This window comes from Cupressus sempervirens, chromosome 7 (assembly GCF_028749045.1).
Source record: "Cupressus sempervirens isolate cs-2001-9-10 chromosome 7, ASM2874904v1, whole genome shotgun sequence".
Classification (NCBI taxonomy): domain Eukaryota; kingdom Viridiplantae; phylum Streptophyta; class Pinopsida; order Cupressales; family Cupressaceae; genus Cupressus; species Cupressus sempervirens.
Window position 1 is genome coordinate 573610974 of NC_143124.1, and position 72089 is coordinate 573683062.

Sequence of the window (72089 nt, forward strand, 5' to 3'; positions counted from 1 at the left end):
ACAAAAATTTCTTGCACGTACATTTTATATCCCTAAGTTTTGAGTCTATTGTTTCATTATATCTCATGTCATTTTATATTTTAAGTTGCAATGTTGTGACAACCCTTTAATAGCAACATCACCCCCTTTTGATCACTAACCATATTGAATGATGCAAAGGAATGAAAAGGTCTCTAAGTAGTTTATCACAAAATTTGAGCAGTTGGTGCTAGTATGCAAGTTCAAGATACAAAATAGTGGAAAGTGCATGATCACAAGTCAATGAAGGCTGAGAATATTATAAGTTGTGATAAACTAATGAAATGAGAACACAATATAAAATTTGAATCATCGCATGATGCAAGCTTCAGGTTAACACTAAGAGTCTAAGTCATGATGATGTGAATAGAGGGAAGCAATTAGTTTGAAGGGTTATCACATGCTTGTTGCTAGTTAAAGGAAACCTAAGGTTAAGGTTGTGAGGTTGCAAAAGCTTGTAATTGTGACTTTGCAAGGTTATATGTTGAGTTAAGTATTCAAGTTGTGAAGTAGTGATGATAGAGAAGATAGTTAATTTAGCAATTGGTTGCAAGATTGAATGGGTAGGATGAAGACTGATGTTTTAAGTTACAAAGCAATGATTGGTCAAGAAATAGTTGAGGAAAACTAGTTTGCATGATCACATGGTTAACCCATGAAGAAAGATTATAAGCTATGAAACTATGAAAGAAATATAATAGTTAGAAGAAATTCTCATCACTCTTTCATAATGGTTTGAAGAAAAGTGATAGATCAAGTTATGATGGGGCGATTAAGTGGTAAGGCAGTCAAGTTTTAGACTATCACAACATCACTTGAGTTTATGATTGACTTAGGGTCAACGTTGTGAAGTGGTGAAGGCTTAAGATCTCACTATCACAAGGTTTAGCTATGGTTACATTTTTTAAGTTGCAAGCTTGCAAGATGAGTTAAAAAAATTAAAGTTAAAGGCTAATGCAAGATCACAAGGTTTTCAGTCACAAGTAAGATCTTTGCTATAAAATTGCAAAATGAAATGACAATCAAACAAAATAGTTAAGATCAAAGAAATCACATCATTGCAAGGAATAAAAGTTGACTTGAGGTCAATGCTCATAATTACATCTTCATGGGTCAAAAGCTAAGGTAAAGAAATGAAGTTGCAAGCTTAAGAATAACCAAAGTGTTATAGTTAAAAGTAATCGTTGCATCTTAGTATGTTTCATTTACTATTAGAATTTTGAGTTGCAAAGTGGCAAATAACTATTATCACACTTTCACAAGATTTCAAAGGAAAGTAAAATTTTGAGCTACAATGTTGCAAGATGAAGAAAATGTTGATGAAAAGGTGCAACACAATATCGCATGGTTAAAGTAAGTATCATGTTTGACAATTGCAAATAAGTGATAAGGTAAATATATGAAGCATTGTATCATTACAAGCATGAAAGATATTAAGTTCCAAACTATAGTGAGGTTGCAAAGTAATGAATAAAGCAATCATCACCAGATTGTAATGATAAAAAAGATAAAGTGAAATGAGGTTGTGAAGGAGTGAACAAAAGGAATCACACCGTTGTAAGCTAGACTTAGCAGTTAACAAAAAGAGGCACAAGGTTGTGAAACCAAAAAGATAGCCTTTCATCACATGGTCACAACCAAAGATAAGAAAAGAGAGGGAACCGTGGTGAAGCCATTATAAAGAGGTAATCATATCATCATAACTTTTAGTTTTAAAGCATAAAAGAAATTTTAATGGCCATGTCCAAGCTGGATAAAAGAGTATGAGCTAGAAGTACAAAACATGAAAAAGCAAAGATTTTGCCAGCTTTTTGAGGATTGATAGGTTTTTGAAGTGTGACAATTTTAAATGCCATCAATGCCATGCTCCTATTGTAGAGATAGATAAATTCTAAAATAAACAAAGATTTTCATTTCCAGTTATAAAATTGTTAAGTTTTTTGAGTGAAATTTGAGTAGCAAAGTAATTTTTAGTGATTATTTAGCATATATCATTTGGAATTGATTATATATTTTGAAGAGATGGCTTAGGAAAGAAGGGGAATTGATTGCACAGGCTATAATTGAAGAATCTCTATCACAAACTAAAAGCCCCAGTTCATTTGTAGAAGAATGGATGCACATTCTACTTGGTTCAATCAATGCACAATCTACAAATGACCATGCTTTCAAAGATCCATATGTATTCTATAGAGATGCAGAGGTTCTAGATAGAAATGGATATGAGTTGTTCTAATTTTTATACAATAATAGAATGGAAAAGGTTCTAGTTTGCAACCCTTGGGTCAAAAATCTAGGAAAATTGATCATGCTAGAGGTATTTGTAGATGTGGACCTAGTAAAGGCCTTAATCAAGTGTTGTAATCCAGTCAACAAGTCCTTCCATAAGAGAGAAAAAAGTATTTTTCTATCCTTGGATAAGGAGACTTTCATAGAAGCATTTGATCTAGGAGGCCCAATGTCATTACCTATTGACACTGATGACCTAAATGAGAATTTAAAAAGCCAGAAGAACTTTTACATGGGTAGGGAAATGACATGGCACATCCCTATGTCTCATAAAGAGAAGGAAAAAAATCCAATGAAGGAGGTAGATAAGCTTATGCCCCTTGATTTTTCCCAGAGGTATTTCAAAAACACTATCTTCGGCCTTAAAAAAGTATTAGGTTTAGATGGAACCATGAATTCCCTAGGAGGACATTATGTTATGGAATTAAATATTCAAGACCTAACACCAATATTGGGTATGATTATGTAGCATACATCATTAACAAGATTCACAAGGAGATAATTGCTACACAAAAAGGACAATTGGAGAACTTTAGGTTCCCTCATTACTCTATGATCATGCGTCTAATCCTATTCAAAAATGTTGATATCTTTGATTAGACCTTCTTCAAATACATAGAGGAACGGGGAGAAAGACTACTAGTGCAAAGATAGACAAGGGTATGGAAAAGATTCTACCCATATTCAAATGTCTTCTTTTTATAATGATTTTGTGCATCCTATTTTAAAAATGACAGGATTGATAATGAAGAATACATAGGAGTGTTAGAAAGGTTGTCAAACGTAAAATATGTTTTGATATTGGAAAGCAATTGACTAATGATTAGGGGAGTGTTTCTCTATTAAAGGAATATACAGTTATCATAATATATGGATACCCTTAGCCACCTCATATTCTACCCAATGATGTCCTAGAGAGACTAGGGTTTATAGAAGGTTTTTGGCTATTGATGTCATTAAAAAAAGAGTATCTAGGAAAACTTATCAAGAAAGGAACATTCTTGTGTAGATGCACTAAGATAGGAGATTTTGAAATAGGTGAGAATGCTATAGAGGAAATTGATGACTATCTGAGAGGCTAGACCAGCCAACTAAACCAACTAGAACATATGACCCCTACAATATAGTTAGGCATGCCTTAAAAAACATGAGGGTATACAATTTACCTCATACAAAATCCTATAGAAAATGCCTCCTACTATTTTTTTAACTACATCCAGAATTTTGATCAAGTACAAAAAATGTTTGTAATGTAATTGAATATAACATATCTTTGTATTTGTTTCCCAATAGAATTTTGACACATGTCCTCCCATTTGAAGCTTGTTGCAATCCTTCCTATAAAAGGATTTCCAAGATGTGGAGTTGAGGTTTGAAGTCTGTATAATTTTAGCATTTATGCTATGTTGCAGTTAGTCCAAGTAGTTTTTGTGTCAATGTATATGTTGTATTCAATTTCATAATCTAGGAATACTAATGAATCTTGAATAATAGTTTGTCATATCTTGAGTTATTCTTGAGTTTAATACAGTGATGTATTTTTTCAAGGAAGATTAATATAAAGGAAAGTTCTGAAAATATCCATGTCTATGAATTTTGTCTCCATTTCCATGTATCTATAATTTTGAGATTGAAATGAACAAGGTTCTTTCATTTTAATGCAACTTGGATAGGTTTGATGTCTTTTCATTAATTGATGTTGATCCAAGGAGTTAAGTAAATGATTTCATTGAATTGATATGGTTTCTAGATGTATGGGAGGGATACTCATAAGAATGAAATTCAGGGTTAACTGTTGATAAAATTAATTGTAAGGCAATTAATTAGGTCAAATATTTTGCGAGGTAGACTCTGTGTACCAATGGATAAGACACTGATCACCAGTTGAGATGCAAATTGAAGAGTTCATGTGGTTGCACAAAGAAAAATTATAAATAAAATCAATTTTACTTTTATGTAATGAAGAATCAACTATTTTTCATTACTTGTTTGTAATAGTATCTCTTTGAGTTATAGTTAGCTGCTGTAATCAAGGATTTATTACATATCCAAGAAGAATTGTTGACCATTTATCCTATAGGAGATAGAATTGAAAGATAAATATTAGTGACCACATGTTTAAAGAGAGAATTGTAAAACTAATCACATTTCCATCCCTTAGGTGCACCCATGTAGGCCTTGCAGAGCCTAAATTGTAGAAAATCCCTATGATTTTGTTAATGTTGGTCTATATCTAAAGAGATTTCAATTGAATATAGGAATTAGCTAACCCTTAAACTGAATTTTGTCTTTTTTATCTTGGTACTAGGATTTAGATCAGCCTAGTAGTTTTAAAACACCAATAGGTGTGATCTTCAACTAGGACTGAGAGAAAGTGAATGGTTCGCATCACCCTAGTGGGGTGTAGTGAGGATGTGTACACTTAGTGCACATGTACATGTTTTTACTTAGCACACATGCACATGTCTACACTTGAAGCATAAAAAATCCCTAAACATGATTTTTCTTCTTTCTAGCCCAAACATTCCCAATCAGAGATTGGGGTTTGACCTAGACCTAAGGTATGATCCAAAATGACTAAGGATCTAGATTAGGAGCTTGGTATGGGAAATTAAAATAGGGCCCCCCATTTTTTGTGTTAAAATGGGGTATGCATTGTGAAACCACAAAAAATAGACCCAACAAAAGGGAAGACATGATAAAGGCATTTCTTCATCAGCGAGCATTCTTCCTACATGTGCCAAGTGACAACTAAATTTTGAACATTTCAAGCAACTTTCAAGTCCCTTAGGAGTCAAAACCTCAGAATCTCAAATCTTCAAACTCAGTGTGTGTGCTTAGTGTATCAATTTCCTTTGAAGTCTCAAGGTGTAGTCTATCATGAGTATCCAACAACTTGGAGAAAATATTTTTGTCCACTGGTCCATTCATCAAGAATCCTCATAAAACCTATTTATCAATCACTATCTGACTAGATGTAAGAATTTGTTCTAAGGGCTCTTGGCAAGTTATCAATTTTGAACCTTTGGTAAACTCTTTTGATTTGCTCCATAAAGCTCACATATTTCCATTTGATTCTTCCTTGAAGTATTTTGTACATGATAGCCATTTGGAGAGAATATCCCTTATCTGATTACCTTTTAGAATCATCTAGAATCTTTGGATTTAACACCTCTCATACTTCCTTTTCTTTCTTTTCTACCTTGACCATGCTTAGACTACGTGGCCAAGGCATTGATGTTGTTTTCCATATCTATTCTTCCTTTTGATAATTCTTGCATTCCTCTTTTAATGAACTTTTAGGAAACTCTCATGCCAAACAGTGATCTTAGCAGTTCTTTGAAGATAGCCTTTGTCTGAACTGGTAAGTTTTGAAATATTCCTTGCTACTATTAACCTAGATTTGAAAATCACCAAGATAATCAATTATTCATTTAGTAAAGTGTTTAGAGCCATCAATTTGTGATTTTGAATTTACTACTAGAAGTCTATAACTACAATTCACGTCTATTTTTAGTTGGTACAAGAAACAAAATCTTCCAAATGATTTGACAAAGAAATACCTCTTCCATAAAGTTGAAACCAAATGGAATGATATATTGAATACATCAAGAAAGGACCTTGATTGCACCTAGATTGACAAGAAAGATAGACAAAAATTTAAAGCAAACACACAACTAAAAGTAAACAAACAACTAAAAGTAAACACACGTGTAAAAAGTAAAAACACAACTAAAATTAAACATATTTGCATAAAGTAAACACTCATGAAAAATGTAATTTTATTCTATTTTGAAATGTTTTTAGTTTTTAGGCCTGAAAATAATGTTTCAAAAATTGGCCATTGACTAGCAATGGGACCAAATCTCCTCGTAGAGAAGTTAGCCTAAAAGTATTTTCTCCTAAAATCTCCATAATCTGATAGGGCCAATATACAAGCACTAGAAATTAGTGTGAGTGCATAATTTTTACTTTGCCTTGTCCCACTAGAGAATAAGGTTAGAGATTCTAAAAGATTTGATTTCAAATTTTGAACATATTGGGAGCTTAATGGTCCTTAGAGTGGACGAGGTGGATAGTGAGCTAAAATGAGTAAAGAAGTAGAATATTTTGGCATAGTAGTAGTTGCCAAGGATAAGAACGAGTTCCTTAAACTCAATGAAAAATTTGAAAAGGTTCTAGAGGCTTCTGATGAAAGAGGAAGGAAAATCTATCATTTGTAAAACATGACTACAAACATGGAGAAGAAGTTTGGAAAAAAGAAAAGGGGTAGGAAATCTAGTTAGCTTAGAATTGCAGCTTCTCCTATTGCTTTACCACCTTTTGGTCCTATTAAGGAGATTTTGAGTAGACATTAGCAACAATAATTCTACATAGCTGATGAGCTTAATGAGAAAAAAGAAAAGAGTTGGTCATTGCATGCGGAATTGGGTACCCAACATGAGGATAGGATCAAAGATACAATTCTATATTTAGTGGATAGAGTCAATTGGCCCCTTTTTCACTTGGAGTTGTCAAAATTGGTGGGTCTATGGAAGGAATTGAATAATAATGAATCCATTTTAAGACAAATTTTGAATAAATGGACCAGTAGATATGATGTTATTACTGCTCTATGTTGTTTTGTCATTGACAATTCTGATGACTAGATAGAGAGAACCTTTGATCATGCTAGTGATCTTTTGAATTTTGATAAGAAAAAGGGATTTTTTGTGAGAAGACTAAGAATTTTTTTCTCAAGGTATCTTAGCAAAGATTTTGACCTCTTTCCCCATGTTTTAAAAGGTATAGGTTGTATAAAAGAAAAAGAAGAGTGGGAAAATGAGTTAGAGGAGCTCCTAAGTATTAGGATGAATGAGGTGGTAAATAAAGAAAAATCTATTTGGTTTGCTAGGACCACATACAAAATTGTTCAAGCCCAATTATTCTTTGATTCTTTCAATCAATATTTTGTTAAGATAAAGAAATTGGGAAAGGATATTCTCAAGAGAGAGAAAGGAATAATGAACTTCAACTGGCTAGATGACACACTTTTCAACAAGTAGATGGAAGACTATTCTCCAACAACACAATTGTTACATATAGTAGCTAAAGAGAACTTTGTGGAAAAGATAACTACCATAGAGGAAATACATTTGGTTGATGAAGTTGTTCAAACAAATGACAAAGAAAAATATCAACAAATTACAACAATTGATATAGCCACCCAAACTAATGATTTGGTAGATAATCAACAACTTACAATCGATATCCAAATGTTAGAGCCTAGCACAAAAAAAGAAGAGAAAGTGGTCCCACAACTTGAGGAACAAAAAAAATAGGATGATCAATCATCAAGTATAGTGGATGTGTAAGAAACTACCACAACAGAATTGATCCCACCATAAAGTGACAAATAAAGGAACCGTTTAGTTACCAAGAAAAAGATCAACAATGTTGTTTCTTCTATTATAGCATTCAATAGTGATAGTTTCATCCTTTTGTAATGGTTTTATTTTTAAGGACAATTATCCTTTTCCCTCTAAGCCTAAAGCTTGTTTCAACTCACACTATATAAGTGAGTTTCCAAGGCTAGAGGATGGTCTAAGTTTCTTTGTGTCATAACTCTTTGTAAATTTCGAGTTAGTCTATGCATGCTGTATATCTATTGTAGAATTGAATAAAAAAGCTAATAGTTTCTTGTCTACGTGTATTAATTTATAATAGAGATAAAAATTAAATTGCATGCAGTTTCAAAGAAATCAATACAAGGTACTAACAGTTGGTTTTCATCCCAGATCTTGTCTCTTTTTTTATCTCTATTTTGTTCTCTAAGATTTAATAGAAAATTTTATTAAGTTTTAGTTATAATTAATCTTGAATTATATTTAAATTTGATTTGGTTGATAATCTAATTTATTTTGTAAATGCTTAATACAAATTGAAAGAATACTATGGTTTTAAGTAAAGATATGATAAGAATGAGATTTGGAAATGAACTTTGATAAATCTACACACAAAGTGTCAAGATAAGATCCAAAAGTAGGTGTGTTACCTCAAGAAGTTATAGCCCATTGGATAAGGCACTAATAATCCTTGTAAATTGATCTAATTAGAATGCCTTTCATAATGTAGAAAACTTATATCAATCAATCTTTTATTACGAAATTAATGTTTTCCTGTGCTTGATTCATGGTGTCTAGGGTTTGATAAAATAGTTGGTTATCATCTCTTCATTTCCATTGAATTAGAAGAAAGAAGGATAAATAATTTGTTATCTTAGAGTTCATGTTGAGAACATTGATATTAAAACAAGAAAGAGTGAATTCATAAGGTAAACCTAACCGAATCTTGAAGAATTCGAAGTTGAGAAGACTTTATAGTCTTTTTAGTTGGTCCTTTTATTTTTCCTCTCAAAATACCCATCATGGTCTTTAGCTAATTCTTAGATCATTTAACATTGTAGAAGGTAGTTGAAATCACTATAAAATCAATAGCCAAAAAAATGGTGACTCTACTCAGGGTAAGGTTTCGATAAGCCTTATTAAAAGGACAAGAATCTTTGGTATAAATTGCATATTTTCAGTCATGTATTTTGCCATGTTTTTCCCATCCGAGTTAGCCAAAAAAATGGAAACTCTATTGGGATAAGGTTGCAGTAAGCCTTATTAAAAAGAAAAAGAAACTTTGGTATAAGTTGCATATTTTAAGTCATGTATTTTAGCATGTTTTACTCATCCAAGTCAGCTAACAAAAATGACAACTTTTCTAGGGAATTATTGAAAGAAGCCCATGTTCTAAATCATTGTAGCATCTTGTGTTTTGCCTATGTTTGTACCAGTTTCTTTCTAGTGAAAAAATTTAAGAATTTAAAAAGAATATTTAAGTATAACAGGAGGAACATGACATGGGTTTTGGTCTAAATGGTGCCTTGTTTGCAACATAGAGTTATATTTCCCAAAGTTTACATTATTAAAGTCTCTTTGTGATTGGATGTTTTGTGTTAGATATGTTCTTAAGTGTTTTCTCTTCCCATGATATTTTCCTATCTTGAAGCCATTTTTAAAAATGATTTCCCTTCATTAGGTGGTAAATTGGTCAAAGGTTTTGTAGCTAATGCTATGTTTTCTAAGTTTTCTCAATTTCAAAAATGGTTGATAAGAGGAAAAATACAAGAACATTCATAAAAGAAAATCTAGAAGTACCAATGTACATAAACTTAACTCATGTAGGTAGGAAGAACCAAGTAAAAAAGAAAATAGATCTTAACCCTACATGGAAACCTAGAGTTAGTGTGTTAGTCCATTCACAATACCAACCTATAGTAGAAAGAGAATCCTCTTCCATAAATTCTAAATTAGAGACTACTTGACTTTTGGGAGAGATATTCACCACCCCATTACAAGAAGAAAGTATCTACCAAGATAAAACTATTTCTTCTGTAGGACACATCCCTCTTAGGCCTAACATGGAAAGAGAAGTTAACCATAGGTGGGGATATAAAGATATTCTGGATACTAGATTTAATCCTAGAGAAATTCCATATGTTGAGAGAATTCTCATAGACCTAGTTGACCCAATTGATTCAAAGACCACTTTTGTAGACCTAGATGAGTTACTATCAGAAATTAAGTCTCTCAAGAAGAAGGTTGTAGAAGAGGAATCTAAATGAATTCATTTAGAAAAAAAAGAAGGAAACCATTACAATGAATACTATAATAGAAAGGGAAGATCTTCTTAGAAGGATGTAGGCCTTGAAAGAACAAAAAAAAATGTTAGCAAAAAGATCCTCTACTTTACACTCTAATGTCTTTGGAGATGTCGAAGATTTGAGATCAAAAATTCAAGAACAAGAACACATTCTAAAGGAGAAGGAAGGACTTGTTATCTCTCAAATCCAACTTTACAAACCTATTAAAAAGAATATCATAGTTTTGGTTGTGAAGAATCCGGATAAAGGGAAACAAAAGGTAGTAGGAACTCTACATTAATGAGCCCTAAATGCCTTCTAACAAGCTTGTTATGTCCAAACTTGATTTAGAGTTAGAAAAGGAAAAGAAGGAAAAGGAAGATTTGGCTAAGGAGATTGAAAAAGTTGAAAATGAGGCTAAGAATGTAGAAACAAGAAGAAAATATACTTTATCATATCCATTTCTTCCCTAGAATCCTAGCCAAACCATCCTTCACAAGCCGTGCCTTATGTTCCCCTCCATGGACCCATAATAACTAGCCAAAATTTGTCTCAGTCACCACCTGATTCTTTCACAACAACTGGCTAAATACCTACTACTCAACAAGCTCAAATTCTTATGCAGAGTCAAGGGGTAGGAGAAAGCACTTCACATATCATAGGTTTTCAAAGAAGACCTAAATATATGGAGAAATATAAATATATATCTATTGTACTTGGTTTTATTCACCCCATCTCAAATGATTTAAGAGACAAAGTCATTAAGTTTTTAGGTAACAATGCTTTAATTGGTGAAGAGCATCTTAGGAAATTTATTGACATGTTGAATGACTATGAGGTAGAACATGAGGATGTGGTAAAACTTTGAAGAACTACATGATTGATTTAGGAGCATCAAATACTATCATGCCATTCAAAATCATGGAAGCCCTTGGCCTAAAAGTAGATACCAAATAGGGTAGGTGTAGAGCTATGAATTTAAGAGAGGTCCTTGTCATAGGAACAATCAGTGCATCACCCTTTAAATTAGCTGCATACCCTAATGTTGACTTAACTATGATCATTTTGGTAGTTGATATTCCTCCACAATTTGGAGTATTTCTCTCAAGAAAATGGAGTGCTTCAATGGGAGGTAGCCTATAGTGTGACCTGTCTTATGCTGCATTTCACATTGGAGACAGAGCCATTAAGGTTGATAGAGAACTAAGAGTTATCCACATGCTTGAAGACAATATTGATACTGATGCTACTTGTTTCCTAGGTACAAAGGTTAATGATTTTAGAGATAAACTTACCATTCAAGAAATTGAGAAGCCAGTCCCATTAATTTCACAAGATGCAACAAAATGTTTGGATGCTCATAATCTCTGGACTATGTATTTTGATGGGGCTAATTCTAAAGATGGGTAAAAAACTAGGGTAGTTTTCATATCTCTAGGGAAGATTAATTTTAGATATTGATTTACCTTGAATTTCACATGTACCAAGAATATTGTAGAATATGAAGCACTTTTGCTTGGGTTAAAAGTTGCAACAAATCATGGTATCAAAAAATTGCATGTTATTGGTGATTCAGAACTAGTAGTGTCTCAAATTAAGGAGGCATATGCTTCCAAGAATAAGAGGCTTAAATAGTATATAAATGTTGTTTGGGATTAGATTGAAGCATTTGATGCTTGTGGTATTTCTTGGATGGAAAAAAGTAACAATAAAATGGCCAATTTGTTGGACAATGTAGCAATTAAACCTAATGAATAATCATTTACTAGTGTATCCAAGATTGAAATGAAGAATAGACTGTCCATAGATAACAATATAGAGAATTGGTAGGTATTTGAGGATGATAAGAATATCTTGAATTTCCTTCTTAATGAGGACACATACCATGGTTAGGAAATGGATTGCAATATTTTGGTTGAGAAAAGAGATGGAAAGGAAACTATTTTTGGTCAAGAAATCCTATAGCTAAAAACAAACAAAGTACTTAAAAGATTAGTGGTATTGGAAAGTGTCTTTGACAATAAAGATAGAGTGCAATTAGATGTTAAGGACAAGAAACCCCAAGAGCTTGAAGAAATAAACCTTGGAATAGTTGAATCACCCAAGAAAGTATATATAAGTAAGACTTTGTCCCCTGCAATTAAAAAATCCTTGATTGATTTTCTAAGAAAATTTAGGCATATTTTTGCATGGTCATATGGTGACCTTAAGGTTTATATGGAGGACCTTTTTCAACATGTAAAACCCCTTAAAGAGAATTTTAAGCCTTTTAGACAAAAGAAAAGGCCCGTCAATCCCATATTAGCCCCTAAAATGTAGGAAGAACTTATGAAGCTTAGGGATGGGGGGATAATCAAACTTATCAGACATTCTTCTTGGGTATCCAGCCTAGTGCTAGTCAGAAAGAAGAATGGTGATATCAAGTTGTGTGTGGATTTTAGAAACTTGAATATTGCTTCCTTAAAGGATAATTATGGATTGCCAAATATGGAAGCTATGTTGCAACAGGTGACTGGGTTAGAATTAATGTCCATGATGGATGGTTTCTTTGGATATAACCAAGTGTTGGTTGATGAAAAGGAACAATTTAAGACAACTTTCACAACACCTTGGGGAACCTATGTGTATGTTCAAATGCCTTTTGGCTTGATAAATGCAAGAGCTACATTTTAGAGAGCTACAGATGTTATATTTAAGGAATACATTGATAAGTTCATGGTTGTTTATTAGGACGATCTAACAACATACTCAAAGAAGGTTGAGGATCACTGTAAGCATTTAGAAAATAGTTTTTATAAAATACTTGGAATAGGGGAGTTTCATTAAATCCAAAGAAATGCACTTTTGGAGTGATAGAAGGAAAGTTGCTAGGTCATGTAGTATCTAAAGAAGAAGTTAAAATTGAGCCTAAAAGAGTGGTAGAAATAGACAAGGTCCCTAAACCCAAAAATATTAAAGGCTTCCAATATTTCTTTGGTTAGGTCAATTTCTTGAGGAGGTTTCTAACAAACTTTGCTGAGATTAGTAGACCTATTTAGAAAATTCTCAAGAAAGGAGTTGCAATTAGCTAGGAAGGTGAGCCATTTGTTGCTTTTCAAGAAATTAAAGATTGCATAAAAAATGCACTAGTACTCAGGACACCAGATTATGCCAAGCCAACACATATATTTTCATTTTCTTCCTTTCATACCATAGCAACTATCTTGCTTCAAAAAAATGAAGAAGGGTATGAACAACCCATTGCATTTTAAAGAAAATCACTCCAACCTATAGAGTTGATATATGAGATTAATGAAAAGTGGGTCTATGCTCTTGTCAAAGATATTAAAGTCTTTAGATGTTATATAGTTGGTGCTATTATTATTGAATTTATGCCTAGTGCAATAGTTAAAGATATATTCTCTTAGCAAGAGGTATTTGGCAGAAGGTGCAGATGGATAAATAGAATTCAAGAGTTTAATATCCAAATCCAAATCACAAAATTGGTAAGAGGTTAAGGGTCAACAAAGCTAATGAGTTAGTCCAATCTAGATGCTAACCAAATAAATGTTGTATGTGAAGACCTTAGATCAGAAACATGTGACATGGATAATTGTGATTGGTATAAAGATGTTATACACTAATTATAACACATGGAGGCTCCATCCCATCCAAAAGATAATGAAAGAAGATCTATTATGTTACATGCAATTAGATACATCAATACTTTTGAAATGTATTGATCACAAGGAATTAGAAAAAAGTACTAATTGATATGCATTCAGGAGTATTTGAAAGTCATTACATGGCAAAGAATGCTGCTCACAAAGTAATAAGGGCTGCCTTTTGGTGGCCAATATTATTTAAAGATGCACATGTTTTGGCCAAAAAATATAATTCTTGCTAGAGATTTGCTAGAAAGCTAAAATTATCTAGAAATACTCCTTTGAATTTACTAGAAGTACAAACACCTTTCCAATTGTGGGGAATGGACTTCATTTATGAAATATCAATCAAATCTAGTACTGGTTATTCATGGATATTAGTGGCAAAAAATTACTTCACAAAGTGGGTAGAAGCCATTCCTAGTAGGGATTTGATACTACTAAAGTGGTAAACAATTTTCTATTGAATAACATTATAACCAAATTTGGATGTCCTAAGAGGATTGTTATTGATAATTCCACATGTTTCAGATTAGAGGAATTCATAAAATTTTGTGACAAGTATGGTATTACAAAATCAGCATCATCTCCTTACCATCCACAAGGAAATGAATAGGTAGAATTAAGAAACAAAATCCTATTAAATATTATCAAGAGGACATTAAATGAAAATAAAAAGGCATGGAATTCCAAGCTATAACTAGTACTATGGGCTGATAGGATAACAATTAAGAAGGTAATTAGTATTTCACCTTTTGACTTATTGTAAGGTATTCATGCAAGAATGCCCCAAAATAACCTGATGGGCCTATACAATTATATCCAGATGTATGATGGTATTGTAGATGACATGCAAGAGAGAATGAATGAATTGGTAGGATTGACTGAGACAAGGAAGGAAGCCTCTACTAGAAATGAAAAATTAAAGTTGTAGGGAAAGCACCTATATGAAAAAAGAAAGAAATGACAAGAAAAGTTTTGCCTAAAGATCAGATCCTGATGTGGAATGCAAGATTTGAAGATAAAGGAAAGCATGGAAAAATTGATCCCATTTGGCTGGGCCCATATTTGATTGATTCTACATGGGGTGAGGATTCTTATATTTTGAAGGAATTATTAGGTGACATTCTTGAATTGCTAGTTCATGGAAATTTCTTGAAGAAGTACTTCTATTGAAGGTACTTTTATTTCCATAAACGATAGTCTAGGTCTATGCATTATGTAAATCCTTGTATATGTGTTTGTCCCTCTATATTTTTTTTTGTGTCCTTTGGTTTTCACACTACTCTCTAAATAGTGGTCTTCTTTTGCAAGAGATTCTAAGCCCTCATATGAATTTTTTTAATTTATCATCCCCAAACAGAGCCACTATTGCCGTAGTTTTTCACCTAGTAAATAAACCCTTAAATTTATTGTGAAAAATATAGATATCCTTTTTGTGATTAGGGTTTTTATGCCTCTTGATTAATCATGTCCTAGAGAATCCCTAATTTTATACCCTAATATCAATTTATGCCCTAGGTCCCTTTTGAAATTGTGAAATTAACCATACTTTTTGAGTTAAGGTGGGAGTTCTAAATAGAGCCCTAATACCTTTGAAAAATTCTTATTATAAGGTTTTTTGCATTCTTTTGATTTTTTTAATGAAAATCCTCTTTACCCTAGCTCATAACTCATTTTAGCCCAAGGTTGTGTTTTGGTTAGGCCACATATTATTTTTCCTTGATTCAGAACCCTTATAGTGAGTTATTTTGCAACCATTGATCTCTTCTTAGATCGACGATCGTCATATTCTCCTAGTTTCAAGATGTGAAGACTTTAACCAAAGTGAGGTTGAGACAAAATGACACCTGTTTGGTGGGACCAAAGGAAATACATATGTTAGTAGTTTTATGAAAACTATTGATCTCCTCTTAGATCAATGGATGTTGCATCCCCACAAAGTGAAGTTGCTCATTGTTTAAAAAGTGCAAAGATGTGACATCTTGACATGTGTCCTGGTAGGGGCCATAAAGTCTTACCTAAAAAAAGTCTACTATAGGGTGCCAGATGTCAACTCTAGATTGGTTCTAAAGTTAGGTTGTATCCTTCTTCTTGATCGTTGATCCAGATGATGATCAAAGGTTGTCGTATTGTTTCATATTGAAGTTTCTCACTAGTTAAAATATGTGACAATACAATGTATTGACAAGTGTTTGTGTGGGCTTGTGGAATGTTCCAAAGAGCTAGAAGATAGTGCATCTTTATAGTCATAGATCTTTAGAAGATTAATGGTCATTGCAATCTTGCAAAATAGAAGTGATATATTTTTACCCAAAGGGAGGTTGTGAAGTGTTGATACATGGAATTATTGGGGCTAGTTTGAGATGTGGGTTGGAAAAGGACGTTGTTAGTGCAAAGCTCTAGGTGGCCCTAAGATCTTGATTGATGGATATCACATTCTCACATTTTAAAGTTGTTCAAAGTTTAACTAAAGTGAGAATATGAGAAGTTGTCACATTACCATGTGAGCCACACTGTGTATAATGCCATGAGAAAATATCTTAATTGTCTATGCAATAGATATCGACAGATGTCACTTCCTCAAAATTTGAAGATGCATGGGTTTTGACCAAAGTGAGGTTGCAAAATGTTGACGTGTATCTTAGTGGGCCCAAGTTTTAAAAGAAATATAATGAAAACTAGGATAATTTATGATTGTAGGATGCAAAAGAATTGATGATGGTCTTATTCTCACATAATAAAAGTGCTTGAATTATGATAGATGAATCTTAAGTTGGAATCCCTATGAAGTACATGCATCTAATTAGAAAAAGGGAAGGTTTAAGCAGCAAAATGGATGAATCACAACCATTAATTCATACCTAACCCTAAGTCACTGTGGTCTTCTTAAGGAGGACAAACCATAAACTTCATTTATGCATGGAAGGAGTGAAGAGAGAAGCATGCATGCATAAGAAAAAGTATTTATGGTGACTAAGGAATTGTGAAGTGAAATTGCATTGTAGAATCAGTTAAAGGAGAATAGAGGAAGGAAATAGTATGCAACAACAAGACATCTAATCAAGAAGGATCAATAATACATTAGTTTAGAGGTGATCCATCATCAAACAACAAAGTGCTAATTGCGGAATCAATATTGAGTCATTCTAACATGTGAATAGATTAAATCTCTTAACTAGAGTAGTGCTAATAGGTTGTATTGAAATTGTTTAACAAGGTGCTTACTTAATTGTGAGTTAAATTCCTTTAACAAGGCACACTTTTAATAGGGTGTTGAAATCCTTTAACAGGGTAAGACCTAATAGTCTTTGTAAGCCTTTAATAGGGCAAACCTTTCACAAGGTAGATCATGTTTCATGATCAAATATTGTAACCTTCATTAGATACACTTTATTACTAAAGTAGTGAAGATTTGTGGGTATCATCCCCACCCTAGTTTTACCTTCTCATTGAAGGGTTTCTAGGTAATCATACCTAGTGTCATATATGTGTGAATGCTTACTTTTTTACATGATTTAGACGTACATTCTTTACATGGTATTTTAGTTTACTTATTGAATGTATAAGATGGATATGTGGTGAATGTTTTATGGCTCAAAGTTTAAACTAATAATTCACCTCCCCAAATATTTACCTTTCCTATTGTAATTCCAACAATTGGTATTAGAGACAACTTTGAGGAAAGATCTTAAAAATGAAAGTCTAAAAGTTGGGAAAGATCATTGAGAATCAGGAAATTGAAATACAACTCATTCTACATGAACTAAATAAAGCAAGAGAAGAATTAAGAAATCTTTAAAGAGAAGGAAGGAAATTGCTATTGAGAAAAATGACACACAATACAGAGAGATTGGCACTACTAAACTATTTTCTAATGGAGAATCCAATGAATTTGATGCAATAGTTGAAAATCTAATGGAAAAGAACAAAGCCCAAGTTGATGAAATCAGAAATCTCAAGTTAGAGCAAGAATCACAAGCCATACTACTATGTGAAGTGAAACAATAGAAAAATAAAGCTATGGAAGACAAAGCCATGACTGAAGAAGACAAAAGAGTTTTGACCAATAGACTAGAAGAGAAGTCATCAGAACTAACTAAGATTTCCAACATACAATTGCATACTCTGAGTCAAATAATGAATGCCAACTATGAATTGAGTGTCAAGGACAATGAGATAACAACATTGAAGTTTTAGAATGAGCAATTGCATAATGAACTAAATAGGAAAAATAAATTTTCTAAAAGCTTCAATAAATCAAGTGAAGTCATCAAATACTTTGAGCAATTATTAAGATCCCCTAGATCCAATAATGATACACCTGGATTGGGATACACAAATACTAAAGAAGGAGAGTCATCCAAAAGTACTAAAGAAAGGAACAACAAAGTTAAGAATTCCAAACCTAATTGTCATAAGGACATATTGCTAATGTGTGTAGGAGCAATACTCTAAATTAGAATGCCAATCATAAGAGCATGGTTCACTACCATAAGTGAAAAAAATAAGGTCATCAAGCACATCAATGTAGAACTAAGACCATGCACACACAAATATTTGAAGGATATTGTTATAACTATTAGAAGTATGGACATAGAGATTTTGAGTGTAGATCCAAACCCATGTGGTTATCAGATAGACAAACAAAGGCAAATAACAATGGAAACTCTTAAAACTAGGATTATAATACAAGATATAGTTGTCACTATTGTCAAGAGTATGGACATGTTCCTAAGAATTGCATTAAGACACACTTTAGAAGTGACTACAAAAGGTGGTTGAGTCAAACCACATGTTTTAGTTGTTTCAAGATTGGTCACAACAGTTGATATTATCCAACAAGGTCAAAGGTACCAAGTTGTAAGTTCAATAAAGGCAAAGGCAAGGTAGATGTTGAAAATTTCAGAAATGATATGAACAAGACATGGAAGAAAAAGGAGGATTGTAGTACATCAAGTGGAGAAGGGATCACTTCACCCAATGGGTTAGGTGATCACACCTCATCAAACTAAGCAATCAAGAGGTATGTGGGACTGATATTCAAATAGTTATATCATACATCAATTCTAAAAGATTTAGTTCTGAAAAGACTATATAAGCATGAATACAGATGCAAGATTTTATCGGGAATCAAAGAAAAAAATTTAAGTTTTTCATGTTACTATTGAGCATGAAAAGTTTCCTATGATTTCCAAGTGAAATGCTAGAAGATACTGAGCTAACATAATGGCTAGTTATTCCCAAGCTCGTAATGGTTGCCAAAAAAATGGAAAGACTAGTGGATATTGAGTGAGCTTGCAATTAGTTAACATTGAGCTTACAATTGCGTAAGAACTCAATAATAACTGCAGTATTTCAAAGAGGTATTTGATCAATTTCAACTCATTTTATCATATCAAAATTGAGAAAGAGAAAGAAGATCTATAGGTTATCCAAAAACTCATCTAAAGTGATTACAAAAGATTTGAACAATAATTTGACACCATTTCATCAGATTTTGCAAGGTATTTAATGTGTGCTAAGCTACACTATTTCTTATTTCATAAACCCTAGTTTCATAAAATGTCATCTAGTTCAAAAAGTGTAGAGGGTAAGGAGGTTTTTAATGTTTAGTTGGGCAGTAACAAAGTAAGAAAACCTATTTGCAAAGTCATATTGGATATTTCATACAAACAAGATCCCTCTGATGCATTATCCATGATACCATTGAAAGTTATAATGATTCAAGATGTCATAAAGCGTTACAACTATAAAATTGGTTGTATTGGTGACATGGAAATCAATGAATCATATGGTAAACTATGTGAAAATAGAGTGCTAAGGGAAGAATACAAGATTGTAGAAAAGAAAGGGTTAACTCATGCCCTGTATTTCCCTAATGTTTTCAAAAGATTCATGATAGTTCACTATGGTTAGATAATGGGCCTATCAAAATCACCAAAAGAATAATCAATAGGGTAACAGTGTATCCAACCCTAGATTGGCCAAATATTTTGAGGAGTGAGTCAAAAAAAATTATTGAGAAGAATGTAGGGGCTATGTGGAATAAGAGGGGAATGACAATTGAAACCATCACATATCCTCTAATATATTTTGTAATAAGTGTAATTGCACGTAAGTTTTACCAATCAAGAAAATTGAACAATGTGCCTTGTATTATAGTATATGTGGGTTATAAGATTGTGAAAAGGATCATACATATGATCTTGCCGAGCTACAACTACAACAATTGATTGAAAACCTAGGAGCAATAAGGAAAACAAAGAGTTCTCAGTGCAAATTTGGATCTATTCTAATATGTATCTTCTTTTATGTTCAAAAAATATTTCCTACATTTGGCATTGTGGCATGGAAGAAAAATAGGTTTGTGGCAGTTCAAATAGGTTAATTCATTGAACAAATAGGTGATAATTTTGAGTTAGTAATGACTAGTTACTTTGAGGACTTCAAGAAATCTATGGAAAAGAGATTGAGAATTCCAGTATCATTAGTAGAAAAACATTATGATGATGTTTGTTTGGTAGTTAATGCTAAATATACATTTGTTCAAGCAACAACTTCAAGAGTAAGATGGCCAAGGCCATTAGGCTATGAAATTAATTTAGATGAGGCCTCTACAACAATAACAACATTACTTGTAGAAGAAATACATAAAAATGCCAAAGCATTCCACAATTATGAAATGGCTTAATCCAAGATTACCATGGAACTAAAGACTACCTCTATCATCAAGAAGAAGGAGAAATTAGTTAAGAAGTTGAAACCTAAATTTAGTGAAGGTGCTAAGAAGGAAGAGGATGAGGAAGAAGAAGACACTTAGATCCAAGCACCACTTTAATTAACACAAGGACAAGGTGAAGATCAACAAGAAGAAGAGACAAAAATTGTAGAAGGTGCTGAGAGAGAAGAAGCCAAGGAAGAAGCTACTCCTATAGATTAGAAGAAGAGAAAGGCTAAGGCACAATCAAGGACAAGATCCAAGAAGATTACCAAACTAAGCCAACCCAAACCTAGAACACCTACCACAAGCGCTAGTGCACATGTCATAGCACAAAAGGCTAAAGAGAAAGCCAAATATATAGAGTAGGGAGGAGGAGATCAAAAAATATCAAGGAGAAAGTACATTGCTCAAGCTGAATCTAATCAAGAAATAACAGATCAGATGACAACAACCAATTCAATTTGTGAGTCACAATCTATCTTTAGATTTAGAAAAACTATGTGAGAATATTAAAAAAGAATGCAGATTTATTAGAATTTTCTCACATTGATTTTGATATTCTTGGAAAAGTTGAAAAGAATCAAGTGGAGGAGGCATATAATTTTAAGAAAGCACTAGTAGAGATTGCTAACTCAATGCCTAAAAGTTTATATGAAAGAGTGGAGCAAAAATGACATCATTTCTTGAATGTAGAAAGGAAAATTAGGGAGACATCACTTGCTCAAGTTATGCCTAAACTCAGTAAGGCACAAATTGCTAAAGCTATGAAGAAATATGCTATTAGATTTGTACCCAAATATAGAGCCTTCAACATATTGCAGAACAATATTGAAGATGTTGTAAATAAGACCACAAAAATGTGGAAAGTCACATATGGGTTAGCTATAGTCAAAGTAGGTGAATAGGACTCTATTGAGGTTAACGATGATGAAGAAGATAACAACAATGAAGGCACAATTTTGAAGGAACATAAATGAATATAAATGACTAGGAAACAACTGAGAAAGAGCAACAAGAAGAACAAAGTGTATAAGATACACAATTTCTAAATATTAGCCCTCAACAAGTAAAAAGTGTAAATACTAAAATGGTTATAGTAAATGATGTTTCTGATCTCATTGCTTAGAACATCAACCCCCTAACGGAGGAAGAATTGAAAAAGATACTTGATCAAACTACATTGCAGGCCAAATTTTGTGACAACCCTATATTAGTGAGATGAAATTTAGAAGTTAGTGATTGATACTATAAGGGAAGAGGTGAATACACAAGAACCACCTACCATCACTGCTCAAGTCACTAGCGTGCAACTTTTAGATAAAGTACCATAAGTTATACCTAAAAAGGTTGATACAATTGGAGAATATATAGTGGAAACTCAAGCCACTACTGATACATAAAGTCAAATAGGTTAGAGAGATTTATCTACACCTCCAAAAAAAGTTAAAGGTGCAATCCAAAGCATTGTGGTAGAAAAGGAAAAGCCTAAAGAGATCTAGTTGACACCAAATTGAAGGAGCAAGAAACCATTCAAGCCCTCATAACTTTATTAGAACCTGACACTCCTTTCAGTCACACTCTTTAGAAGTCGAGCATAGATGCAACACCTTTGCAATTTTTAATGCCAAGTCCAAGTTCATTAAAGGTAGAAGATGTAATACAATATTGAAATGTAAGCCTAGATGAAGAGATTGTTTTACCAAAATATGATTATGATGCAATGAAAATAGAGTATATGGGCATACTACAAGAAGCCCTGGCCGAAAAGAAGCACCAAGAACTTCTCAGAAGGGAGCATAGGCAAAAGAAAGCTTTGTTTGATATTAAAAACATCTTCCTAGATGCATTTAATCTGCCTACCCTAGATGAAACCAAGGCACTCATTGAAAAATTGACAAATATAGTGGAAAAGTTAAGTGATGTTGACCTTGATACTAATGAAAAATTATTAGAATGGTTTGAATATCTAGTGAGATAGCACTTACACAAGTTGCATTGGCAACTAAGGTAGAAAGTGTGAAGAAGGTACTTGAGAATATTTTCTCACTGTACACTAAACTATGCAATCCCACACTCTTCACACAAGAAACAAGCAATCACATCCTGAGCTTGGAGAGTAACATAAAGTCATTAGGAGCTAAATTGCCCATGACTCCAACTCAAAGTGAGAAGCATTTTAGAGCTTTATTGCAAACTTAGAGTCAGTTAGTAGTATTATCTATAGAAGAAACCAATATAAGGGCCAAAATGATTAGCATCCAAATAACATTAACTCCACACATGGAGATTTTGTACAAGGAGTTAGGATATGCAATAGATCTTATGAAGAAAAACCCCAATCTTTCTACATTAGATGACCTAGTCCACCTTCCTACTGAGCTGGCCATCCAAATTAAGTCTTTGGATGTAGCTTGTGAAAATTGTGATGCCACTCTTAAAATTATTCTTGAGGTCCATAAATCTTTCTTGGATAAACACACTATCAGTGTATAGCCCATTAACATCAATGTCAAAAAGGGGGAGATGAAAGAGAGCTAATCAAAAAGAGAGAAAGTTATCTTAAACAAAAGGGTAGAAAGAGTAGCCAAAGCCAAAGGGGAAGCCAAAGGAGGTGAAAGTAAAAGATTATGAAAGGAGAGAAAGATAGCTAAGCTAAGATAGACTAAGAGCATGGGAGAGAAAGTATGGAAAAAAAAGAGTACCAGTTGAGGCATAACTACCAAACAAGAGTAACATTTTGAGTATAGAACTAGATCCAAACAACTCAGGGGGAGTATTAGATTTTGAGGTATAATTTTTTGCAATATTTTGATATTTTGAAATTTTATACATAAGCCAAATAAGAGATATGTTATGCTCATAAGAGTTAGGATATTTAATTAATGACCAAGTGTTTTTGACACTCATATCAAAGGGGAAGATTATTGATCTTAGATTGGTTTTGACAAGTGAGTGTCTACACACTTAAGTCATTTACTTAGTTCATGCCAAATAAGTAATATATAATGAGCACAACATGTATAAGATAGAGCATGTTGAGTCCATAGTGAGTGCTGAGTCACTCATGTGCCGAGTCACTCAAGTGTTGAGAAAACAATGTATGTTGAGTGATATAGGAGCCAAGTAAGTAGTGCATGCTGAGTCTTTCAGATGTTGAGTCATAGTATACAAATCAATATATGCCAAACATCAAAGACTATAGATGCTAAGTAACACAATTTTTTCGTAGTTTTTTGTAATGGCACATACTACTATGTAAGCCATTTTTTAGTTGACTTATAGATTGAATTATGATATTTTAATGATAATGATGAATCTTAAGTTGGAATCCCTATGAATTACATGCATCTAATTAGAAAAAGGGAAGGTTTAAGTTACAAAATGGGTGAATCATAGCCATTGATTCACACCTAACCCTGAGTCACCAAGATCTTCTTAAAGAGGACAAACCCTAAACTTCATATATGTGTGGAAGAAGTGAAGAGAGAAATTTGCATGCATAAATAGAGCATTCATGGTGACTAAGGAATTGTGAAGTGAAATTGCATTGTAGAATTAGTTACATGAGAATAAAGGAAGGAAATTGTATGCAATAAAGAGAAAATCTGATTAAGAAGGATCAAGAATACATCAGTTTAGAGGTGATCCATCATCAAGCAACAAAGTGCTAACCACAAGATTAATTGTAGATAGTAGTTTTCCACAATCCATTATAATTCTTAGTTGTGTTTTCTGGGTAGATTGTGTTACAATTTTTGCATCAACATTTCAGATCACACTCTGTGATCCATCATAAGGATGAGAGAGCTGAAGGAAAAAAGTGCAAAGATTGTAGACCTAATAAGGATAAAAAGGTGGGGAAAGGAAGGGGGGGTAGGTGCCTGAGTCATTCTAACAGGTGAATTGGTTAAATCTCTTAATAGAGTAGTCCTAACAGGCTATATTGAAATCCTCTAACAAGGTACTTACTTAATTGTGAGTTAAAGTCCTTTAACAAGGCACACTTTTAATAGTATTTTGAAATCCTTTAATAGTGTAAGACCTAATAGTCTTTGTAAGCCTTTAATAGGGTAGACCTTTCATAGGGTAGATCATGTTTCATGATCAAACATTGTAACCTTCATTGGATACACTTTATTACTATAGTAGTGAATATTTGTGGGTGTCATCCCCACCCCAATTTTACCTTCTCATTAGAGGGTTTCTAGGTAATCATATCTTGTGTCATATATGTGTGAATGGTTACTTGTTTATATGATTTAGATGTACATGCTTTACATGGTATTTTAGTTTACTTATTGAATTTATGAGATGGATGTGCGATGAATGTTTTATAATTCAAGGTTTAAATTACTGATTCACACCCCCCCCCACCCCTCAAAAGTTTACATTTCCTATTGTAATTCTAACATGATTTTCTAGAGCAATTTCCCTTTTCCACTAATGAAGCAACTAAGGAAAAAGAGTTGGTTACCAAAAACCCTAGTTTGCTTGTTAATGAGGGATTTTATAATAAAGAAAATTGGTTGAGGGATGCCAAGACATCTACTAGTGGTCTGGAGTTGTTTAGATAATGATTTTTGGAAAGGAAACATGACACTTCATTAAGCAATGTTTGGCAATTTTATATTGCAATGTTGATTGTCCTAGGCATTTCTTTGACAATGATAGCAAAAAGATATGATCCTGTATTGAGGATCATAAATAATAATGTAGGGGAAAACCTCTTTAGGGTCACACTTGAGGTAATTAGGGAAGTCTTCATGTTAAACCCTAACCATGCATTACATGAGAACATTGACCTACATAATTTGCAAGTTCAGTATGATGCTTAGAGGGTATACCTTTGGGGAGGGCTACTATAAGAACATTTTGTAAGGATAGGGCATCTACCACTAGTGAAAAATCATACCCCTAAGCCATTATTAAGGAAATATTTTAATCGTAGGGCACATGCACTCTACCTCTCCCTTTGCATAATTTTCGATATGTATGAGAAAGATCACGTCCAAGGATCCCTAGTTTTCATTATTGCTCAGAAACTGCAATATGGTATGAGTTTTATTTTTTATTTTGCTTCACATATCATAGAGGAAATCCATAATGGATTAATTGGTATTAGTAAGGCCAAGTTTAAGAAGCACTTTTTTTGGTATTCTTTGTTGATGTATATGTGTCTGTATAAAGGAGTTTCTGCTTTCTCTAAGGAGATGAAGCTAGAATTGGAAAAAGATGGGGAGAAGCTACTTGTTTAGATATGGAGTGCTAACATGACCTAGGAGGTTATAGATGCTATTTTTTTTTCAGTTTGATAGGTATTTTTCCTCAAAGTTGAGGATTTTGTTAATAGGAGATAACCCTAGAATACCCCAGCCCTTGCTAGGGCTGATCAGGTGCAAGGATCATACCAAAGGTCTGAAAGTGAGCCATTATTGGTGGGATATTATCCCATACTCTATGTCTACAATTTTTAGAGTGTATGGTTTCCAAGGGAAGCCTCATGTCCTTCTATATCAGGTACCTTTGAAGATTGGAATTTCAAGATTTCTATGGCAGATAAGAGGACTAGAAGAAAGAGAACTGGTAGGAAGATCTAGAGGCATAATTTTCCTAAACTTCACAATGGTCCACAATTTTGTGCTTATAATGGGAGGATGGAGACATCTAGGTAAGTTCCTTGATTGGTACCAAATGGATCAATCCAGTCCTTATTTCATCAACCCAAATGGTTTTTAGGATATGTTTAAAGATAGGACCAAAGCTAAATCTTGTGAACATTGAGGACATTATTAGAAATAAATTTTCATTGCAAGAACATGAAGTAACAAAGGAAAAGTGGAAAGTGTATAGTATGATTCTAGAGTTTATTAATGCCTTAGACAAAAAAATATGATCACCTTGCTGCTATTAAATATTGAGGAGATAAGATTAATAAGCTTATGAAAAATTTTGCTGGGTTCATGCAAACCCTTAATGAGAAAAAAGTTAATTTTGGTAAAAGCATACCTAGACAAGCTGTAGAGATTAAGAAAAGGAAAGAAAATTGAGCAATCATAAGCCTAGGTTAGTACACATTGCAAAGGAAGGCATGCTATGTTGTGGCTAGAAGTGTGAATATACAACCTATCTCTTTTTACAAGATGCAACTCTAAGAAATCTCTCCCTCAACACCAACTGCTAAAAGGAAGTAGTCAAAACAAAGTTCTTTATCTAGAGCTAATGAGTACTCCCCCTCATAGACCCCCATTCATATTGATGATGAAGATTCCTTGAGGGAATAACTAAAGAAAATGGGAGGCCAAGGTGACATTATGGTAACTTTAGTAGAGGTTAAGGCTAACCTTATGTAAGAATTCAATCAAATAACCCTAGCAGGGGGAAGACAAGTACTAAAAGATTTGGGAGTCCTAATACTGCTAGATTAGGATATTGCTAATGCAATGATTTTTGATGCAGTGAGGAGGGAAAAGGATACCAAACTCAGAATTTAAGAAGAGGTAGTAGAATCCCATAAAGGGGTAAAATACAATGATGATCATAAGGCCTTAGTCATGTGGTCTATTTAGAAAAGAGACAAGGCTAGGTCCCAAGGAATTTCAGATTTTGAACATATTGGGAGCTTAATGGTCCTTAGAGTTGATGAGGTGGATGAAATGTCCCTTTACTGATTTTTTATGATATTTCAAGCCTCAAATCAGATTTTTAAAACCAAACAACCAATATTATAAAGATCCACCAATTTCTCAAATAAACCCAAATCGGGTATGTCCGAAATAGTGCCAAAAAACTTCACAACTTCACAAATTATTAATAAATCTGAAAATGGAAATTTTTACAAAAATTTCAGCAGCATAACAGCCTAAAAAATGAAATTTACAGATCTATATAGCCTTTACACAACAGCTCACAAATGTAGGACAAAAACTATGCTCATCGGGCTCTCGAAATTAACACAAAAATGCCCGAAAACTCTACAAAAACACTAATAATCTATCTCAAAAGTTTAATCATGTCCCAATAAATATATTCAGCTCTATTTTAACATATTAAAGTCTGAAATATAGCAGCAACCCAAACTGATATGAAATACTCAACTGAAAACACCAAACTCATACCAAAAAACACACCCAAAAACTCACAAATCTGCACTATTCAACACAAAGGCAAACTCTTTATGAGCATGCACATGAAATGGATTCAAACTCCCATCCTTAGCCTTCATAGAAACTTAAAAAATCCCATTCTTGGGTCTCCCTGGAAACCTGCAAACTCCTGTTCTTGGGTCTCCTTCTCCACAGGTTTGGCAGCCTCTGAAGAATAACAAAGAAATGAGCAAAAATCAAGTTCTAGAATTAGCCCAAAATGCCTACAAACCCCTTAAAAGAGGGCATAACTGTAACTCACGTCCAAAAGAGGTTAATGAAACATATTTTAATAATAATTTTCATTTATTAGTCCAACGGTTTCCAAAGATTAACCCCCTTTTTCCGAAACTTCACTTTCTTGGGCCTGCCTGCCTTAGCAAAGATTATTATTTTTTAATTATTTGAAAAGGGGACATGACAAGTCCTCCCCTCCCAAAAATTGCTTGTCCTCAAGAAATGGCTAAACAATAAACCAATCAATCCACCTAGATCCCAAATGTAGTCATGAACTATACTACTACCAATTAACACAGGCTCCTACAATATCCTCTGCAATATGACCAAGAGGAATCCATAATCAAACTCACAATTATAGCTCAACCAAACTCCAAAATCACCACTACCACAGTCAAAAACCCATGAGGCACAAACTCTTAGAACATTAGAACCCAAGTAAAGTGGACAAATCAAACTACCAATACAGTAAATACCATCAACGCATCCCATTGGCCTACACGGAATGTACAATCCAACTCTGCAATAATGGTGAACACTCTCAAATGAAACTGTACCAAGTATGGAGAATCCACACACTGTACAACTCCTATAGTCAACACAACTTTGCAAATCACTGGCCACTATCTCATAACCATAACTCCCATGCACTACTGATGGTGAAAAGACATTACAAGATAAAGAGTAAGAAATGGAATCCAAACCAAATTTTCTTGCCATCAACTCCTCAAAACAAGGATCAAATGCTAACTAATGTACATACTGTGCAATATAATGTTGATTAAAAAAACCAACCTCAGTCAACAGCTCACCATGAACAAGTGATACAACCCACTGTGACTGATCACTAGCTAAGTCAGGAGATGTCATAGCCAAAGGAGTAGAATCAATAACAACACCCACTGAAGCATCACTCCCAAACTCCTGCTCTAAGTCACATATTATCAAGCTGTCAACTGCAGAACCTATCACCATGTCATGCCCATCACAACTCTCATCTTGAGGCATCAAACTGTTCCATAACTGATGATAAGCACTAGGAACCAAAGTACATCTCTATATCATGATCTCATCAACATGGTCATCAAAGGTAAATTGATGAGCATACCTCACAGTGTATTGCCAATAGAATTCACCAATCTTAGTCAGTGGCTTAGACTGTAATCTAGATGAAACTAACTACAATTGATCATTAACCATGTTGGAACTGACGACTACCTCCAAAGATATCACCAAGGGAGTAGTATTACTAGCAGGAACCATGCCAACTGCCGACTCACCAACATCACACATGATCTTTGATACATCTCTAGTCTTTGTGCCATCAGTACTAGAGGCCACCACCATGTCAAGCATACAAAAATTTTCTACAACACCCAACTCAATTGAACTTGACTCTAGTGGGAATGAACCTGATATGCCAATGTTAGTATCAAGGATGGATGCATCCCCATCTCCACTGTCTCTGACAATCTCGGCCATGGACATCCTCGAATTACCAAACACCACAGCTTGTGACTGTATAGAATCAGGTAAAGATTGTAGTCGCTCCAACTCCATGGTCACCTTAGCCAAATGAAACTGTGACTCCTTGAAAGCCAACTGTGTACTCTCAAGAATCTCAAAAGTCACCTCAAGCTGCTCAGTAAGCTCACTCACCTCATCTTCCTTGGCCAACAATGCATTATATGCTGTACTGCCCCACTTCATAAGATAATCTCTATCAGCTACCAACTGCATATAATTCTATCTCAAAATCTGAATAGCCTCCCATAAATAGTGGATCTTTGTCAAGGAAAGATAACTACCTTCCTGCTCATCACTAGTAGGAGAACCCCATCCATAAACTGCTAACAACTGATGAGCAGCATTGAAATGCTGGCAAGTGATAGCAATGTCTCGGTCACTAACTCTCAACTGATTAGACACATGATGGCACTGGCTTGACTATCTCCTACAAACCTCCTCTGATGCACTGTCTAAAGGAGTATCCTCAAAGTTACTAGTCTCTAGAGTATTACCATCCATATCCTATGAATCAAATCTAAAGCTCATATCAACATACGGAGTATCAAAAACATTAGCATTGCTGTCCAACTCCTCTATACCCAAGAAAACTAAGTCTTCAAAACTGCCCACTGCATCCTCCTGGATGTCATCAATGCCAATATGATCCTGGGACTCATCTATACACACTGCCAAATATGAAATATCATCAACACATTCCAGCAAGTATGGTTGACTGGATATATGAACAAAGCCCAACATCGATGTATAAAAACTAATACCAACATCGGACAAGATACTGGCACAAGAAAAGACAACACCATGTAATATGCTAATCAAATCTATGATAGCACCCAAACAATCACTGCTACCAAAAAGTGCTAAAGATTTCCAGTCAACTGAATCCCAAATGCCAATACAAAAATCTCGAGTCCATATTCGTAAACTATAATCAGCTGGTAACTCAAGCAAAATCCTCACTTGAGTAATATGACCAATACAAACTAATTCCACATACCTGTCTGACATTATCCCTATATCCTAGATGTGAATGTAAGATGAACTCGCAACATTATCAATTTCTACATATGATCTACCATTCACAGAAAGCTGAGTATTAGGAGTGCAAGATGAAACTAAACTCAATTCCATGCCATGCTTATCCCCATGTCTCTCCCAGTCTTGTAATGCTAATGGAGTATTCACCAAAGAAGCTCGAGTGTCCTCAAGCTCATGAGAAAGCCTGTCAACTTCCTCCTCCTTCCTCCTCAAGGCATCTGAATAGTCTCTAAAAAGGAAAAGAAGATGGTCATGATCTAATAGAAGATGTAAATAACTCAACTTCATCGTTCCCATTCCTTCCCTAATCGCTTGTAAGTCAACACAAGGAGACTTTGCCTGAACTCCCTTATGTCTACCCTGTAACTAAATCATTTGAATGTGATCCTCTATCATATCCTGCATCCTATCATGATGAGATAATGAAGTCACAATACTATGTTTGTTCACCTTCAACTGGCTGGACAAATAATGTGGAGTACTACCTGCCTCAACCTCATGTGATGAAGCATCTAACTGTGCCTGGTACTCTTTCTCAGCAAGGTCATGAATGCTCAATGCCTGCTCATCTCTACCAGGTATCTCACCATCATGCACAACAACATCCTCATTATCATCATCTAAACCCACTACCTTTTGTGGCAGAGTAGAATCTGAGACCTTTGCCTGGCTATAAACTAGTTTCTCAAACTCCTCATGCAAGTTCTTGGTAATTGTGTCATCTGCCCTATGAGAAAATTTGCCAAATAGAAATCTAGTCAACTTATCCACCTTAGCTGGGTCGGACAACATGTCATTCATTATATGGTGGTGCTCAACCAACTGTTCAGACATGTCATGGCTTATTTTCTTAAGTCTATCTCGAATGTCTAAATAACCATCCTTTCTACTGTTCTGACTCTGGATATCAATTGTCCAAGATCGTGTCCTCTGAGACTCTGTACTATACCTATCCATTTTGGATAAAGTAGAGTGTAACCCTAATAGGTTATAACTTCTTCAAACACCAAGAACTAACATGCAATTGATTATAAGTAGCATGCAACCATAGATTTCGACATGCAACTGATTAGAAGCAACATGCAACCACCAAATTCACCAAGAACTGACATGCAAATGATTAGAAGTAGCATGCAACCATAGATTTTGAAATGCAAATGATTAGAAGCAACATGAAAACATAAATTATGACATGCAAGATTTGGGTAGTTGTCAAAATTGACATGCAAGATTTGGGTAGTTGTCAAAACTGACATGCAAGATCTAGGTAGTTGTCAAAACTGACATGCAAACTTCTACAAACCCTCAGGCTGGCAAGATCATGGCTCTGATACCACTGAAATGTCCCTTTACTATTTTTTTATGATATTTCAAGCCTCAAATCAGATTTTTAAAACCAAACAACCAATATTATAAAGATCCACCAATTTCTCAAATAAACCCAAATCAGGTATGTCCGAAATAGTGCCAAAAAACATCACAACTTCACAAATTATTAATAAATCTGAAAATGGAAATTTTTACAGAAATTTCAGCAGCATAACAGCCTAAAAAATGACATTTCTAGATCTGTATAGCCTTTACACAACAGCTCACAAATGTAGGACAAAAACTATGCTCATCGGGCTCCCGAAATTAACACAAAAATGCCCGAAAACACCACAAAAACACTAATAATCTATCTCAGAAGTTTAATCATGTACCAATACATATATTCAGCTCTATGTTAACATATTAAAGTCTGAAATGCAGCAGCAACCCAAACTGGTATGAAATACTCAACTAAAAACACCAAACTCATACCAAAAAACACACCCGAAAACCCACAAATCTGCACTGTTCAGCACAAAGGCAAACTCTGTATGAGCATGCACATGGAATGGCTTCAAACTCCCATCCTTAGCCTTCCTAGAAACCTACAAACTCCTGTTCTTGGGTCTCCCTGGAAACCTGCAAACTCCCATTCTTGGGTCTCCTTCTCCACAGGTTTGGCAGCCTCTGAAGAATAACAAAGAAATGAGCAAAAATCAAGTTCTAGAATTAGCCCAAAATGCCTCCAAACCCCTTAAAAGAGGGCATAACCGTAACTCACGTCCAAGAGAGGTTAATGAAACATATTTTAATAATAATTTTCATTTATTAGTCCAACGGTTTCCAAAGATTAACCCCCTGTTTCTGAAACTTCACTTTCTTGGGCCTGCTTGCCTTAGCAAAGATTATTATTTTTTAATTATTTGAAAAGGGGACATGATAGTGGAAAGTGAGAAGGTAGCTAAAATGAATAAAGAAGTAGTAGATTTTGGCATAGTAGTAGCTACCAAGGATAAGAAAAAGTTCCTTGAACTCAATGAAAAATTTGAAAAGGTTTTGGAGGCTTATGATGAAAGAGGATGGAAAATCTATCAATTGGAAAACACAATTACAAAAACAAAGAAGAAATTTGAGAAAAAGAAAAGGGGCAAGTAGTCCAGTCAGCTTAGAATTGCTTCCCCTATACCAATACCACCTTTTGGTCTTATTGTGGAAATTCTAAGTACACCTCAGCAACCAAATTCTACATCGCTGATGAGCTCAATGAGGAAAAAGAAAAAATTAGACCATTGCATGTGGAATTGGGTATCCAACATGAGGAAAGGATCAGAGATATAATTTTGTATTTAGTGGACAAAATCAATTGGCCCCTTTTTCATTTGGAGTTGTCAAAATTGGTGGGTATATGGAAGGAATTAAATAATAATGAAGCCACTTTAAGATAAATTTTGAATAAATGGATTAGTAGAGATGATGTCATTACCACTCTATGATGTTTAATCATTGATAAATTTTACTATTAGAAAGAGAGAACCTTTGATTAGGCTAGCAATCTTTTGAAATTTGATAAGAAAAGGGATTTGTTGCAACAAAAATAAGAATTTGTTTCTCAAGGTATCTCACTAAACATTTTGACCTCTTTCCCCATGTTTTAAAAGGTCTAGGTTGTATAAAAGACAAAGAAGAGTTGGGAAATAAGTTGAAGAGCTCCTAAGTATTAGGATGAATGAGCTGGTAAATAAAGAAAAATATATTTGGTTTTCTAGGACCATAGAAGAAATTATTCAAGCCCAATTATTCTTTGATTCTTGCAAGCAAGATTTTGTTGAGATAAATAAATTGGGAAAGGATATTCTCAAGAGAGAGAAAGAAATAGTGTACTTTAATTGGCCAGATGACACACTTTTAAACAAGTGGATGTAACACTATTCTCTAACATATTCTCTAGTAACACAATTGTTTTCTAAATGGAAACTAAAAAGAAAGTTTTGGAAAAGGCAACTACCACAGAGGAGATATAGTTGGTTGATAAAGATGTTCAAGTAGATGATAGAGAAAAAGATCAACAAACTGCAATAGTTGATATAGCCACCTAAACTTACGATTTGGTAGATAATCAACAACTTACAATAGATGTCCAAATGTCAAAACCTGGCACAAAAGAAGAAGAGCAAGTGGTCCCACAACTTGAGAACAACAAAAAGAGGATGATCAATCATCAGGTACAATGTATGTGCAAGAAACTACCATAACATAATTGGCTCCACCACAAAGTGACAAATAAAGGGACCATTTTGTTACCAAGCAAAATATCAACAATTTTATTTCTTCTCTTATAGTGTTTGATACTGGCAGTTTTGTCCTTTTGTAATCTTTTTTGTTTTAAGGATAGCTATCCTTTTCCCTCTAAGCTTGAAGCTTGTTGTCTAACACTATATAAGTGAGTTTCCAAAGCTAGAGGATGGTCCAAATTTCTTTGTTGCATAACTCTTTGTAAATTTTGAGTCAGTCCATGCATACTATATGTTGGTCATGTTTTTACTTCATGTCTATCTAAATATATTTAAGTGATTATTCTAGTTTCCTTTTGTGAAAATTAGGGTTTGGTCTCTTTAATTTTGTTAACCTTAGAAAAGTGTTAAATTTTATTTTGCTAAAATATTGCCCTAGAAAAAGCTTTGGGTTATATGCCTTTTCAATTTAAATCGAGCAAGAGAAATCATTTAAAATTTTTTTTCCTTTCCTTTTTGGAAACCTTTTAAAAGGTTGTTCACATTATTCCCTAAAGCTCCCAAAATAATCTTTAACTATCAGATCTCTTCAAGATTGACAATGATCACTATGTCATTATAAAGAATTTTGTGTCTTTTACCACTAGTGACATAGTGACCAAGAAATGATCACATGCAAGACCTAGTTAATAATAAAAAATGTTTCAAGGTGAATGACCCACACTATCAAATCTCCCTATGATTGATGGTGGTCACCTTGTCTCTATGGGAAGTTGCATGAACTTTATTGCTGGCAACATAGCAACTGACTAGAAAAAGGAAATAGGGCAGGATGAACCTAAAGATAGTGCCATGAATTTACTTGCCATTAATAGCCTCATTAGCATGTCAAAGTATTAGATGTTATGTAGGATGTGCACTAAAAGAAATGTATTATTGATCCAAACTATCATATCTCTTCAAGATCGATGGTGTTGCATTGTTGCTATGAGAAGTTGCATGAACTTTACTGCTAGTGACATAGCGATCGAAGGGAAATATTATGGGCCCACCTTGTTTATAACAAGATTATCACATGAGTTCTACCATCTAGTATAGGGGAAATCAATGATGGTCACTATGTCACCATGGGAAGTTGCTCAATTTTTACCCTTGGTTACATAGTGAGAGCATGACATGTGCCCAAAGACACAAGTGGGTCCAATGTAAATCACCAACAAAGAAAGGAAAGGCATAAATAGAAGGATTTAATTGGCTTGAAAAACAACTTGGAGAGTTGAAGTTGAGTCATAATTTTTTTTATTCCTCAATCATTGGATTTTTTTGAAAATTGATAGCTTGTTTTTAAAATTGGAAATTGGTGTCACTTTGTTTTTCTCTACAATCCATTTATGAGAATTAAGGCTCCCTGTGCAAAGTTAAACTAGGGATGTAGTTTAGGATTCATAGATTTTTCTAATTTTACAAGAGCCAAGAACCTATTAAAGAGCTATTTCCTACTTGATAGAATTGTGAAAGAATTTTCTCTATTAGTGATTTACTGCATATTTCAAAGAAGAAACAAGAGAAGCAAGTAAGTTTCTCAGTCTATATATCACTTAGAGAATTTTAGTTTTTCTATATTATTATCATCAAATATGCCTTTGAAGAAGGGTTTCTCAAGGAAAATAGAGTATGCTAGTAGAATTTTACATGATGATTTCATGAAACAATTAATTGAGTTCACGAATGAATTGGCCAAATGAAAAAGCTAATTCTTGTGAACCCTAGACTCGAATTGTAGATAGTTCATATAATAAAGGGAATTGGATTAGGGATGCCTTTACTTCTGAAATAGGGCTCTAGCTATTTAAGAAATGGTTCTCAGAAAGGAAGTTGTTTGCCCCCATGGAAATATCTAGAATTTTGATTTGGGTAAATTAGTAGTTCTTGGAGTTTTCATGGATTTAGACCTTCTCATAGCCATAGCCCTAAATTATGACATAGTATCTAGGATAGTGAGAAGAGTAGATGGGTAATGTTTGATAAGAATTAATGCTAAAGAAATTTGAGAGGTTTTTGGGTTGGAGCCAATCATAGATTACCATGAGATCATTGACTATCAGGGGTTGGAAAAGGAGTATTTTTCTAAAAAGGATAGAGCCAGGCAAGGTGCATTGAGAGAACACCTAGCCACAATTAGAAATTTGACCTTTGTTACAACATCAATTAAAGAGCCTTTCAAGAAGGATTTTTTCACTAATAGGGCCATAGACATTTACATGAATTTATGTAGGGTTTTTGGTGAGGATGAACAAAATTTTATGCCCATAAAGTTCATGTACATGATGACACAAATCTCTTCTTTTGGTGTGGATATCATCTTTGATGTTGCATCTTATCTAGTAGAGGTGATTCATGTAGGATTGGTTGGGATTGCAAAGAGAAAAGTTGAGAAAACATTTGGCCATTATTCATTGTTGATGCATATGTTCTTATTTAAAAGGGTTACTTACTTTGAAAAAGAGATGGTTTTAAACAAAGAAAATGAAGGAGAAGCTTTGCCAATCTAGTTATGGAGTGCAGATATGACTTGGGATGTAGAGGAGGCTAGCTTTGTTAGATTTGATTGGTACTTCACATCCAGGTTGATGAACCTCATATAAAGGGACAATCCTATAATTCCCAAGGCACTATAAGATTTTATCATTCCTATGGACAACCTTGCTAGTTTGAAGGTGGCTCATAATTGGGCAGACATCATACCTTGCCTTGTATCTACAGTTTTTAAGGTGTATGAATTCCAAAAAAATCCTCATGTACTTCCTTACCAAGTACCTTTGAAGGTTGGAATAGCTGAAATGCTATGGTAGATAGGTGGATTGGAGGAAGCACAATTGACTAGTCGGTCTAGGGGCTCAATTTTCCCAATTTGCATAGTTTCTCACTAGTTTATATTCACCAAGGGTGGTTGGTTATATTTGTATAAATATTTGAACCAATATAAAATGGTTTTCTCCCATTCTTATTTTAATGACAGTGAGGGATTCTTTGATATATTCAGACGAAGGGCTAAGACTACTGCCAAGGATCATCAACCCTACTTCCCTAAGATATAATAAGGAATGAATTCACTCTTCCAGAGCAAGAGATAAAAAAGGAGAAGTGGAGAGTTTACTCTAGGGTTTTAGAATTTATTAATTATTTTGATGAGGATTATAAGCCTCTAGAAGATGCCAAGATTGAGGTAGATAAATTAAATAAATTGATGATCACTTTTCTAGAGATCATGGAGGCTATGAATGAGAAGAAATTATTCTTTATTAATTCTTATCTTGATAAGGCCCAAGAGGTCATTAGAAAATTTTCTTTCACCCCTGCAGTAGGATTAGGGAGATTGGCAATTCAAAGAAGACTTGGCTACAATATAATTTAGAATAAGAGGCCTATAGTGGACAAAGGAAAACAAATAGGTGGGTCAACCAGTGCTATTTTGGAAGAAAGGCCTAATGAGCCCATGCCTAAGAGGTAGAAGGTAGAAGAAAAATAGGTGCTTCAAGTAGATAATTATTCACCCACTTAGTCCCCATTACATTTAGGAGATGAACAATTCACTAAGGAGCAGATGGAACAACTGGGATCCCAAGGGGGAGTCTTTATCATAGCAATGGAATTAGAAGAGGGGAATCCTCAAGAACTTTTTTGACAATTGGCTAATAGAGATAAGTACTTATTGTCATTTATGGCAACACATTATGTACATGCTTACAAGAAACCTTAGAAATAAAGATACTTAGCGTTTGGTAATGAGAAAATTATCTAAGTATAGAATTTGGTATACAATAGTGTATTGTTTTGCTTATTACTTGTTGCTAATGTCATATTATGACTAGTGAAGTTAGATGGAGATAGTATACATGTTGGTGATGATGTGTATAACCTTGGAAGTTAATAAAAACTATATGGAATAGAGATAATCATGTTTTAGCAAAATAAGACAACAGAATTGAAGGAAATGATTATTTTGTTTATAAAATAATTACTTGTCCAATTAGGGCTGACATCTTAGATGTTTACTCTAAGTTGGAAAAGTGCATTGTGGTCTTAGCTAACCCAATTTTTTTTGTGCAAAGGCATGATATTTATGCAAAGGAAATCTTGTGATAAGAAGTGTATTTTTTGTGATGTAAAGTGTGCAAATATCACGATGTACAAATTTACTATGGAACTGATATATATAAAGTTTTGTATAAGCTATTTGTTGATTCAAGATAGAGCTAAAGATCAAAGATGAATTGAGGAAGAAGATATGGTACTTATATTCTAGAAGTCTAATTACTTGTTTGGGTAGTGAGCTCTTCTTGTAATTGTTAGTACATGTTTGGGCAGTGAGCTCATTCTCTATACTACAACTTCTAACAGGGTTGGAATCTCCCAACAACAATTCAAAGTCTCCTAATAGGGACTCCTTATACTAAATTTACTTATTGAATCCTAATAGGGTCCATCCTCTAACAAGGAACTTATATATTAGTATATTATCTAGTGGGTATCATCCCCACCGGGGTTTTCCCTTGGCCAAGGTTTCCCTAGTTAACAATATATTGTCTTATGAGTTATCTTTGTGCATTATTATTGTTACTATTCAACATTACTTTATTAATTTTTTATGCATGGTTTAAATTAAGAAATAATATCTAGTTGGTGACTAAAGTTTGTAGATTATTGATTCACCCCCCCTCAGAAATCCCTATTTCTAACAATTGGTATCAGAGCGTAGATACTTTAAAGAGGATTAACAACTTGAGTAATATCCCTATGGATATGGAATAGTTGACGAAGAACCTTGAAGAGGCTCTTGAACAAATTGATATCCTCACTAAAGAAAGAGATAAGCTCAAGGATAGATACGAAGACTCCAAAGTTTACATTGGTCAATTGAAGGAAAAGATTGAACATCTCAAATCCAATCCTAAATCTAGTGAATCAAGAACTAGTGATGATGATTATTCAAAGTTGAAGATAGAGTAAAAAATTTTGAAGCATGAATTGAAGATTAAAAATCTAGAGTTGACCTTGAGAAATAATCCTAGAAAAATTGAAACTATTTTGAAGACTGAGAATGCAGATCTTACAGGAAGTTTGGCAAGGAAAACATCTAAATTTTAAATATTGAAAGAAGATCATGAAGAACTTCATAAGTACAATACTATTGTGAAAGGTGAATTAACTCAGTGAAAGTAGCAACTTGAGAAGCTTTATTCTAGCAGAGAAAAACTTGATGATTCAATGTCAATACAAAGACCTATTTATGATAAGACTGTTCTTGGTTATCTAATTAACATGTCTATAAATAAACTTTAGATTAGATTAGATCAAAAAGAAAAAGGTAAGTCTGATGATAAGATTGAATCCAGTCAATCTTCTGATAAATCCAAAGAAGTTGGATAAGATAAGGAAGTTGAAATTATGAATGAACCAAAGCAAGTGGAATCTCCTAAGGTAACCGGGTATAAATTTAGAGGTAAGTGTTTTTCATGTAATGAAATAGGTCATATGAAAAGAGATTGTACAAATAAGTCATTCAATCATGTGAAGGACTTTTACTATCATAATTGTCATGGTATGGGTCATAAAGAAATTGATTGTAGGAAACCTAAGGATGATAATGAAAAAAGGAATAGTAGAATGTCTAGAAATACTAACCCTATAGATAGAAGAAGATCTAATTGAAGGACATCGAGAGAAGGAAGATCTTATCAAGATAGAAGACAAATTGTGTGTTATAACTGTAACAACTTAGGACACATTGCTCAAAATTGTCATGCACCTGATGATTAGAAGAATCCTAGAAGTAGAGCACCAATTTGTCAATTATGCAACAACTTTGGACATACAATAAAGTACTACATAGTGGATAGAAACTTTAGAGATAGAATGAGCAATGAAAGAAACTTTAGAAACATAATGAATGATGGAAAGAACATCAAAAATGATAGAAGAAATTATGAAAGGAACTCCAAAATTAATAGAGACAATGCAGAACAAAGAAATGTTGTCAGTGAACTTTGAGAAGAACTTAATAAAGAATTTTTAAAAGGAGTAAATATCTCAAAGGAAAATCTAGGTGATAATGAGATAGAAATATCAAAGTCAGTTGTTGAGTTTGATTCAACTAAGTTGAATTAAGCTTGTTCATAGCATCATAATTTTAGAACTTCATTTTGAGATTGAATTAGAGGTAGAAAAGTTGGGAAAAGGTGCATCCAGTTATGTTTAGATGGTACCTAAGCTCACTTGTAATTTGGAGCTTATCTAAACAAGTTATGAAGGAATTAAGAGTCACTTGCATTACATAAAAGGTTAATTTTGTAGCAGAAGATGAAAAGTATGTTTTTGCAAAGAATTTTGTATAGTTAAGTTTAGTAGAGTTTTTTCATGATGAAAGGAGTCCATGGAAAACCTTGGATGGCATTTGAAGATCAAATAAATGATCTTGAGTAGTTATTTGATTACAGAATGTAATTGACAACTTTTTTGTGTTTTCAAACTATGCAATTAATGCAACTCAAGTTGATGGAATAAATGGAGTAAAAAATTGATTTTCACTTCATTGTGAATACATCCAAAGTAGAGAGCAATCAAAAGTGACTTGTCAAGACAATTTCGAAGAAAACCCTATTTTCAGAAAGAGTTATTTTATCATTTCTTTACAATTTTTTTTAGTAAAAGTTCTTATTTGATAGAATCATGGATATGTCAGTAGTGCACAATGTTGATAATGAGGATAGAAGTAAATTTAAGGTTTTTTCCATAGAACCTATTGAAGGAAACCCTAACTCAACATTATCCATCACTCTAAACAACGTAGTATATCTTGAAGATGTAGGAAGTTATCTTAATAGTAAATTTGAGTATATTGGTAGTGAATACATGAACAAGGACATAGAATTAGTTTTTAATCATGACATAAATGTGAAGCCTGGATTTGAACATTGAAAGGAACTAGACCTATTCAAATATAATTTCTACCATGAATTGGACACAAATCAATGGACACAATCATATTAAGTAGGATACATGATGGGAAACTGTGGATACAAGATAATATAATTGATATTTATACCAACCTAATTCACAAGGTTACTTGTCTTAGTAAACAAGGTAGTGTACCTATAGGCAAAAAAATGCTCAAGAAGAATGTTGAGATTTGTAGTAAAGTAGTGTATAATGGAAAGGCTATGGTGATCAACACCATTAAGAAAGATGATGTAAGATTCCTACATAGAATCATTGCCTATTTTGTATGTGCAAGCTCAAAGATTGATGAGCTATCAGCCAAATTCATGTATGCAAAATATAAGATATGTGTAGAGAAGGAACAAGTAAATCTTAGTGAAATTTTGAGACTGCAACTCTTAGAGAACCTTAAAAAGATCAAGAGGGATAAGAATGATGTGTTTAGATTCAATCATTGATCAATCACATATTCTTTCATGTGCTTAAAATATTTCCATATTTATTAGTCACTGAGATAATGAGAAGTGATAGATGTATAATGAAGATCACAAAAGTATGCAGAAGGCATCTTGCAGGTAAGATATTAGATAGTGGAAACCTGGTAATGAAAACATTTCAGAATGAAATGAGATAGAGATTTAGAATTGCATCTACAATTGTAGATAGATTTAAAGAAGATATTTGCATTATGGTTGATATAGATTATACTTATATAGAAGTAGTGGGACCTTGGGAAACATTTCTTGATCCCTTGGGTTATGAATTGAATGATAATATAGTAGTTAGTTATATTGATTTATTTTTGAAATCAATGAAAGATAAAGAAAATTATAAATTTGGAACTTATGATGAGATTACCCAGCCAGTTCATCAAGAAACCTTGGAGAAGGCATCACACAAGAAGATAGAGTCTATTATGAAGAAAGCCTTATTAGAAGCTGATATGACTAAGAGTGAGTTTAAAACAATTAGGAAAACTATGAAATATGGTATACTGAATATACAACCTTTGTTAGTATCTATTGTTGAGACATCTTCGGAGAAAAGCATTCCATATGTAGTAGTATCTGATGTGCAGCCTAGTGAGCCAAAGAGAAAAATATGAGAGATTGGTGGAAGTTGTGACCACTATGACAAAAAGGGTAAAGCAACAAGCCACCAGACTAGGAAAAAGGAAAAAGACATTATTGACAATTATTGAGTCCAATAATGTAGTGGAATAAGAAGAAGAGGTCAAGCGAGCAGAGCAGGCAACATCATCAAAACAGTCAGTAGGAAAAGCTCGACAACCCTGGAAGCCAAAGATAGAGAAGATTGACTCAACTATTGCTATTGAAGGTAACTTTGTTTAGATGAACAAATTTTATGATTTGTATAATAGTTATGAGAAAGATCAAATTGATATCTCTACTATGAGATACATTATAGAAAACAACTTAAAACTGAAAGATATTGAGGGAATAGTGAACCAGAAAGTCTATGACAAACTTATTGGAAAGAAGGCACCTACAAAAGAAGAAGATCTAGAACTTCAGAAGTCTATTCTTAGAACTATTTGCAAGAATGATGAAAAAGAAGAGATTAAAAGATTATTGAATAATCTCACACCTTACTTAAGAAATAAAGTAAGACCATTTCTATTTATGGTGGGTGAGAAAGATAAATTAAGAAGTGAGATTGTAGAAACAATAAACTAGATGTTGACAAAATCAAAGACATCATCTCCACCAGCACCCAGAACCTCTGAAGTGTCAGTAAGTGGTGACACTATGTAGATAGATCAGACCAATGTTACTATTAATATTGATGATACTAATCCATTAGAAGGTTTCAAACTTAATGAACCGAATAGCAAGGATATTGAAGACAAATTGAGACAAATTGAAGAAGAAAAGAGGTTACTTGAAGAAGAGAAGAATAAAATAGAAGAGGCCAAGCAAAAATTGCTTGAGGATGAAGAGAAGAGAATAAAGGAAGAGGAAGAAAAGAAAAGAATAATAGAAGAAGAAATAAGAAAGAAAATAGTGGAAGACAGAAGAAGAGATTGGAAGAGAAAGAAAAAGAAGAGAAAAGAATGAAAGAGGTAGCCCAGAAGCAAAGGGAGGATGACATTAAACCTTCTAGTTCATCTACTCCACTTTTACTTCCTAGCTTAACATCTAATTATGATGATAAAAAAAATTTGATCTCATCCCTATCAAAGCTTATTCAGAAGAATAGAATAGTAAAGAGCCTACAAAAAACCTTGATGGAGGTTACTGACAGACTGCATAGTACTTTGGTAGTATAGCACATAGACTCAGATCAAGAATAGAGGGCACAAGAAGTACTACAATCATTCGATGAAGAGTTTACTAACTTGTTAAATGTTGTAGAAGAAAAAGCACATATTTCATATGATGCTAACTTGTTTAGCACCATCTATTAGAATATTAAGAATGATTTGGTTAGTCTTGATACTTGTATCAAGGAGCTTCAAAAATATCAATAGGATGGGAAGACATTGTACATTAAGTGTACTTTATCATATAAACTGACTAAAGAAATTGACAATTAGATAGAAGGAAAGATGAGTGAGCTAGAGGCTCTATCCAACCAGATCCAACATTCATCTTATAAGATTGATGATTTTGAAGGACAAATGGCCAGTATTCACAATGACATTAGGAAACTAGAACTTCAAAAGGAATAGATCTTGAAGAGGATATCAGATTTTAGATAGTCTATTACTCTAAACGTATATTTTTTTGAGAAATAGTTGGAAGAATGTGTCAAGGCGAAGGACACCTATTCTAACTTTTTGTATTCAAATCTTAATGCAATTTAGATTGCATCATATGATTTATGTGCAATTCTCACCTTAGTTGAATCCACCAAGGAGACAAGGACTAAAGATATGGATAATCTTAAGGAAAACTTTGATGATTGCTTGAAGATCCTATCAACTTAAGGAAGGACAACATTTTTTTGATAGTTTTGGATAGATTTTGACATTTTGACCTTTGTCATGGATGTCAAAGGGGGAGAAGTACACATGAAAATTGTTAAGGGTAAAAGTACATCTAAGGAAGACAAATATTGTAAAGTATATTGTAAGGGGGAGCATATATAAAGATGGACATATGTAATAGATGCAATGTTATTATGTCTATGTAGTTTTTGTTACTTAGCCAATTTTCCCTATTTTGTTGCCATCAATGCCAGAGGGGGAGATTGTTGACAATTGGATAATAGAGATATGTAATTTTTTTCATTTATGGCTATACATGATGTACATGCTTATAGGAAACCTTAGAAATAAAGATACTTAATGTTTGGTAATCAAAAAATTGTCTAAGTATAGAATTTGGTATACAACAGTGTATTGTTTTGCTTATAACTTATTTTTGATGTTATATTATGACTAGAAAAGTTAGATAGAGATAGTCTACATGTTGGTGATGATGTGTATAACCTTGGAAGTTAGTATACACTGTACAGAATAGAGATAATCATGTTTTAGCAAAAAAGGACAGCAAAATTGAAGGAAAGAATTATTTTGTTTATAAAATAATTACTTGTCCAATTAGGGTTGACATCCTAGATGTTTACTCTAAGTTGTAAAAGTGGATTTTGGTCTTATCTAACCCAAAAAAATTTTGTGTAAAGGCATGGTATTTATGCAAAGGACATCTTACAATAAGAAGTGTATTTTTTGTGATGTAAGTTATGCTAATATTGTGATGTGCAAACTTACTATGAAAGCGATATATGAAAAGTTCTATATAAGATATTTTGTGATCTGAGATTGAGCTAAAGATAAGTGATCAATTAAGGAAGAAGATATAGTACTTATCATCCAGAAGTCTAATTACTTGTTTGGGCAGTGAGCTCTTCTTGTAATTGGAAGTGCATAGTTGGGCAGTGAGCTCATCTTGCATTCTTTTTACTAAAACTCTTGATAGGCTTGGGATCTCCTAACAGGGACTACTTATATAGAATTTTCTCATTGACTTCTAACAAGGTCCATCCTCTAACAAGGAACTTATATATTAGTATATTATTTAGTAGGTATCATCCCCACTTGTGTTTCCTTGGCTAGGGTTTCCCTAGCTAACAAAATATGGTGTTATGAGTTATCTTTGTGCATTGTTATTGTTACTATTCAACATTACTTTGTTACTTTTTTATGCATGGTTTAAAGTAATAAATAATATCTAGTTGGTGACTAAAGTTTGTAGATTACTGATTCACCCCCCTCTTAGTAATCCCTATTTCTAAAAAACCTCCCATGCCAAGCCTTGAGTTAACTATTGATGACTATAGAGGAAGGGATTTGGACCCTGTTGTAGAACAAGCTAGCCATGAATTCATTTCTAATGATACTTTTCTTTTATTAGTTTGCATGGAGGACCAATATTCAATCATTTGAAGAAAGGTATTATAAGATGAAAACAAAGCATCTTGAGATGGAGGAGGTAGATCTATAGAATCAAATAAAGGAGCAAATGATGTAAGAGTTGAAAAGCTTGACCCCTGAAGAGGGGAGGAAAATGATAAAATCATCTAGGGTTTTGCTACTTCCAAATTGGGACATTGTTGATGCAATGGTTTTAATTCTGTCACCAAAAAATTAAATGTGGATGAGAAGGTGAAGAAAGAGATGAAAGGTGCCAAGTGTAGTGAGGAGCATGTTGCATTAGTGATTTGGTCAATGAGAAAAGGATCTAGAACCAACTCTTCCTAGCTCGATTATACTAGTTTGATAAGAAATTTAATTTTGAAAAGGGTAGAAGATACTACAAGTGAAGAGGCCGCATAGCTAGGTGTTGTATCAACCAAATTCACCCTAGCCACAACTTAGAGGGATATAAGGGAAATATTAGAGTTACAAGATAAGTATGAGAATGTTTTAGTTGCTTATAACAGAGAAGTTCAAAAGAGAATTGAGCTTGAAAATAAGTTGATGGGGCACCAAGGGAAATCTACAAGGCCTAGGATCACTTATTCTTATCCACTAGTGAAGCATTTTAAATCCACTCCTCTTATTGAAATTCTAAACACACCACAAAGAACTTAGTATTACACTATAGAGGATTTTGAAGAAGAAAAGAGTAAACTATGGGCATTGCATGTAGAGCTAGATATATAGTATTAGGATAGATTAAGGAAAGCCATCATGTATTTAGTTGATAAAATTGGTTGGCCAACATTTTATGAGGAATTAGCACAGGTAATAAACATATGGGATGAGCTAAAAGAAAATAATGATGCTCTAAAGCCAATTGTCAATAAGTGGAACAAGAGGGACAAAGATGTCACTCTTTTGTGTTTTTCTATTATTACTCTATCTTTTGAACATATAGAAAAGGCTTATGAATTGACTAATGATCTCTTTGAGTTTGATGATAAGAGAATTGCATTACAAAGAATAATCATTAATTATCTTGAAAAATATAAGAGTAAAAGTTTTGGACTTTCCCCCCATGCCCTAGATAGAAAGAATAAGTTGAAGAATAAACAGGAATGGGCCAAAGAATTGAATGACCTATTATGTCTTCAGATGAATAATGTCATAAATGATAATGAAAATGCATGGTGGGCAGTTACAACTGAAGAAGTTGTAAAAGTGTAATTATTTTATGATTCTTTGAGAGAAGATTTTGTTGAGATTGACACATTGGGAGAATATGTGATCAAGAAACAACATGATATTCTGAATTTTAATTAGCTAGATGATACAGTTTTTGACAAGTGGATGGTAGATTTTGTTCATGCAAAATAATTGGAATATGGTGAAACTGATGATGATGAAATGGAACAAGATGAAGTGCAAATAATTAACACATTAGTAAAAGTAGAAGAGGAAAGAGGTAAGCAACCAATTGTAGTTACAAACACAGAAGCCCAAGTAGATGACTTGGCATCTGGACAACCAATTATGACTATCAATCTATTAATACAAGATGAAATGGATGGAGAACCTCAAGTTTAGCTCAACTTTCAAGTACTAGAACAAGGCCCATCACATGCAAGTCCAATGGTCACACACTCTTAGGAAGAACAATAATAGCAAAGCTAATCATAAACTCCTTAGCAATGAAAAGTGTAGTAGAAGTGGTCCCACAAGAGAATATTCATGATGAAAGATATTCTATTGCACCAATTTTTATCTTTTGTGACAATAGCTTTGTAAATATCTTTCTATCTTAAGGACAGCTGTCAGTATTCTCTATGCCTAAAGCTTGTTGCATCTCATACTGTATAAGTGAGATTCCAAGGCTAGAGAAAGGGTTTGAGTCATTGTATAGCTTTTAGTTTTTCTAAGTTCATTCAGTCTAGTCCTTGATGAAAGTTTTATGATGTATTTCTTTGCAAATCTAAGAATACATTAATTTTCCAAGATCATGGTATCTTATCTTGAATTGTTTGAGTTCTATTCCAATGTTATATATTTTTCAAAAAGAATTAATACAAAGATGAACTATTACCATATCTTTTCTCTCTAAATCTTGTCTCCATTTTTATTGATTGGTTATTTTGAGGCTTTGTGGGCAAAGCCTTTCTCAATTGAATGCAACTAGGATAGGTTGCATATTAGTTCACTATTTCTTTTAATTCAATGGATTACATAAATACTTCAGTGAATAGGATAGGATTTTTGGACAGTAATAAAGCTATGCATATGAATGAGTTTTAGGAAGAATTGCTAATGATATTGATTATAATGCAATCAATTGGGTCAAGAAATTGGACAGACTCTAAATCCAAATGGATGAAGAATTAAAATTAAAATCAATTTTACTTTAAATGCATGAAGAATATCATAGCTGGTCAATACTTGTTTACTTTTAACCTCTGAGTCTTTGTTAGTTGCTATTGCCTAGAATTATCTATAGATCTGAGAAGAATTATGACCAATCTACTGTAAGGAAACTTGCAAGAAAGAATATAACCATTTCCACATAACCCATAATAGATCTATAATAAATATGCAATTGAAATTCACATGCACGAGAATAGACAATGTACCCACAAAATTGTGACACAGGAAAACCTAGCTTCCAAAAGCATCCATCACCATGTATTATTCAACAAAAAAATAAACCCATAATCACAACTGAGCAATCCATGTGAACAAGCATGAATCCACACATCCCGTGCCATGCTTCCAACCTTCACAAATGCTCCCTTGGCTAACCTATCAAGCCTTGTCTTGCTTGACTCTTTTTTTCTTTTCCTTTTATCTTTTCTCTCACACCAACAACTACCCTTATGGTTGCTTATAAAGTAAGAAGTCCCACAAAATCATCAAGTGGTATTACATAAACTATGTGCTACCTAACCCACTGACCCCACATTTAATATTGGAAATTTAATTCTTTTCCCCAATATTAAATAATTACATAAAATATTATCACAACGTTACAATACAACTCATCAAGTATATCTCATGAAAATCTTTACATGTTGCACATCCATCTAGGTGCAACATTACATAATAAAATAAAATAAGAAAATTTAAGCAATATTATGCAATGTGTGCAACACCCATTATCTCAAAAATCTCCCACTTATTGTATACATTGCATAGGGTCAATTTGTAGCCACATAAATGAATAAGGGAACAATCCCTCCTAGCACATCTAGCATCATGGATCAAAGTACGCCATGTGATCCATCCTGGTAGTTGTAACAAAATTAAAGTATCCATCATCTCAAACATGAATGATCTCACCTCCTACTATGCCACTACCACTGGACATACATAGAAGCCATCCAAAGAGAAAGCCACCCAACCTATCATATTAGAAGATCATAAAATCTTGTACCAACTAAAATGCCAAGCACAAAAAAACCTTATCCAAAGGTAATCCCATGTATTCGTAGTTGTCAAAATATCCATAGCTGAAATAACACCCACAACAAGTTCCAAACTCATCCAACTATCCATACCTTCAAAGGTATACCAAGTGAATCTCACATCATCAACATATCCAATCTATAACCTATAGTCACAAGCCTCAAGAGAAATACTTGCTACATATATACCAAGAAGCTCCCACTAAAAAAGCTAATGTCAAATCTATAACCAATCCACTCACAACATCTCAAATAAGTGAATCGATATAGTCTCAAGGATATCCACAACACATAAACCAATAACCTATAAGAATAATTCTCATAACAAGTCTCCAAAACTCTCTCAAGTTCTCCACAACTAATAGAGGAAAGAGATAAAGGAATAACCATGTCATCTCTCACATGACATACATGAACACAAACCTGTGATCACAATCTCTAACCAATCTCAAATCTAATGTATGCAAAACTGAACATCTAGGAAGATAACCAAGACCATAGAGAAACTATGCAAATCATAACCTGTATCATGTCCTTCTACACACACCTCTAGATGTAAACTGTGCAAGTATGATATCCTCCATAAAACTCTAACAAGAAGCCACAATAACACCCAAACCATACCATCTAACTAATCATGGATGTAAGCCTCTCACAAAAATATCAAACTCATAAGCCATTCCTAAACCAAGGAATATGCCCAATATAAAACCATCTCCCAAACTCAACCAACACAAAAACATATGAAAATGGAGATAACCAATGCTAAAAAATCTCTCAAATGAATCCTCCAAAACTGACTCTTGTACCATAGCTCAAGATCCATATCCATGAAAGACAAGCATAAACATAATGCACCTGAGAAAAGAAATGGGCTATACCTCTCAAGTAGCAAACCACCGAGTAGACCAAGAGTGGGAAATGAGAATGTTCATCAAGATATTCAAGTCTCCAACCAAGACTCATCTCATAAAAATCTCCTCTCAAGTCCATTTCAGGTGACTGCTCCTCAGACTTCGTGCTAAAACCATCAACTATCCCAACAAACACATCTCTAATCCAAGATAAATCAGCATCACCACTATCTCTAAGTATCCATGAACACCTATAACCAATCAATCCATGCCAACTCCAAATGCAACATAAAAATATCATGAAGTATTCAACTTATGATCAATGTACTCAATACAAGGAAACTAAACCAAGATCAATGTCAAAGTTCCAACCATGGCCTCAAGAACATAAACATGACAACATGATCTACCCATCTCAATCAAAGAGATAACATGCTCTATATGAACATACTATAACATGTCAAAGCTCTAAATATATATCAAGAGTATACCATGAAATAATTATAAAACTATCCTCACACCAAGGATAACATGCCAAATGAAAGCATAAACCACACCTTTACCAAAAAACCCATAAGTCCTCAAGATGAAACCATCTCCACACACCATGAGGAAAACCATCTCCACATACCATTAAGAAGCATCTGCACACACCATGAAGGTAACTAAGAACTCCACATGTCCTCAAGATCTAACCATCTTCACACACCATGAAGATAATAGGTGCACCATGCAAATGTCAAAGACGCTTCTATAGCAACATGATTTAAGAAAAACCTTCGACATTTGCAAATACTGAATAAGTATATCAATGCCAAATAACTCCCACTCAATCATGGTACCAAGTCACCTATGGCATCATAAAATCCATCTCCTACATGAAGATCCTCTAGGTCTACACTCACACAACCAAAGTTTTAATATCAAGTGAAACCAAGATCTCTAAACTAAGAAGATACAAACCAAACTAGGAAATAACCCTGCACTGTCACCCCATCACTATCACAAGCTCCCACTAAACCATGTATCCAAGCTATCCATGACACATGATGAAAAAGACTTTCTCTAACCATGAGAATCAAGCAAGTAATCAATCCATCAAAGAAATCAAAGTGCACATCATTAGCTCCTCAAAAGAAACCAAACAACCATGACCCTCAACCAAGAAGATATACCACCATAACCAAATAAAAAATTCAAGCCAATAAATATCAAGGATGTACGTGTATACCCAATCATGTCATGCCAAAATCCATGGCGTCATGATTACATCCATGAATTGATTATCTAGCTCTCAATATGTCTAAATTGTGGGCATAAAATAGTCAACCATAATTCTTCACCATGATTGTACCTAATAACAACATCTCATCCCTTCTACATGAAGAAAAAAGTAGCAAATCATGTGACTTAGGGAATAGACAACCCAAATCCAAGCAACTAATCTGAATATGCATCAATAATGAAAGATCAATGGAAAAAGAAAACCCATAACCAAGCTATAAATGTAACCTGTAAGTATAGACTACTTACAACACTGCACAACTTGCGAACCCAACATGTCATCATACATATTCAAACCAAACATTGATAACCATATCATCATGAGAGAAATCTAAAATATGAATTGAGTATACAATGACATCAAATCTTAAATCTCTAAACATACAATGTCACAAACTCAAAATGCTACCATAGTCAATATATACCATAAAAAGTTTAGATTAATATATCATCAAATAAATCATGTGAAGCCTACATCAAATTTGAATCAATATGTAGAGCTTTCCAAGAGATTTCCTTTGACTACTTAAAGTCCAAAATCCAACTCTGTATGCCCAAGTTATGCCCTAATCTATGCTCAAAATAAACAACATCTAAATTTTGAGCTCTTAAAACCTAAATTTTTTTTTCAAAATCATAGAACCAAACCTACACTAAGTTGCAGTGCTTTGAATTAGCTTTCCAATGCCTATAAGAAGTCTAAAAGCTGACATCCTGAGAGAAAGTTATGGCCATTTTACTAAGACAATATTTTTACCATTTTCATTGCGATTTTTTTAATTTTATTTTTTTATGACAAAAATTCTGACAGGATTAATTGTGACGGCCATCATGGGCTAAAACTAAAAAACTCTTTCATTTCCTCTGAACATGGCCAAACTAGGGCATATTATATATCAAAATTGATGGAAACGTCAACTTGGATCCAATGGTGAGGTCTATTTTTACCTAGGAGGTCATTTATACAAGCTCCCCCCTCAAACCCTCATTTAAATAAAAAAATTGGAAAACCCTTTTGTCCAACAATTTTGCATGCCAGAAAATATACCAATATCACATCATAATAGCAAACCCAAAACCCTCAGATCTACAATAAATGACTCATATATCTTGTCTTTTCTTTTATCCTCTTATGCATTCCTATGGATTCAATCTAAGGTTACAATAATAAAACCATAGCTCTGATACCACTTGTAAGGAAACTTGCAAGAAAGAATATAACCATTTCCACATAACCCATAATAGATCTGAAATAAATATGCAATTGAAATCCACATGCAAGAGAATAGACAACATACCCACAAACTTGTGACACAAGATATACTCATTGGAAATATTCAAGACTAGCTAGGTTACTGAGAGGGGAGGGGTGAATCATTAACCTTAGAAACTTTAACGAATTCAGATCTTAATTTTAACAATCCAATTACCATTTAGTTCATGAAATCAGATCTAACTGCATGCATGAGAAACTAAAAACATAAAACATTCATAACACTTGAATACAATAATTTGGTGACCCATAAAACTTCCAAATAGAAAGTAAAAGTGGGGTGGGGATGATACCCACAAAACTTCAATACTATAGCAAAAGTTGGCTGGTTAAGGTTTACAATGATCACTTTTGATGATCTATCCCGTTAGGAGCAATTAGGACTACTAGGTCCACCTTGTTAGAGGTTTTACAAAGACATAATGAAGTATGCACTCGGTAAAGAGATTTGAGAAAATACTGTTAAGTCTACCTTGTCAAAGGATTTGGACTAGTTCACTTGTTAGGATGAAATAGTAGATCTTTGACTTACAACTGAATTGCTAATAGAGATTCCTTGTAGTATTGATCACCTTTATGTGATAGATATGACTATGCTGCTCCTTTTCTGATATGGCCTTACAATACACTTTGTCTATTGCTGATTCACATTCACATACATCTATTTCACATTATTGTCACACTTTAATACTACCTTGGCTATGATACAATGCATTACATATATATCAATCCAATTTACATAATTACAAAATTAGCCAATATACAAGTTAACACCAATATTACAAAGTCAACCCATATGTAGATACTCAAGTTCTGAAGACTGACTTGGTGAAGTTTTGATACTTGTTGTCCACTGTCATTAATCGAAATCATCATGCATTTAGTAGAAGTAGAAGCTCAGTCCATACAAATCACTTTAATGTAGTCTTAAACTCGGTCTGCACTAGTGACTCATTAGATACTATGTAACTTAGTATAAACTGAATTACATGTTTACCATGACTATTCTTGGTAAACACTAATCATCATATAGATTGGTTAACACTAACTTCGTACTAACTTCACTTTACATGAACTACTTAGCTCGGTAGAAACTACAAAGATTGGTAACCGCTGAAGTGCTTGGGTTGAACTGATAGACTTCATGCTACTTGATTCTGGTTAGTTTAAATTGTTGTACTTCACACTAACTGAATTCCCTTGGTAACCACTGGAATGCTCAGTAGGAACTGTAGTGCTTGGTGGCTACTAAAATACATGGAAAACATTGTTGAGTGTTCAATAAGCTTGGTAGTGTACACTCGAAAGTGTACCACTCTAAACCCTTCTATCCAAACGATTCCATGAGTTGGAATGCTTGGATGCCGGCTTAGAGCTCCCTATCCACGGAGTGCAAGAGAGTATATTTCAAGAATAAAAAGGCTCTCAGATGAGCCTTAGAGATACTCTTCTTGCTAGTAAACCATGCAATGGGAGGTTCCAAAGACAAGATGCAAGAATGCAAATGTCCCAAGGAGTTCCTCAAGAATGCAATGCAAATGAAAATTAAACTAGGATGATAATGCAAAATGCAGCTATGCTAAAATATGTATGAGAGTGTTACAATACCATTATTAAGCTATGTGAGATTAAACTACATGTAAAAATGAAAGCTAAGCTAAGATGCTATGGTATGAGAGAATGTAGACAAGAAATAGAAGTTCTCCACAAAGCTCCAAAGAAACCTGTTAGAAAACCTGCAGCATAACAATATTCAAAATGAGGATGGATTGATTGAGGGGGAAAGCTCTCTCCCTTTTAAAGATGTATGGATGGTGGAGATCAAGATGAAGATGGTGGATGATCAACGGTGGAATTCAAAAAGAGTAGTGATCCATGTGCACACACAAGTCAACCAATAGAATATAAGTTGACTTGTCATATAAGACAAAAGTCACAAAGCCTTTTCTTTTAATTGCAAAATAGAAAAAGGACTTTATGTGTGCACTTTAAGTGATTTAGAAGAATGGGGTCTTTTATTTAATTAAAAGGGGACATGTTCTTTTAATCAAATAATGAACTTAGGATAGCATAGTCAAACTATAGGTTATAATCAAATAAATTGATTATTAGCAATTTGGCTTAGGTAAGTGATTAAATTAATTTAGCCAAAATGTTGAAAAGGGGGCTAATAGTCTAGATGACCATTTTTAGGTGATTACATTTGCCCCTCTTTGACTAATGCGTGATCGATCTGAGAACACATTATGTCAAAGAAAATAGAAAGCCAAGTAGGCGATGATAGATATAGATGTCTAATTTCGAAGAGTGAAATGCAGAAATAGATAGCAAGTCCTGAATGCACAGCCTGATAGCAGTAGTACTGAACACTAGGAAGAGATGATGTTAGAATTCAAGAAGAATACTAACACTTAGAAAAGAAGATAGAGTGAGAGCAAGTGAGAAGATCAAACAAATGCTCCTAAGCAGTGATAGAGTATTTCTGCCCCCTCGGGATCAAAATTGAAATGAGGTAAGGGGATGCAAAAATTGGCTAGAAATGAGAAAATTAGAATATAGCAATGTCCAAGATGATAGATAGATGATTAGAACCCAAGAATGATTATATAAAAAAATTGATAGAATGCCCCAGTTTGACTAGAGTTGACCTTGAAGGATATAGCATAAAAATAAGGTCGAAATGAGTAGAAAGGTGATTTTAGACATGAAATAGTGAATTTAAGTAGATATGAAGTATGGAAATGATGAAGACATGAAGAAATGAAGATGCCCCAGTGATGATTCAAAAATTAGACCTCAAAAGGTCATCTAACTGCTTAGAAGAAAGTAGAATTTTAAAATGTGATTTTGACCATTAAGATGAACTCGAATTTAGATTTCGATCCCGAAAATGAATCTAGGACATCAAAATTATTTAAGAGGTCAAAACTTTATATAATGTGATGAAAAGATAGAAAAGAGATGAAGCGAAAGATTAAGAAGGTGAAAAGACATGAACAAGAAGAAAGTAAAGAAATATATGAAAGGAGTTAGCTGATATGTCCACAAAAAGATGAAGAGAGAGCTCTCCCCATATGCAAGAATGCAAGACTAAGCTAGAAAATGAACCTAAAATGCAAGCTAATATGCAAAGTGGTTTACCAGCAAGAAGCGCATAACATTTAGACTCTTAATTTCATCATTGAGCATTTATTAGGGACATCATGAGATCATACAACCATCACTAGTATAACTATGAGGATATGAATATGATCGATATTAGATAGGTATGTGGAAATCCAATCTAAGCATCAGAGACATGTAAGTCAAGATAACTACATGATTAGATTCCCTAAGTTTAATTTAGCAAGATTACATCTATATCAAGGCATAAGCGCCAAGATAAACCCTGAGTGTAGTCTTGCAAAAAAATTAAGGATGATACATTTATAAGTCAAAGTGTTGAATAGGACAAGCATGAATGCTTATAACACTATAGACAAACAAAAGTATACCCACAAGCAGAAATCAAGAAAATATGTCCCATGCCCCCAGTCTTCTATTCAATGACATCCTTGAAAGACTATTAGGGAGGGAATACATGGCAAAGAAAATCATCATAGACAACACACAAAGTAGATAAATGTTAGCATAGCTCAGTCGTTTAAGTGTTAAAGTGCGTGTGTGTAAGTCACTTGGCCATTTCTTCTAGACTTGATTCTGATAGTGAGATATCGTGACATCAGAGACCGTAGGTAAACTATCTGTAAAGTGTTGAAAAACACTTGATGTCAAAGTGGGGGAAGTGTTGAGAAACACTATTTTGTGAGTTGTCAAAGAAACCCTAATCCACAAGAATACCTCAATAGGCTAAGTAGCTATGCCCCCAAGATGAGGACAAGAAACAATTCCAAGCTAGGAAATGTGTAGCAAAGTGGATGATTGAGATTGATAGACATAGGTGCAAGGGTTTCAAGTAGTGCCTGTTTCCAGGTTTTCACCACTTTGACAGATTTTTTTTTTTTTTTTTTTTTTTTTTGGTGATACATCAAAGTGAGGTTTTCACTAAGATGATCATTTTTTCAGGACATTTTCTGATTTTTAAGATTTTTTCAGGCTCATAGATATATACAAGATAGCTGAGCAGCAAGCCTCTAAGTATAGAACTTCTTCAAGTGTAGGATGTTGATAGGTTCTGCAAGTTCTTCACCCTCTGAAGTAGACAACTGGTAAGCACCAGACCCAAATGATGTTGTGATAATGTAAGGACCTAACCAGTTAGGTTCAAATTTCCCTTTCTGTTCTCGATTTTGCTGATTTTTTGGATTCTCTCTAAGCACGAGTTCACCAACTTGGAACTCATGGGGGTGAACCTTTTTGTTATATTGTGTAGACATGCGCTTTTGATAAGCTCTCATGTGATCAAAAGAAGCCTTGCGCCATTCATCCAGAGTCTCTAATTCTTGTACTCTCATAGCTCTATGGTCTTCATCTGTTATTAACCCATGTAAGGAGATGCGCAAAGAAGGTATTTCGACTTCTAATGGGAGAACAGCCTCAGAGCCATAGACTAGAGAAAAGGGTGTAGCCCCTGTAGGAGTACGAATAGAGGTTCCATAGGCCCAAAGTGCCAGATTTATTTGCAAGTGCCAATCTTTCCCAGACTTGTGAACTGTGCAGTGTAGGATTTTCAGTAGCGTTTTATTAGAGGCCTCAGCTTGGCCATTCCCTTGGGGATAGTAAATGGAAGACCAGTGTTGCTTAATTCCAAACTTTTTGCACAGCTGTTTTAAGTCTTTATTTTTGAATTGTCCTCCATTATCTGTAACAATAGAGGATGGGATACCATATCGACAAATGATGTGATTCAGTATAAATAGGGCAACATGTTTGCCTGTAGCAGCAGATAATGGTACAACTTCAACCCATTTAGTGAAATACTCCGTTGCTGTGATGATAAATTTATGACCACTGGATGAGCTTGGATGGATCTTTCCTACCAAGTCAAAGGCCCATTGCTGAAATGGCCAATATGTCACAGAAGGGATTAACTCTCGCCCAGGAGCATGTATCAAGTTACCATGGAGCTGACATTTCTGACAGGACTTTGCATAGCGCACAGCATCAGCTTTCATGGTGGGCCAGTAATAACCCGTCCTAAGCAGTTTTCGGGCAAGTGCAAGGCCATTAGAATGTGCCCCACAAATGCCATCATGGACTTCGGCAAGTGCCTTCTCGGACTCTTCTAGTTCTAAACACCTAAGCAACGTTCCGTCTAGACCCCTCCTATACAAGTCACCAGAGACCAAAGTGTAGTGTGAGGCATTACGAAGGAGTTGGCATTTTTGGTTGCGCGTGAGGGTTTTGGGAATAACCTGATCACGTAGGTAGGAGAAAATAGCCGCATAGCGGGAGGAATCATGACCTACAACAGTGTAGATCACCTGGTTATCTGAAGAATCATAGGCTGGATGACACAATTCTTCCACTAGGAACTCAAATCGCGATTCATGTTCTTGTAATTGGAGGATAGATGCTAAGGTGGCCATAGCATCAGCAGCCTTGTTTTCTGCTCTAGGAATTTGTTGAAATGTTACAAAGGTAAAATAGTTCCTTAGAGCATCTATCAAATTTTTATAAGGGATCAATTTATCATCCTTTGTTTGATATTCATTATTCACTTGGTTCACAACCAGTTGAGAATCCCCATAGATGTGTAGCTCAGTTATTCACCATTCAAGGGCCATTTTGATCCCATTTGTTAATGCTTCATACTCTGCAATATTGTTTGTACATGGGAACAATAATTTGTAGGATTTTGGGATCGTATAACCATGAGGGGAAACAAACAACACCCCTGCTCCTGCTCCATTCTGTGTATGGGATCCATCAAAAAAAATTTTCCATGTTCTGTCAGTAATGTTCATGATTGAGGCATCTAGAAACTCAATTTGTAGAGGTGCTACATCTTCAAGTGGGAAGTCAGCCAACTGGTCAGCTATGGCTTGTCCTTTGATTGCCTTACGTTCAACATACTGAATGTCAAATTCGGAAAGAATCATCATCCATTTAGCAAGGCGACCAGTAAGTGCAGCTTTACTTAATAAATATTTCAAAGGGTCTATCTTGGCAATCAAGTGAACTGTGTGGGCCAACATATAATGCCGAAGTTTTTGGGAGGCAAAAACTACAGCAAGGCATGCCTTCTCTATACTTGTATAATTTAGTTCATAAGCCACCAAAGTTCGACTAATATAGTATATGGCTCTTTCTTTACCCGTCTCATCACTTTGGGCTAAGAGTGCTCCTAGAGAAGAATCCGTAGCTGAAATTTACAGAATCAAAGGTTTTCCCAGAATGGGTGGCATCAAAACTGGCGGTTTTGCCAAGTAGCCTTTGATTTGGTCTAAGCTTTGTTGACAGTCACTGTTCCAAATATGGGTAGATCCTTTATGCAGATTTTTATTGAAAGGTTGAGCCTTATCAGCTAATTGAGAGATAAATCTTCTTATGGATTGTAGCCGTCCTTGCAGACCTCTAAGCTGACTGATAGTCTTTGGTGGAGGCATATCCATGATAGCTTGGACCTTTTCAGGGTCAACCTCAATGCCTTTTGCTGAGATGATATAACCTAGCAATTTTCCAGAAGTGACACCAAAGGCACATTTTTTTGGATTCAACCTAAGTTGGAATTGTTCCATACGGTCCAATATCAAACTAAGGTCTTTGAGATGTGTGTCTCGTTTCTTTGATTTCACCAGTGTGTCATCAACATAGTCTTCCATGTTTTTATGCATCATATCATGAAAGATGGTTGTCATTGCTCTTTGATATGTAGCGCCAGCATTTTTGAGCCCAAAAGGCATGACATTCCAACAAAAGGTACCCCATGCACATGTAAAGGCTGTCTTTTCTTGGTCTGCTGGAGCTATCTTTATTTGGTTGTACCCAGAAAATCCATCCATGAGCGAGTACATCTCATAACCTACAGTCATGTCCACTATCATATCGATGTTTGGTAGTGGAAAGTCATCCTTGGGGCATGCTTTATTGAGGTCTCTAAAATCAGTACAGACTCGTATGGATTTGTCATGCTTGGAGACAGGTACAATGTTGGAAATCCACTCAGCATAATCAATGGCCCTAATGAAGTTTGCATTCAATAGTTTTTCTAACTCTGTCTTGACCAGTAGAGCCACATGTGGATGCATTTTTCTTAACTTCTGTTTGACAGGCTTGACATTTGGTGAGATTGATAAGTGATGCATGATGAGATCTGTATCAAGCCCTGGCATGTCAGAGTATGTCCATGCGAAGTTGACCTTCTTGTCTTGAAAGAACTGAGCAAACTGTGTCTTTTCTTTGTTTGACAAAGATTGAGCTACATGGATAATCTGAGGACATTCTTCTGTTCCCAAGTTGATAGGCTGTGTAGGTTCGACTAGAACCGAAGATCTATCCTGGAAATAGCTTGGCAGACTACCAAGTACCTCATCCGCAGGTGCCTCAGAGAGGTTTTCACCATTAGATACGTCTTTATTTTTATTTTTTTGAGGGTCAGACACCGCCACAATGTGGTTTTCGCCGTCTGATTGCTTATTTTTTCTTTTAATTTTTTGACTGAGGTACTTGATATCTGATTCCGTCATGTTAACCGCAGGTTCGTTGGTAGAAGAAATGATAGGTTCAATTGCGTTTAGATAACAAGTGATCTCATAGTCATTTTGGAAAGACCGTATTTTAGGTTTTTGATTTTGGATAGACCAATCTATGAGTTCTGGGTAAATTAGCAAGAGTGAGGGAGAAGTTTTAATGTGATTGATATGGAAGGAGTCATCTCTGGTGACCTGTGAAGTTGAGCCTATAGAAAATGTCGCAAAAGAGTTCAGCTCAGGAATAGTCCTAGAGGAACTAGCGTGATCCATTGAGACATGTTGTGAGTCAAACTCATCTGACCTCATACTAGACCATTCGACTACATTGGGTTGGGTTGCATAGGCATGAATGACATCCACCCCTAGCTCACAAGATGCATCAGAGAGGCTTTCCCATTCATACTCATGAGAATCTGTACTTTGACCCCTATTTATGAGATGAGCAATATTCTGCCTAATTCGTCCTCTATTTATGTCCTCAGAAGTAGACCCTTCTTGTTCCTGTTGTTGGGAGGTAGAAGCTTCTTCATTATTAGCAATAACTATGTCTTCTCCCCAAAGGAGGGAAGTGAGAGGAACAAAGTCTTCATCTTGTGTAGTAGTAGCAATTATGGGAGAGTCATCATCCTCCGATTCACTAGACATGAGTAATATTTGACTATAGTTTGGTGTATTATTGTCTAGCCCAAAGCCTAGACCAGCGGTGTCTCGAGCATCATGACCTTGAGTGTGACTTAAAGGTTCAACTAGAGCATTCTTACAACTAGTTAAGGACCCGTGGCCCTGGTAGCCCATTTTTGTCAAAAATTTATAGCCTTTTCCATATTTTTTGGGAGAAATAGGGGTAGTCATTGTAACCTCCTCGTCTTCCTCTTCTCTATAGATCCAGTCCCTAATGGCTTGTTCTTCCTTCTCTGCTTCCAGTGGTATGGAAGATTGCACAAAAGTGCCAAAAAGTGTCATAGCAGAAGCAGAAGACTTCTTTGCAATAGTTGGTTTCCCATAAGACCGAGGGGAAATTGGTAAGGCAGCAATAGAGTCCAAAGTGTACTCGCCCATACCAAGGCTCATCATTTTCAGTTTTTGTTCACATTCTGTGAAAGATGGTGCTAGCTCATGAGAAGAGCGATTGTGCGGGACTAGCGTTTCGGCAGTAGATAATGTGTTGATAGACATGGAGTTGTCGCCGGGGACAACCACTTTAGTACCATTAAAAGGGAACTTAATGCACTGATGGTATGTAGAGGGTACTGCTTGCATATCATGAATCCATGGTCGTCCCAACAACAAGTTGTATGCAAGTGGTAGTCTAAGACTTGGAAAATGACATTCTTCTCAATTGGACCAACTCTGATTGGAAGTACAATTAGACCTTTAGAAGGCCTTTCAACCTCATCATAGGCCTTTATAGTGATCTTGCGCTTAGGATCAATGGAAAATTCAGACATGCCCAATTGTTGGATTACATTGAACGAAATGATATTTAACCCTGCACCATTGTCTATCAAGACTCGACGAACACGGGTACGAAAGATTTGAACTTCGACATGAAGAGCAAGGTTATGGGGATGACTAAGAGCTCGGTCATCTTCTTCAGAAAAGGTGAGATAGTGGGGTGAGGAGATGTGGTTCACCATAGCTTGGAATTGTTCCGCATCAATATCTATGGGAACATTGGCAGAACGTAAAGCTTTCTCAAGGATATCCCTGTGCAAAGGAGATAACTCTAGTAACTCAAAAATGGAGATTTGTGCTTGTGTGCATTGCAGTTGGCTAACAAGATCATAGTTGGAGATCTTGGAAGTAATTGGTTGCTTAGATGATGAAGCATTTTTAGGATCATTAGCAACTTTTAGGACAACCTTAGATTGCCCCCTAGTGACAGCGTTAAGTGGTTCACTCTGAGAAGATGAAGACTTAGCCACTTGGAGTACCACCTTGGGTCTAGTATCAGTATGATCTTGAGGAGTGGATCGTGTCCTTAAGACCACTCTTGGTCGTTCATCTTTAGGGTCATAATTTGGCCAGTTGTCATTGTTGGAGCTTTCCATACATATGTAGTCAACAGGCTCAAGCATGCTTATAACATTATCAGTGTTAGCGTAAGCATAACTAATTTTGGCGTCATGATTCTTTTTGGCAGCTACCCTTGAGGTCTCACCCTTTTCATATTCAGGTAATGGTTTTTGGAAAGCCTTATGATCAGTATTCTTAACAAGGCCATCTGTAACAACTTTTCCAGCTTCGATGAGGTCTTGAATTACATCTTTGAGTTTGAAGCAATTCTCTGTGTTATGTCCTTTACTTTGGTGATAGCTACAAGTATGATCTTCTCTCCACCATGGAGGTCTAACAGGTGGATCGTAAGGACGTGAGTTGTCTGGTAAGGTAACCAATTTGTTTGCAATTAAGGTTTTTAAAACCACTTCATAAGGTTCGACCATAGGTGTGTAAACACGTCGCTTCTTCGCAAATTTAGAGCCTTTGTCAAAGGGTTGTGGTTTTGAACCTTCTTGTTGCTTTGCTGCATAGATGGCATTGGAAAGGTTAAACGCAGGCTCCTTAGTCTTAGGAGTGTCCACTACTCCGTCATTGACAACATAATTGTTTTTGTTCCAAGGTTTTCTTTTGTCTTTATTGTTCCCATTGTTAATTCTATCCTTGTTTATGGTAATATCACCTTTTTTGATAGCAACATCCTCAATACGATATGCACTTTCTACCATGGCGTTGAAGGATGTGAATAACTGTTTTCTTAGATCAAAGTATAATTCGGGTACAAGCGTGTTGACAAAGATGTCAATTTTTTCAGCCTCGGGCACTTGCCGAGGATACCGAGAGTATAAAGATCTCCATCGTTGAAGGTATATTGCAAAAGACTCTCCTGGTCTTTGTTTGATGTTGCATAAGTCTAGCACTGTCACAGGATGTTGAATGTTGTACGAATATTGCTGGATGAAACGTTGTGCAAGTTCGTCAAATGTTTTAAGAGGAGGACTCAATTTTGTGAACCACTCCATAGCTTGTCCTCTTAGACTTCTAGGGAACAAATGCATAAGAAAGGTGTCTTCATGCATAAAGTCCATGCTTATAGCATAGAAATGTCTCACATGGTCGTGAGGGTCACCATTTCCATTGTATTTGTCATACTTAGGAACCTCTATATCCTTAGGAAATGGTAGCATGTATAGACCCCTATCAAATGGAAGAGCGCAAATTGATTCAACAAATGATGTCTTAGGTGGCTCTTTTGAAGTTTGCAGTTGTGTAAATTGTTTTCTTAGTTCTTGTATTTCTTCCCTTAAGATTTCAGCCTCAGTGGGCTCTCGTTTTGGGATAATATGTTCAACATTAAAACCTTTAGGGAGTTTCCATCCCCTAGCTGCCATGTATCGGAAGTATTGGTCTCCATTTTCCTCTAAAGCTCTGAGCATTAGTTTTTGGGCGAAGCCATCTTGTTGAAATTCGATCACATCTTCGCTAGTTACTTCTTCATCACTATCATGATGAGATGGTTTAGGTGAAGGACATGCACCAGTGGCAACTGTAGGAGTCCTTGGAGGTGTGTGATTACCATCATTATTTTCAAAGGGATTTCGAGGACAAGTTCCTTTATATCCTTCGTAGCGTGCCTGATTGTCAGTTTCAGCTTGTTGATTTTCTCTCTCCGTAGCGTATATAGCCTCCAAAGTCTTTTGGGTTTCACGTGCTTGTTCTTCTAAGCGACGTTTAATTTCATCAGGATGCACCATTGTGACTATACCACTCGTACCCTCGGGTGTCTCAAAGGGTGTGCCAAAGGGATTTTCAAAACTATAAAGTGGGTTGTGTCAAACGTTAGCTGTTTGTGTTTGATCAAATTCGAAGTTCTTATCACAAGGTTGTTTGCGAGGACGTTTGGTTGGTGTTTCCAATTGTTTGAAAATGAAAGGCATGTGGCTACCATTACCACCTTGATATCTAGTTGTGACCGGCATGTAAAGAGTTGTCTTTGTTTAGTAGGACAAGAAGAGCGAGCCAAATTTGAAGCTTTTACGATCAGGACTAGTCACTTGTCAAAATGTGATTAGATGGCTTGTCAAACAGTGCTCAAGATCTTACAGCACGGGTGACTCGAGCCAAGCGGACGAGCGAGAAGCTCAATAGTGGATAGCTAGAAAAATAATAGCTGAATTTTGACAAGTGATTTATCAAGACGTTTCAAGACTTACATTCGACGGACTAAACCCATCTTTTCAACTTAGGATGAATTCTTCACACACTGATACGTGGCCAGGATCAAGGGTGACTAGCGTGATGCTCCTTAGACCAAACAAATTCGATGAAAAACTCTGTTTTTGACCCAAAATGACTCTGATACTTTCTCAAAAGGAGGGTGACATAAGTTCAGCAAATAATGTCGTGCAACAAAATTTTAGGAACAGTGCGATACTTTTTGTTCAGGCGACATAAATTTATACCAAGTGCAACGGAATATAAGACATAGTGTGACATAATTTACTACTGACGTGCGACGTAATTTTTGAAAAAAATGTCGCGCAATATTTCTCATGAAAGCGTGCGACAAAGTGCCAGTTTTGTGTAAAAAAAAAATCAATTTTTCGGCTTGGAGTTTGTTTCAATTTGTCAATCAGATAGTTGTTTCAATCAGACAGCATTTTGTCTCAACTTGTATCAGTAAACAGCAAGGTTTGCAAATAGTAAGTGTTGTAACATGTCTTCAAAACAATTGATCAAGGGTAAAAACAACCTTGTCAATACGCACTTGGGATATCAGAACAACCTTCCTAACAAATCTTTATCGAAATGTTTATGTTGCAAGAACGTTAACACTGGTCAAAACATTGAAAACAATAGCCAAGCAATCTACCTTAGAGTCATGGTTCATTACTCAACAACTTAGCCCACGCTTGATGCTCCTTCGCCTCACACCAAGTGGTTGCCCACAAGAGATATTGGCTTTGTCATGGAAATGCCATAAGCATAACCAAGGGAACACATATGGTGAGTGTAAATCTTGGGGTGATCCGGGTAGTCCACTAGGATCAATCCTTGCACCAAGAAGTTGAGCAGCTAAAAAAAAGGTAGTTACTAACTTAGAGTTTTTAGATCAGGCTTCCGTTCATAGTGTTCCTCTTGCTCCCAATTATAGGACACCTCACCTTGCGATGAGTAACCGATCTCGCGATCACAAGAGTACTTTAAGCATTCTTGCCTAGTGATCTCCCTATGGTCAAAATCCCATAAGCGATCACACTAGACGAAGATAAACACTACGTCTACCAAGGTTTTGTGTCCTTGATAGCCTTGAGTTTATAGTGGGTTGGAAGAGCCAGGTAATCGGCTTGTTCCCACTTGGGTCATTCCTCTCAGGTTGTCCGAGAGCAGGCCCTCTAAAGGATTCTAACTACACAAAGTGGATCAAATCTTGGAAGTCAAGATTTCTGGTTCACCACAAGGGTGAAGAGCATACTCTCCTATTCCAATCATTTTCTCCCAAACACGCCAAGAAGATTCAGTTACCCCTTGCTTTTGAAACCAAATGGCAAGTCAAGATTTCTGATTCACCACAAGGGTGAAGAGCATACTCTCCTATTACCAAAAGACTCCAATCACAAGTTTTATGTGCCTATGAAAAATGAACAATTATTCAATGCCACACATGAAAACAAAAAAGCAAGAAATTTGGTTTTTTATGCTTTGGGCAGCCTTGCAAACAATCGTTAGTAGCCCTTGTGCATTTGAAGCTTTGACATGCGTTCTTTTTATGCAATGTTTTAATTTTTTTCACAAGGATGGCAACCTGAAATCACAACTTGTTAGCAACAAAAGTTAGTGTGAAATAACATAAAAATCTGCGATAAAAAGTGGTGAGTTGCTTCAAAAATCTAATTTATCCTCCATCCAAGTACATGCAAAGAAAGTGCAAGTTAATCACAAATGCTTTCATTTTTACTCTTTGGTTTTGACCTAGTCAACAAGATTGGACTTTTTTGCTATGATTTCGTATCCAAAAATGAAAATGAAAAAAAGAGACCCCTATTAAAAATCAGAGAGCTTTCCAAAAATGCAAGAAATTTTAAAAAATCTTTTCATTTTCTCCCTAGAGATTGATTTTGTCAAAACAGGCCAAATTTATCAAATCGAATTTTTTATCCTTAATACGATCTCAAAATTCAAAACACAAAAAAATAACCCTCATTAGAATTCAAAAGTCTTTCTGAAAATGTAAGTTTTTCCAAAAAAATGCATTGATTTGCGATAAAAAACGGCTTTTTATGAAAAATAAAGAAAAAATCATAACTTCCGAAAATCACGTCAAAATGATCTGAAAATTGGACTGAGACATTTTGAGTATATACCAAACCGATAAACAAAATTTCAGAACCAAAATCTAAGCGGTTTAAAAGATATGATCAAATATTTTAACCAACTAAGTTTTTGGCCTTCAAACCAATTTACTTATGGGTTGGCCTTAAAACCAAAGTGATAATTCTACAAAAGTATTTGATTAGATCCAATATGCTGCTATAAAAAACCAAAGATAAAAAATGAAAGCAAATGGAGCTAGAACTTGATTCAAGCCCCACGGTGGGCGCCAAAAATGTACACTCGAAAGTATACCACTCTAAACCCTTCTATCCAAACGATTCCATGAGTTGGAATGCTTGGATGCCAGCTTAGAGCTCCCTATCCATGGAGTGCAAGAGAGTATATTTCAAGAATAAAAAGGCTCTCAGATGAGCCTTAGAGATACTCTTCTTGCTAGTAAACCATGCAATGGGAGGTTCCAAAGACAAGATGCAAGAATGCAAATGTCCCAAAGAGTTCCTCAAGAATGCAATGCAAATGAAAATTAAACTAGGATGATAATGCAAAATGCAGCTATGCTAAAATATGTATGAGAGTGTTACAATACCATTATTAAGCTATGTGAGATTAAGCTACATGTAAAAATGAAAGCTAAGCTAAGATGCTATGGTATGAGAGAATGTAGACAAGAAATAGAAGTTCTCCACAAAGCTCCAAAGAAACCTGTTAGAAAACCTGCAGCATAACAATATTCAAAATGAGGATGGATTGATTGAGGGGGAAAGCTCTCTCCCTTTTAAAGATGTATGGACGGTGGAGATCAAGATGAAGATGGTGGATGATCAACGGTGGAATTCAAAAAGAAGAGTGATCCATGTGCACACACAAGTCAACCAATAGAATATAAGTTGACTTGTCATATAAGACAAAAGTCACAAAGCCTTTTCTTTTAATTGCAAAATAGAAAAAGGACTTTATGTGTGCACTTTAAGTGAGTTAGAAGAATGGGGTCTTTTATTTAATTAAAAGGGGACATGTTCTTTTAATCAAATAATGAACTTAGGATAGCATAGTCAAACTATAAGTTATAATCAAATAAATTGATTATTAGCAATTTGGCTTAGGTAAGTGCTTAAATTAATTTAGCCAAAATGTTGAAAAGGGGGCTAATAGTCTAGATGACCATTTTTAGGTGATTACAGGTAGCCATACAAAATTTGAATAAGTGTTGTCACTAACAACAAACTTGACTAAATATCAAAAATCTCCCTCTTTGGCATTAGTGACAAAAAAACTTATCAGCCAAAACCTATATACATCACGGTGTGGTACTAGCTGGGTATGGTATGCTATTTTTGATATTTTTCAAAATTTTTCTTTGTAAGTATATACAGTATACTATATCTACAAATTCTCTGCTATATACACTTTCTCACTTTGCATGATTCTCCCCCATACAATATACATAGTGTCTCACTATAATAAGTGTCTCTCCCCTTTTTTGACAATAATGCCAAAGATTTATTCAAAAATTATTTACATGGAGACACCACTATAAGAAAGAAAATTAGAATGTACCTTAAGTATGAGTGCTAGAGTCTTATCCCAATTTTCTTGCAAAACTTTGCACATATGTAGAGAAACTTGCACTTCTGCAGATAGTTCTATCATGTGATCTGCAATGGAGAAGTTGTTGTCATGGATCAATGTTTTTGAATAAACAATATGCTTCTGCATTGTACCCATGAGGGGAAGGATCATATTCTGAATATCTATCAATGTAGACTAGATCCTTGCTTCTTTTATCAAAAACTCTACCGGCATATCTAACAAGAGTCTAATCTTCATATGATGTGCAAAGCTTGTGTTAGGGTCACATTATAACTGCTATGCACTACCCTTTAGATCTTCATCAATCTTTGTCAGTTTGATCTTTATTTCCTTAGTAAACTTAGTAACATTACATAACTTTCCAAAAAGTGATGTTACATTTGTGCAAGAAGTTTCAAGATTGGTCAAAATTGAGGAAAGCTCCACTTGCTAAATGAAAATTTGCTAAGCAATGTGCTCAAGCACTTTATTATCAAATTTCTTTTCTGCTTTCTCAATCAATTTATCTTGACCACTAGAGTCCTCATTAAACCTTTAGACTACCTCTTTTAATTGAAACAAAATGTGTTGAGAAGTATCAAATTCAACACCTATCACCTTACTCAAAATATTCTTGGCATCATCAATAATTTTATATTCTCTGTCTCTCTCCTCTCTCAATTTCTTCTGCTTTGCCTTCTTTTGGAGGAGTTGACCAACTATATGCATTTGATCCACAATGATATTATCAAAATCCCATTTGGGAATTTCTATCTCCTCATCTAAATCTATATCCTCCTCTATCTCCTTTCCTCTACTCAAAAATCTTGTACTCAATTGAGCCTTAGGTTCAACTGTCCTTGTACTTGATGCCTTTGAATTTGAAATAGAAACAATAGTAGATATAGTAGGACTAGTAGTGAAAATTGATACAGTACCAACTGATGGAATACTAATTGGTATGCTTACTGAATCCAAAACTAAAGTACTTACAGAAGTATCCAAAATTGTAGTAGCCAAAATTGTAGAATCCAAAATTGTAGAACTCAAAATTAAAGTACTTGCTACTGAAGAGCTCAAAATTGTAGAAGCCACTGTACTCATGCCTGATGACTCAGTAGCTAAAGAAGAGGGATGCTGTAGCTCAGTAGATGAAGTGGTAGAAATTTCTATCAATGATGTGCTGAGCTATGAGGGAGCAAAGAGTGATTGGAAATTTGTTGTATCTACTGTGGCCACAATCAAACTTGGTCAAACTATCTCTAAGCTTGATATGGCTGCTGGTTTGCTTGGAGAGTGAGGAAGTGAGGTAATGATTATGGCTACTATCTTCATAGGGTTAGTCTCCTCATCATCTTCTTTGTCTTCCTTGATAGCTCCTTCCTCTTTATCTTCTTCAATTTCCTCATTGTCAAAATGTGTTGGCTCAGTATAAGTTTCTTCCTCATCATCATTACTATCATCATCCTTAACTTCTAATGGGAAGTCACTTTGTTTATGCAAGTGATAAACATTCTTCCACATACTTGTGGCATTCTTAACCACATGCTCTATATCCTTTATCAAAATTTAACATGTATTAAATATGAGAGTCATCTTATCTTCATTTTTCTTTAAGGGCTCTTTTACCTCAACATATTTAGTGCTAGGTAGCAACTACCTCAGGGTCTATGCATATATATCTTTTTTTATTTGCATAGCAAAGTACCATCTTGGATTTATTTTCTCTAATAATTCATTAGAGATCTAGGAGGCTATCTGATCTGGCGATTACTTCCATTTTCCCATCTTGGTTAATACCAGTTCCTCAACTTGTTTCTTCTCAGCCTCTATCCTAGTTTTCTACTTCAAGGATTTGAAGTTGGTTATACCAGCACCTTCTTCTAATTGTTTCAATTTTTATTGGAAGGTGGAAGGAGGTTTGCTAAAGACAATTTCACTACCTTTCTTCCTAGATCTTCTGGTGAACACTACAGAGATGGCTTGGTGATGATCACCTTGCCTTTCTTCTTTATTGGTTCTTCTTCTTTTTCTAACTCCTCTTCATCCTTTGCTTCTTCAACATCTTCTCCTTTTACCTTAGTTAACATAAAAGGTGCACTTGTTTTTAGTTTGGCTATCCTCCTCTAACCTTTGTTAACCATCTGTGGAAGCTTGATTTCAAGCTCTATTCTTGCCTTAGCCTCATCATATGTTCCAAAGTGTGGTGCCTTTGGATCAACAAGTTTATTAATAAATGCTTCAATAATGTCTTTGGATTCATCAATGTTTACCTCATAGGGAAGAGGTTTTATCCATACAACTTTGGGTTTCACTGCCTGAATGTAGACTCTGTCATAGTCTACCATGAAACAAACATCATCTTTGTAATCTTCTACCAATTTCCTGGGTATCCTAAATCTATTATTCATTTTCTCCTTGAAAACATCAAAATAGTTATCCATTATGCTAACAAAATTCTCTCCTATTTTTGCAATATACTCATTAATTTGATATAGCATTGGCATATCCTTTCTCCATACTACTGTGCCTTTTAAAGGGAAAAACTTCTAAACATAGAAAAATAAACATGTCAACAAAGAACCAAATTTTCAAGGGTTTTTTTTGGAAGTCCTGATACTTTCCATGTTATTTTTGAACTACTTCAACAACAAATCTACAAGATTATATGACAAGTTGTTCTTCACAACCTTGTAAGCTAGGTCAATAGCTTCACATGATACACTATTTAGACGGCTAGAACTATAAATCTTGTGAGCTATCACATGTATGCTAAATTTTAGTTTTTCTTTAGTTACACTACTAATTTTCATACCTCTACTGTCCCACTTGGCTCTGGTTTTCTTTTCTAACTCCACCAGACCTAGGTCTTTAGTGGTTTTTGCTTTAAAGAGCATGGGGAGGCTAGTGATACAATGAATCATTTTCTTAGTGATCAAAACTACTTGCTCAAGCCATAACTGACCATTGTGAACTCGACTAAGGATGTATCTAATCCATTTTATTTGAAAACCTCAGGGCAGGTGGGGAATGTGGGTTAAACCCTTTGCTTCCAAGTATTTATGTTTAGGTTTAAGAACACCATTAACACATAATCTCAGGTTCTAATCTCCTAAATTGTACACTTGAAATGAGTTCAAATGTCATTAATGAGTAGTACCTTAGGAGGGATTTGTGATTGCAGTCCATTTGGATCGAGGGTTTCAACAATCACTAACATAAGTTTGATATCAGGTGCTTTCCATTCTACTCCTTAGACCAACATTTCTAACCCTTTCCTTGCTTTTTTTTTGCTACTTGATGCTACCATGGTTGCTCGATAAGCTATAAAAAACTTTGAAAAATTTAACTACAAATTCCACTCAAAGTCACTAGATCACTCTGTAATTCACTTATTTGTAATACCACTTAGAATTCTTGGTGAAAAATGAATTTGATTTCCTACTTTTTGTTAAATTTTTTCCATTAATGCTGAATACTAAGGTAGCTATGATGACATCATGCATGAAAATATGCTTGATAGGTTGTCATCCACTATTAAATTGATTACTCGGTGAAGGTTTCATAACTTGGTAACCATGTGTAACTTGTTACTCCTGACCTTGTTTGGTAGAGTCCATGAACCAACTTTGCTCAATAGAGAAATCAACTCAGTGATAACTGATATTGATCTTTGTTGATGATCCTTTTGTATCTTGAATACTAATTTGGATCTTTGCTTCCTTTCAATGGGAATTATTTGGATGTGATCTTGACAACGTAGTTCCAGTTCTTCCTTAAGAACTTAGCTGGAAATGGTGGAGTCACCCACTTCTTGAGTGACATGACCATCATTAATTGAACTAGCTTCCTTTGTAGATTTAGGAATCCATTGTTGCCTCATCTACTTTCGAATGTTATCTACTTTTTCTTTCTTTTCATCTTCAACTCTACCTTTATTAATGCAATTCTTGGCTAGATGACCAAGTTTGGTACAAGTGAAACATCTTATGGTGGTGTCTCTTTTCCTTGTGTGATGTTTAACATAGTACATACCCATGTGTCCATATTCTCCATAGTAATGACATCTACACCAAGTGTTGTAGTCCCAACTGAATATTGCTTTCACAATTTTCTCTACTAGATTGAATGACTTAGTTCTATAATCTAATGCCTTGTGACTTTGTTTCTTTCATTTGTGACACTTGCCTTCAAATTTTGGTTTCTCTTTGCATTCATTAGCCCTGTGACCATGCTGATTGCAATTGTAGCATTTACCATTGAATTTTGCTTTACCATTACTCCAACATCTATTTGATGTATGACCTATCTTACCATAGTGATTGCAAGTATGTCTTTAATTCCTTTGAGTACCTTGTTCGAAGGAATCACCTTCTTTTGTGTATCCAATTCCTACTTTACCCTTTTGTCTATAGAGATTCTACTCATTTAGCTGATTCAATTGATTCATGTCTGCTTGGGATTTCATCAT